The 72,089-nt window shown below is 36.6% G+C and overlaps 1 long non-coding RNA gene across 1 annotated transcript; it reads right to left on the reverse strand.

Annotated features, from left to right (window-relative positions):
• Positions 1 to 6,191: 6,191 nt before the first annotated feature.
• LOC144306087 (uncharacterized) lies at positions 6,192 to 46,682 on the reverse strand. Its single transcript, XR_013373116.1, has 4 exons — positions 46,611 to 46,682; positions 25,758 to 25,982; positions 19,750 to 19,902; positions 6,192 to 6,364 (listed from the first exon to the last, which is right to left on the reverse strand). It is a non-coding gene; the product is annotated as an uncharacterized LOC144306087 (long non-coding RNA).
• Positions 46,683 to 72,089: the final 25,407 nt, after the last annotated feature.

Here is a 72,089-nt window from a genome sequence, read left to right on the forward strand (position 1 = left end):
ATATATAAATATTTAAAAAATGCTTGGATTGCTGCAAAAAGTTAATTATCAGAGTTTCTGGAAAAGTTGATTCTGACAAATTTTTTCAACGTTCTTGTTGCTTTGACAAAGAAGAGGGTTTTGGGACGTTCTTATGCTATCAGTTTCATTGACATCACTGATGATATTTAATTAAATAATTACAATAATGATTTGGGAGTAAATAGCAGTATTTGGGTAAAATGGGATACCATTGATGGGAGCAGATGTGCCCAGGTTTATGTCCGAGAGAGAGAGAGACAGGTATGGATTTGAACACTCAGCACACCGTGGGCCGACCAGTGTGTTTTTGAGAGGGGCTGGATTGTTTTTGGTTTTGTTTTGTTTCTTTTTTATTTTTATTTTTGTGAGTGGTTAATGAATGTGTCAAGAAAGCTTCTATTGTATATGCTTAGAAAAACTAAAATGTTTTTCTGTGGATCCACTTTCCAAGCACAAAGCTTTTCTGACTTTCTTGAATCATTCTGAAGTTTGAGATCAGTCCAGCATATTCTCATAGCTTTTCAAGGAGTCATAATATTTTGGAACCTGAATGTTGAAAGCAGAGAAGCTGCTGAATGCCAGGCCTGTGTTCAATTTGTAACAGAAACTGAGTCTGGAAAGGTCACGAACACTTTAAAAATACCTGGTAATGCTTTTGTTCTCAAGTCAGTCTTGTGTGACATTCATTGTTGAGTCTCCTTCTTTTCTCTTATTGCACAGACCTGAATATTTCTGGGTGAGCCGCAGAGAACACTCAGTCTTCTACTTGTTATCAGTGCTTCCACTGTTACTACCACTTTTGTGAAGTAGAAATCGCATGTTGCATCTCCCGTGTAGTTATAATAGTGACCGCGTTATGGTCAGAGGCTTTATTCAATTCTAAGAAATTGTCTACATTTCAACTTGATTTGAAATATATCATGGAGCACAATGTGAAATACATTTTTGCATGTTATCAACTGTGATCCTGTGCAGTGGCTTGTCATTTAAAGATAGATTTCCCATCCCTCAACTCTACTGACGTCTGTTTTCCATGGCAGAAAATTTACCCACTTCAAGTGTGTAATTCAGTGATCTTGAGTAACTTTACTGAGTGATCCAACTATCACCATAAATGAATTTTAGAATCCTCTACCCAGTAAGATCCCTCGTGTCCATGTACATGTCCCCTTCCCCACCGTCTGCCTCAGGCAAACACTGATCTACTTTTGGTTTTTATAAATTCACCCCTTCTAAGCATTTCATATAAATGTAATAATACAATATATGTCCTTTTATGTTTGACTTCTTTCACTTTGCATAGTGTTTTCAAAGTTCATCCACGATGCATTCAGTTAACTTGACGGACTCTGTATCCATATGACTAATGTGAATTAAAAACTTACCGTCGGCTTTTATTAAGTTAGGAGTTAAGGATTTTGTCATTGGTGAGAGCTGCACTTTTGCAAAACTGCATTATATACTAGCATTGGTGATTTTGTGACAGATGTCTTTGTTTTAAAAGCATAAACACTATTGTTTGTTTTTACTTGATAGGTGGTAATTGTTCAAGCCAGAGTACTATTTCTCATTTCAGGAAACCTCTTCTAGGTTATAAGCTTAGAAGTATTATCGAGGACAACAAGCAGGGCCCTTGTTGATAAAACAGATTGCACCAGAACATTAAATGGGAACAGCTCATTCCTTCTTGTTTCAGCAGGGAGGTAGCCTGTTGAGGTTCCAGCCAACTGTGCTGTGGCCCAGGCCATGGACTGTGAAATTCATGAAGTCATCACCAATCACTAGGGCCAGAGGGAAATGGGGATTTTAGTTTATGTGGTTTAAAAAATAATGTGTGGAGGGTAGAGGCTGACCTGCCTTGCTCTAGAGGGCATCTGGAGAGATCTGATTGCCCTCCTCCCAGTGGTACTGCCATTCATTGTAAGTTGTAAAGTTAAACCTACTTAGACATTTTGGTGTTTGGCAGTACTTTAAAATTTTTAATAGCTCTCAAAAATAAAAAAAAATACATTAAAATGACAATCTAGTAAATTTCTGATTGTCAAGGCCAACTCATGTAGTTGTTTGTCAACTTTTATCAACCAAAAAGGTGTGAGGGTAGGGGGCACACATGTGCAGAATAGTATAACTGACCAATGAAAACCCAAAGGCATAAAACTGAAATTCTCCTGAAAATATTATTCCTTTTTAAAAAACATTATGCCTGAAGACCAAAAGTTAACATGTGAGTCTGCAGAATGTGACTTTTTTTAAGAGAGATTGAGAGAGAGTGGAGGAGGGGCAGAGGGAGAGAGAGGGAATCTTAATCTTAAGCAGGCTTCTCTCCCGGCGTGGAGCCTGATGTGGGGCTGGATCTCACACCCTGAAGTCATGACCTGAGCCAAAATCAACTCATGACCTGAGTCAGACACTTAACTGACTGAGCTACCCAGGCACCCCCAGAATGTGCCTTTAACATCATTCTGGAAGTATGACATTTATTTATGTCAAATGACTAGTCTAAATTAATTTTACTCCTTTTTGTTTTTTTTAAATTTTACTCCTTTTTGATTCAGTTTTATTGTATACCTATGAAACAATTTTGTTTAATGTGTCAGCTCCTCTAGCAGAACTTTGTAATCGGTTAAATAATGTCAGTTTTATATCTTGACATCAGATACTTGAAAAAAAATTATTTATTTCTGTAATGGTTTGTTATTTTCATCTAATACATAGAAATCAAAGTAAAACTTTGGAAGTTTTTTCTGTCAAAGCTGAAAAACTGACATTATTATGAATACTATCATACATTCAGTAAAAAAAAATTCAGTATTGTGAGTAAAATCGCTGTTTTCATGTCATATGTACATGTATTTTGGTGGAATACAAGGTCATGGTAAAAATAATGTCATTAAATTAAAATGACTCTAAGATTGCTTGTGGTTCAATATTTTATACAGTAGAAGCTGCAATTCCACAAATAGGTATGATTTGACTTACACAGATTTACAAATATTTTACTATCTATAAACAAGGAACTATACATTTTCTTGTGACATAGTTAAATTTGAATTTTAAAAATGTACTGTAACATGGTGGTATGTATTTTTTCTTTTTGTTGTTCATATCAAATAGAATTTAGGAATGTTTAAACCTTTGGAGAATTTCTTTTTAAATCAAGTTAAACTGGGCAGCCTGGGTGGCTCAGCAGTTTAGTGCCTCCTTGGACCCAGGGCCTGATCCTGGAGACCCAGGATCAAGTCCCACATCAGGCTCCCTGCATGGAGCCTGCTTCTCCCTCTGCCTGTCTTCTCTCTCTCTCTCTCTCTCTCTCTCTCATAAATAAATAACAATCTTAAAAAAATAAAAAAATTAAATCAAACTGTAATGATATAGAAATTTAATCTAAGCAAGTTCTAAATTTTGACTATATTTTTGTCAAAATAAGTTGAAAACTTTAATCAAATGTTAGCATGAAACTTTTAGCAAATTACAATTACTGTAAAACCTTAAGACATAGAACTTTTTCCAGACAGAACTGAACAAATTAACTTATGATCTCAGATGGAGTATAAAGATTTAAATTTGAAATTCTATAATTGCATATTGAAATATCTTGACTTATGAGGAGAATCATTTGATGCAGCTTCTATTTTTAATTAGATAAATTTATATTTTATGCCAGAATGGAATGAAACTGAGAACTATGATTTTGTAGCATCCAATCAAAGCATTAAAAAAAATCATGAAAGGAGGTGACTTATTCAGTGTTATTTATTTGGCAAAAATATTTGTTAAAGAAAAGCACTTTGAGTGGAGTACCTGTGAAAATATTGAGGTTGAAATACTGATGTATTTTAGTATAAAATCATTGACAATAATCCTAGTTAGCAGAAATTGTTGAGTTTTTCAAGCATCTCAGCACCTATATAGAGTTTTTATTTTAGAATACTGTAGTCTGCAAGAAGTATCCATTGAAGATGTCAATAATTCAAAAATATTGAAGAAAAGTGCAGGCAGTTTTATGAAAACAATGAAAAAAAGATTAAGATTATATAGGAAAATAAATTCTTTAGAAAAATACCAAGACATAGTATTAGAGAGAAATGTTATTTAATATACTGATTAAAATGAGAATAATTTAAACCTGAAGATTTTATTTGTTAATATTCAGATATTCAATATGAGTGTCTAAAGTTTTGTTCAGTGCACACGGTTGTGTTATTTTTATTTTCAAAAACAGTATTTGGATAGTACAATTTAAGGGGCTATTAAAAGTGATAGTCTAATTACTGTAGGTAATTTGTTGGTCAATAATACTTTAAAAACTCAGGTAATTTTATCTATTTTTAGTGTCCCATTTCCCTGAAAGGAGTTCCAGTGAGCATGATTAGTTCTATGACCACTCCGTGTACAGGGATACGATAGCTAAAGAGCTACATCTTGAAATTCACTCTAAACGAGTACTCAGCATCCAAGTAACTCCTACCAATTCTTTGCCTGACTTGGTGCATTTTGCTTGCTTCCCATCCTTTCCCTTCCTATCTCCATTTTTGAGTTTTGAGTCTTAGTTCTCATTTCTACTATCTCCCTTGACTCAATGGCTAGGTAGAAATAGTCATATAATTTCTTTGTTTGATCTTGGAAAATGTTCTTGACAATTCCTCTCTTGGAAGTCCCATTGTCTTGGCCTGGTGTTTAAGAATTTTTTCTGCTGGGGTGATTGGGTGGCTCAGTCAGTTAAGTGTCCAACTATTGATTTTGGCTCAGGTTGTGATCTCAGGATGGTTAGGTGCCCTGGAGCCCCGGAGACCAGCTCCCCACTCAGCAGGGAGTGTGCTTAAGATTCTCTTTATCTCTCCACTTGTGTGCACACACATGCTCTCTGCTCTCTTTCTCTCTCCAAAATAAATATATAAATCTTTAAAGATTTTTTTTTTTTAATTTGAGAGAGAGAGAGAGAGAAAGTGAGCAAGGGATCATGAGTTGGGGAGGGGTAAAGGAAGAAGGAGAAGCAGAATTCCTGCAGGGTATCAGGACCCTGGGACTTGACCTGAGCTGCAGGCAAACGGTTAACCGACTGAACCACCTAGGCGTCCTATAAAATAAATAAATAAATCTTAAAAAAACAAAACAAAACAATTTTTTCTGCTTGTAACTTGGCTTTCATCTCTTTTAAGTTCTGTATTGAGCAATGTTGTAAGTCACCAATCTTTAATTTTTATCATGATCACTTCTATTTATCTTTTTATCTAAGTATATTTTATTTAAGTATAGTTGACACAAAATGTTGCATTAGTTTCAGGTGTACAACATAGTGATTCGACAAGTCTGTATTTTACATCATTACCACTTTTTAAATTTGTTTTATTTTTCCCTCCAAGATAATGTATTAAGTATTTAAAAGACTCCTCACTAAGTGGCAAAGTTTAATTCACTTATTATTTTATACTCCCAACTATCTAAAATAGGTAACATAATATTCGGATCAATACTTACTAGTGGGACTGTTAGTTAATAATAATATTAACTGTTATAAGTCATGAAACTTTTCTTATTTTTTTGACCATCCTAATTCTAGGACAAACTCTTTATATAGGCAACTATTTGTTGGATTCAGCAAAGCCATAATTGTATCAGGAAATTTAATTAAGTTGAGTTTGTCATCCTTCTATAATACCAGGGAGGTTTCTAGCTATTAGAATATTCTACTAAAAATGTTGTCAGCTGCAATTATGATAAGATTCACCCATGGAAATTAATTTATGATTATCCCACAATTAATAACCTTATCAGTAAAAATTATGCCTTCTGGGTTGATAATATTCAGTCACTAGTTTTGTAAAGAAAGCGAAGTTAGTTATAGTGGTAAAAAAATTTAAAGTATGTTCTTAGTGTTTTTTTTAATCCTTATAAATAGGATATAAATACCTTCTAGAAAAGGTAACAGCTTTTCTATAATCCATATAATGTAGAATACTGCTAATAGCACCACATCACAGGAGATGACTAATAACAGTTTTTCACTCAACAAATTGATTAAGGTAAACATTTTGCACTGCTTGGGTTACCTATACTTTTATATGCTTTCATATACAAGTTATACTTGGGTTAGGATACTTCACATGCTTTAGGTTATAGAGTTATAACCTAAGATAGCTGACAAGTATACTAACGTAACTTACCAAAATGTCAGGTTGTGTAAATGTGACTTGGTATACTTGTACTATGGTTGTATCAACTCACTCTGTGGGCCTTGCCCTCGGGGAGGCAGTTATATGTCAATTTGGGTTGTGGAATTTTTATACCGGTAGTATTGATGATGAATTATTCTCTCTTCTGGCTGTGTGCTCACACATCAAATCTGCCAGGGAAGGTTGGAATTAATTGTTATCATTGCTATGTTTTTTAAAGACTTAAAACATTTTTAAAAATATTTAAATTTTTAAAAGTTTTACAAGATTTATTTATTTAAGAGAGAAAGAGAGCAAGCAGGGGGAGGGGCAGAGGGAGAAGGACACAAGCCGACTCCAAGAGAAGCAGACTCCATGCTGGACCACCAAGCTGACGTGGGGTGGATCCTGAGGTCATGACCTGAGCCAAAATCAAGAGTTGGACTCTTAAGCCACTAAACTATCCAGGTGTCCCTGGTTTTTCATTGCTTTGAGCATAGGTTTGTCCCTTGGCTGAGGCCCTTGAATGCTACATTTGAAACTAACCTTACAATTAGTGTTAGCAAATGGCATTGTATTATACAGTATGTATTATACAAACTCAACAACAACAACAAAAGTTTTAAACTTGCTTATCTAAAGGTACTAGAGAATAGAATCATTTTAGGTATTTTACTCACTAAATAACATTTTTGTGCTGGCTAATAACTCTTACTGCATTTGGATCCTTATATAAAATTCAACAATAAGCCAAGATGTCCAAGATGTCCAAGAGGGTACAAACCTATTCATTAGATATTGCACATATTTTGGGCTTGTCCAGACAGAAACTTCTTTAAGGGATACTTTATAAACATTTGTTATGTCATTTCTTTTTTTCTTTTTGTTATGTCATTTCTAATTGTCATTACTGCCACGGAAATTATTAATAGGGTCTTAAGAGCTTTTGAACAGCCATTATTTTTCAGGTTCATATATCAGATAATTCTCCATCAAAAGAGCTTGAATAGGGATCCCTGGGTGGCGCAGCGGTTTGGCGCCTGCCTTTGGCCCAGGGCACGATCCTGGAGACCCGGGATCGAATCCCACGTCGGGCTCCCGGTGCGTGGAGCCTGCTCTCCCTCTGCCTGTGTCTCTGCCTCTCTCTCTCTCTGTGACTATCATGAATAAATAAATAAAATCTTTAAAAAAAAAAGAGCTTGAATAACTTGAATAAATACAATGGAATTTTGTAGATTGACACTCAAAACCAATATGGTGGTGCAGACTCTACAATCTGATGACTTGCTTATCCTTTGTGTGCTCATTTTGTTGCCTCACGCCAAAGGAGCACCAAGAAGAGGGACTAGAAAAATAATAATTTTGTTTTATTTATAGTAGCACCTTCCTAGGAGATATAAAAGCTGGATGTTAGGGTTTTATCACAGTTGATTCCAATCAACTAGAGCTGATAAATGGTCACAAAATTTGAGTGTTTCCAGTATACCAGATCCTTATTGAACCTAAGTGAGGACACTTTGCTAATGAATGAACAATGGGTTTTCTTTCAGTAAAGTTTCTGTTTTTTTTTTTTTTTATAAAATATTAACATGCCATAAAATTGCACGCATGTGTGTGTATATGTGTGTGTGTAGTCCTGTGAGTTTTAACTCTTGTATAGATCTGTGCAGTCACCACCATAATCAGGACACAGAACAATTCCATCATACTCCAAACTTTCTCCTGCTCCCCACCCTTTGCAGGGGTATTTGATTGAAACTCTTGGTGACTCCCCATCTATTCTGTTTTTTTTTTCCCTAAGATATCATATATATGGAATCATAGGATGTGGAGCCTTTAAAGCTAGTTTTTTCCCCCCACTTAGCATAATTGTTTGAGATTTATCCATGTTAATGCACTTGTCATAATTTCTTTCTTTAGCTGATGAACTGTGGTCCATAGTATAACTCAGTTTATTATCCATTCACTTATTGAAGGATATTTGTTTTTTCCCTTCAATTTTTCGAGATTATGAATAAAGCTGCTATGAATATTTATGTACAAGGTTTTTTATGAAGTAAATTTTCATTTCTCTAGAATAAATACCTAGGAGCACATTTGTTGGGCCATATGAAAGGTATATGCTTAATTTTTAAAGAAACTGTCAAATTTTCCCAAAATGCCTGTACTATTTTGCATTCTAATTAACAATGTAAAAGAGAGAGCTTCTGGTTAGCTCAGTTGGTTAAGCATTTACCTTCGGCTCAGGTCATGATCTCAGGGTCCTGGGATTGAGCCCCGAGTTGGGTTCCCTGCTCAGCAGAGTCTGCTTCTCCCTCCACCCCTCCCTTCTGCTTGTGATTTCTCTCTCATGGTGTCTCTCTCTCTCTCTCAAATAAATAAAATCTTAAAAAATAAACCAACAACAATGTAAAAGAGTTTTAGTTGTTTTGCATCCTGTCAGCATTTGATATTATTTTTTTTGGATTTTAGTTAGCCTAATATTTTGCAGTAATATTTCATTATAGTTTTAATTTGCATTCCTAAAGCCTAATGACATTGATTGATTGTGTCAAAATTGCTCAGATATTTTAACTAATTAGAAACATGGATTGTTAGCACTGAGTTTTAAAAGTCTTAAAAAATATATAAATTTTGGATACAAGTCCTTTGGGGAATTGGAATTTAACAAACTATGTACAGACAATATATATTTATTTGATTTTATCCAGAAGACTAATTTTCAGTTCTTTTTTTTTTTTAGGACTTTATTTATTAATTCATGAGAGACACAGAGAGAGGGAGGCAGAGACATAGACAGAGAGAGAAGCAGGCTCCATGCAGGGACCAGGATGTGGGACTCAATCCTGGGACTTCAGGATCATGCCCTGAGCCGAAGGCAGGCACTTAACGCCTCAGTCACCCAGGAGTCCCTAATTTTCACTTCTTAACTACAATAAACATCAAAGATGCCTCCTTTTTGGCAGTTAAACCCTTGACTTTTCTTCCTTCAATCAACTACTCAATAGATCTCTTCCCTGGCCCATGTTCCCTTGTCTGGTGAGTCAATAGATTTGGATTTAATAACAAAAATCTGGTCGTCTTTTAAAATTATTTGACAGTATAAATCCAGTCGGATATCTCCCAACCAGGATGCCCTGGGGATGTTAATTAACTTTACAGAGAGTCTTAATTTACCTTACTATAAAATAAGGACGTATCTTAGAATCTTTGTGAAAATTAAGATAATAGGTATTAAGTGCTCAGTTAGAGCCTGGTACATATTGGAAATTCAATAAATAGCTCTCTCTGCTCTAGCAATAATATTAGTTTGGGATGCTTTCATATACTTTAATCATATAATTTTTAATTGCAAGTTAATGAATGCATAGGGAACAAAGTTTAGAGAAATAATTAATGTGACAGAAAAATAAGATTCTCAATAATGGGGATTTGTCTGATTTCTTATATTCTCTGCTAGACATTGTGGTGTTCTGTAACTAGCTGTTTAGGAAGTAGGAAAATTGGCTTGTCAATCTTATTATGGACAATTGCATAATTTACTTCCTTAGTAAACTCAATTACAGCTACAGCGATGGATGGGAAGAGGCCAAAAAAAGTGATTAGAGCTCATAAAAGCATTAGCAGTCCAATAATTGTATAATGAAGAGCAAGCAAGTGCTTCCACAATCATGGAAGGAATGTAAGGTGCTTAGTTAAATAGTTGTTTGATATTAATCAAACACTATTTTTCTGACAGTAAATTGTTAGTTGTGATTTTATTTATTCAGAGTAACTGGATTCTCTTAGATTTTCCTAATATAAATGCAAACACTTTAAGGAATGTGTTGTTTGTCCTTAAAAGTTATTAATATTATTTTTAAAGGTTTTATTTCTTCATTTGAGAGAGAGAGAGAAAGCATGAGCAGGGGGAGGGGCAGAAGGAGAAGCAGACTCCCCACTGAGCAGGGAGCCTGAAGCTGGGGCCATCTCAAGACCCCAGGATCATGACCTGAGCTGAAGGCTTAACCGACTGAGCCAACCAGGCACAGCTAAAAGTTATTTTTTCAAGTACCCAAGCCTATTGTTTAGGTATTGAAAAGAGGGGTAAACTTTAGAAAAATAGTTAATCCATGCAAAATAAAAAGCTAGACCAATCTTAATAGTCAAAATTCCAAGGGCCATTTGAGAGGAAAAGAGAGAGATAGAGACAGAGATAGAAATTTGTGTGTGTGTATGTGTGTGTGTGTGTGTGGGGGGGTGGGCATGAGGGAAAGAAGAGAGAGCAAGAAGGAGAGAGAGGGAAGGGGGTAGAGGGAGAGCAAAAGTGTTGTTGTTTGGCTACACATTGGCCTCACATACAGAAAGATCTTTGTAATCTTGTAATATCCAAGATCTGGATATTGATACTTGGCTTCCACTCCCGGTCATTTTTATTTAATTGGTAAGGGGTTTGATCCAGACATTGGGAATTTAAAAACTACCATAGGTGATTCACATGTGTGACAAAATTTGAGAATAACTAGATTAGATATAAATGGAAAAAAATAGTCTGGTTAAAGGTCACTTTTGTCTGACAGCTATATGGGATGGAAATAGTGTCCCATAACAAGTCTTTAAATTAAATCTTATCAGAAATTTACTCAAGCATTCTGGCAGAAATGTTAATTTCTTTCCCCAAGGAAGAAAACTTTGGCTTCCATATCTTGTTGGAGATAGCAAGAATCAAGAGACCCGATTTCTTGATTTCTGGCTCTTACTGCCTCATTCACTAGCTGTGTTTTTGGGAGCTTTTTCATTAGCCTTTGACTTATGTATCAGTAAGTGATGGTATGGAGCTAGTTAAATTTTATAATATTTCCTAACTCTAAATTTCTATAATTTTATGAATTGACAAAAATGATAATGAGTACCATTAAATGAGGAAGATTACAAGTAGAAAAGGCATAAGTTAGTAAATCTCATTAAACATATACCTTTAATACATGTAACCTGAATAACCTGAGCCACCTTGGTGTTGGCAGCAGCATGGAGTTGTGTTTAACACGCACAGATACATATACTCACACATGTACAGACACACACATCAGCACACACACTCAGAGAGAACTTCAACTCCAAAACTCTTTTTTCTTTTGAATATAATTGACACATAATATTACTTTAGTTTTAGATGTACAACTTCGCGATTTGACAAGTTTATACATTATGCCAGGTTCACCACAGCGAGCTCCCATTTGTTCCCTTACATCACTATACAAGGTCATTGACTATGTCCCTTATGTTGTGCCTTTTGTTCCCATGACTTACTCACTTCGTAATGGAAGTCTGTATTTCCCACTCCCTTTGGCCCATTTTGACCACCCCCTAGGCCTCTCCCTGGTGGGCAACTGTAATTTGTTCTCTGTATTTATGGGTGTCCCCAGATATCATTTTGAATTAGTGTTTTTATTTTCTTTGGGTAAATACCCAATAGTAGAATTATTTGATCATATAGTATTTCTATTTAAAAAATCAATTAATTATTAATTGATTATTTAAAAAAATTGTATTGGGACTCCTGGGTGGCTTAGCGGTTGAGTGTCTGCCTTTGGCTCAGATCATGATCCCAGGGTCTGGGGACTGAATCCCACATTGGGCTCCCTGCGGGGAGCCTACTTCTCCTTCTACCTGTGTCTACCTGTGTCTCTGCCTCTCTCTCTCTGTGTGTCTCATGAATAAATAAATAAGATCTTAAAACAGATTTTTATTTATTTGAGAAAGAGAAAGAGCATGTGTATAAGTGGAGGGAAGAGCACAAAAAGGGAGAGCGAGAGCGAGAGGAGAGACTCTCCAGCAGACTCCACACTGAATGTGGAGCCTGATATGGGGCTGAATCTCATGACCCTGAGATCATGACCTGAACTGAAACCAAGGGTTGGTCTCTTGACTGACTGAGCCACCCATGCACCCCTATTTTTATTTTTTAAAGTAAACCCTATGCCCAACATGGGGCTTGAACTCATGCCCCTGAGATCAAGACTCACATGCTCTACCAATTGAACCAGTCAGGTGCCCCTCTATTTTTATTTTTTGAGGAAACTCCATACAATTTTCCACAGTGGCTGCACCAGTTTGCACTCCCACCATCTGTGTACAAAGTTTCCTTTTTCGCCACGTCCTCCCCTACAATTGTTTTTTCTTGTCATTTTGATTTTAGCCATTCTAACTGGTGCAAGGTGCCGACTCCAGAACTGAGAGAACAAGGCTAGTGATAAAATTGTTTTTGTCAATATACATACAAATGCTCTGAAAATAATCTTTAATCATTTCTTCTACATCATTAAATAGCTGTTTCCACTAATGGAAACTAACTGTTCCATTGTCTTTTCTAGGTATTTATCCCACACATCTGTGCGCTCCTTAGAATTCATCAGCCATCAGGACCTCTTTCTCCTAGAACTGGTTCAGTAGGGCTTTGCCTATCAAATATTCTTGTACTAAATCTGGGTTCTAGAGAACTTGCAACTGTTTATAGGGGGTCCCAGAAGTCAATCAGAATTTCATTCCCTCCTCATCCACAAGGGTGTGTTTATTGCAGAAGAAGAATCAGGGTGTTCATTGAATACTGGCTGCAGCAGGCCATGAGTTGGTCTTCCTTGCCAGAGTCAAAACTGACACACCTGCTTCTATCCGTCCAAAGTTCTGGACAGTCCTGGGCTGTTAGGGATTTTATTCCACAGTGTGAAACATCCTAAAAATTCAGAAAGTTACTGCTTAGCTGGTGGGTTAATCCTAAGGTAAGTCTTGCCATACTGGAAGCAGATTAAGAGAAACAGGTTCTCCTAGGACCTCAGTCCTGGGCTGGCTTTCAGAGGCTTCCTTACGTGCATCCAAAGGACTCACTTTTTCCCAGTCACCAGAATTGGGATGGTTGGGAATCTATTCTCAAGAGACTGAATCATACCTACTTGCCTTTGGTTCTCTCGGTTCCCCCTGGCAACTCTGTTATGAAATCAGAATTTGACTGTGCTTCCTGAGGACTGCCATAGTGGCTACGTGTCTTTCTTCTTTCTTTCTTTCTTTCTTTCTTTCTTTCTTTCTTTCTTTCTTTCTTTCTTTCTTTCTTTCTTTCTTTCTTTCTTTCTTTCTTTCTTCTTTCTTTCTTCTTCTTCTTCTTCTTCTTCTTCTTCTTCTTTTTCTTTCTTTCTTTCTTTCTTTCTTTCTTTCTTTCTTTCTTTCTTTCTTTCTTTCTTTCTTTCTTTCTTTTTTTTTCTTCTTCTCTAAGTAGCTTTATTAATGGTGATAATTCAAGTCTAGGCAAATCTTGCCTGTGTAGTCCTTTGGCTCTGATCTAATTCAGCTGCTTCTGGTTCTCCCAATTGTGCCGCACCACGGTTGTGCTAGTGGCTTCACTTTCTGATCTCCTTACTATCAAGTAGCCCCGTTTGTTTGTGTCTGAGGAGATTAGCATTGATACAGCATATACGCAAAAGAACATTAATTTTTGACATGTTTAATTGGATTTTTAAATCCACATTAAAACCACAGTCCCCCAAAGTTACGCTTTGTAAAAAAAAAAAAAAAAAAAAAAAAAAGAAAGAGTTTTATAAATTCTTTAGGCGTCCATGAATATGTTAAGATGTAGGTCTGGTGGTTTGGATATCAAGGTTTCTTTTTTTTTTTTTAAGATTTTATTTATTTATTCATGAGAGTCACAGAGAAAGAGAGAGAGGCAGAGACACAGGCAGAGGGAGAAGCAGGCTCCATGCAGGGAGCCCAATGTGGGACTCGATCCTGAGACTCCAGGATCACGCCCTGAACCGAAGGCAGAACTGAAGGTGGAGCTGAAGGCTCAACCACTGAGACACCCAGGTGTCCCAAATATCAAGGTTTCTCTAAGCCAGGAGCAAAGGCAATTTTCTGCTTTTTAGGAAGGAAGGATAGTCTTATTAAAACTTGATGGAATGAAAAAAGGGAAGAGGAGTGAGAGTTAGACTTGAGAAGTGTTTGGAGTGTGGCTATGGAGGAAGAGGAAACAGCTCCTGCTTCCTGAACGCTGGGGGCTGTGTCCAGCAGTGTGGGAGAACTGGCATAGCCCTGGTGGAGGGAGGTAAGGAGGTAGTTAACCTAAGTCAGGGCTCCCATCTCCCATGGCCTTCTGTGGTGGGTTGGGATCTTGAATCTCTGTTATCCTGGTGGGTGATAGGGGAGGGATGGAATGTAGAGGTGCTCAAAGAGCTTGTGGGGCTGGTGTGGTCCAGGGTGGGTGTGAAGCTATGGTCATTTTATGAATAGAGGTAGATGGCTGGGGCTGTGAATCTCGGTCTGGAACAGACGGCGAGCCACACCCAGAGTAAAGCAGACCTGGGCAGAAGCTCCGCAGTAGGAACTGATGGTGGGCCAGAGAAGGCATTAGACCTGCTTCCGACGACTTGAAGATCCCCCCTGCACCACCGTGAAATCAAGAGAGCTCTACCACAAAGCTAAATGCCATATTGGTAGAAGCAGGGGCAAAGGAGAGGATCTCTGAAAGTGTTTACCTGAAAGGTGAATTATACCCCCCAAATTTAAAAATCTATGAACACAAAATCTTGTTTATTGATACGATGTTTCCCCCAAACTCATATCCTGCCAGCTTCTCCAATATTCAATGGGAGCTTGTAAAAATATGAAATCAGTTCTGGGAAGTGAAGAGCTGAATTTTCTTCGCATGTTTTAAGTTATGTGTACATTTTTATGCCTCCTACATATGGATTCTAGTAATGCTCCACTTTGCTGTATGCTCTTTCAGGGCAGCTTGACAGGTTTTCAGAAACTTTGGTCTGTGGGTCCATGCCTAACTCCTAATTTTAGAGCTTAAAGCTTTCACTTCCACCAGGAATTTCTTAGTGATAAGAGCCTGTCATCTTTGTAGTGTTTTGGGGGCATAGGTCAACTATTCATCTCAGTGAAGATTTATCTACTAAATATTGCTTGCTCTCAGGTGAGAGAGAGGCAATAAATAAGAACAAAAAGTAAAATAGTCCCAGGGCTTAAGATGGAATGTGATGTGAGGCCAGTGTTTCAGACCCTGGCATCGTGGTTGGTGCCTGGAAGGAAGCAGGCTTTCCCCAGAGCTCCAGATACCCCCTGGCAGCAACTTGGCTTCCAGGTGACCCATTCTTTCACAGAGCAATGGAGCAAGGGCTCTGAGCAGTTCCATGCTTCTCTGCTACTCCCTTCCTCTTTTTTTTTTTTTTTTTTCTCAGAAAGGATTAAATAAGAAATTGGATGTCTTTACAGACTGACTTCCCAGCCCGGAATGTCACGTGGAGATTTCTTTGACTTCCTCAAATTTAGTGAACTCACATTGTGCATTGTAACCACATAAATCAGCAGCTCTGCAGCCCTGCTCACAAGCACGGCAAAGGCCCAGATCGGGGATCTGCTCAAAAGCAAATAATCCTTTCTGCTTGGAAGGCAAGAAGGGCAAAGACAGGCGTGTGACTAGTTATTTTAATGTTTTATCCCCGTCACATTTTAATGTTTGCTTTTATAATTTCAAAGTGGATCTTTTTCAGTTTCTGTGTAGTCAACCACTTTCTCCTGTCAAGACAAACAGCGTCGTACCCCTCCTATATTTATATATCTATGTGCTTAATATACACATATATGAGATCCATATACATCTATGTGAGGGTATATTCAGTTAATTTCCTCAAGAAACTTGGAATGAGGTCAGGTGTATGAATCAATAAGAATGCAAAATTAAAAGCCTAATAATTTTAAGTGGATAAGAGATGTCCTAATTCGGATGAAAGTAAATCTACCAACGGGAGGATTGGCTATAATTTTGCCTATAATTGTATCACTTTTCTTTAGAGCCTCTTCTTTTTCCCATGTGGACACTTCTCCATGTAACTCCCCCAATGTTCTAATGCTATAAATAGCTGGAATTCTTTAAAGGGAACATGTATAATTTTGGCTATAATTAGACCCTGTATTTTAAGATATTTATTAGAAAACTTTACCTAAATTATGTATATATTTATTTATGTATACAAAAATTTATGTATACATTATATATGTAAATATTTTGTCAGAGTTGGATTTAGTCTAATTTCACATGACCGTATTTTAATTTAACATCATGTTTAAAGACCGATAATCTAAATTAGCAATTAGGAGACTTGGATTTTAATTATAAAATGTTCCAAGAATACAGAATAGCAGGGAAAATAATGAGGGATAGCCATGTATCTCTTACCCAACTTGTGAAATGTTAACCACCATATTTACGACAGAATTAAAAATGAGAAAATAGTATAGACATACATAAATATTTGTGTTCCTCCTCAAATTCATTCCCCTTCTTCCGAGTTCTAAAAGTTGTGCACTATCTCAAAGTCGTATTTATTATTCCTGTGCATGCTTTTGTACTTTTATTGCATATATATGTAGATATAAACAATACAAATATTGTTTTACAAACTAAAAATTTATATAGCTGTTACAGGAATCTTTTGCAAGCTGCTCTTTTTTTACTCATATTTTTGAAATGTATCCATATTGTTACATGTAGTGCCTTTTCATTTATTATTGACTGTTGTATAATATTCCAATGAATGGCTAGTTATGGAACAGTTAACTAATTTATTGCCCTGTTTATGCATCTCAAATGTACCTTTTTTTTTGCACGAAAGAGCAATGATACAAAGAACATTCTTGTAATTTTCTCCATTATGTATGCCTCCTCATGCATTCTTTTTTTAAAATATTTTATTTATTCATGCTCCTCATGCATTCTTAAGTGAAAGTCATTGTTTCACTCAAGATGACTTTCTGTACCCAATTCTCTCCTCGATTCCTGCATCTCCCCTCTTCCCTCATCCTCTCGATGTGGATTATAATAGCTCCATTATTACTAGCCCCAGCCTGCCCTTTATCCCTTTGAGTTCACATGGTTATTAGATCCATAACTCTCTAAACAGTTCCTTTGCAGGAAGGATGGTGACAGATCCAAGAGCTTCATTCCAGGAGGGCTTGCTTTTGTGTGTGTGTGTGCCAGGCATCCAATTTATATCATTTCAGTGTTAATTTCTCTCTCTCTCTCTGTTAAAGATGTCATTTTTTATTTGAGAGAGACAGAGAGAGCATGAATGGGGGGAGGGGCAGAGGGAGAGGGACAAGCAGACTCCCTGCTGAGTGGGAGCTGGATGTGGGGCTCTAGCCTAGGACCCTGAGATCATGACATGAGCCAATGTCAGACACTTAACAGACTCAGCCACCCAGGCACCCTTCAGTGTTAATTTCTTAAAATGGGGGATTCTCGGTTTATGTTGCATACATTCACATTCTAATCTTATATACAGCACAGATCTGGTGTTATAGATTCTCAGGGGAGAGGATTTTCTACCTAGAGGCCATACAAACCAAACTCTTTATATTTCCCAGTGTTGATAGATCTGTTTTTATTCAACCCTTTCACTAAAGGTGTAAGCGGCTAGGACACAAGCACTGTGTCTATGTGCTTAAGTGTACGTGTGTGCGGATGCATGTATGTGGTGTCCAGTAGGGTGAGGGGATGGGGCGTCTCAGTTCCGACTCCAGCTTCCCTCAAGCCAAAGACCTCTTGTTCTGTTCCCCTGTGGTCTTGAAGACCTAAGTCCCTGCATTTGTAGGGATTGAACACTGACAACTCACACAGCGTGAGTCTGGTTTTCAGTTACCTTGTCTTTTTTGGCCTCCAGAGACTTACTTTACTTTGTCGTGGATGTATGTACGCATTTCAAAGTGTATTTGCTATTTCTTGTGCAACGTTTCTAGTTGTTTGGGGGCCATATTTCTGATGGTTGTGTTTGTACCTCAATTTTAGTAACACAGTGCCAAAATTATTCTCCAAATAGTAATACCAATTAGCACTGCCTCTAGTAGTGCCTGTTGCTTCACATCCTCACCAACATCTGGTAATGAAAGAGTGACATTGAACAAAAAGACTCAGTAATAAAGTATTGTCAGATATACATTTTTTAGTCAAATAAGTTAATATAAAGTGGTATCTCACTCCTTTTAATATCGCTTTCCCTGATTATACGTGATATATGATCATCTTTTTATAAATATGTATTAGACATTTTTGTTTCCTCATTAGTGGATTGTTTATTCATATTATCTGTTTCTATTTTCTCCTCATTGAATTTTTGTCTATTTTTCATTTATTTGTGGATTTTAAAAACATATATTCTCATGAAGTAGGCTTCATTTTAATACTTCATTTGTGGAGTTTATTCTTTTTTTCTTAAGATCTTCATCTTTAAATATTTAGGACATGTACTTCTGATCTTTGTTAGAAAAAAAAAATTGACCCTCGTCTTAATTATTAAAATGTGCTGTTAGCTTCAGACTTTATAACTTGTGCTCTTCCCCCCCACAAAGTGATATTCCTTCTGTTCATCTCTTAAAATTATAAGTTTCTATGCATGAATATTTACATAGCTTGATGGCTTTAAGTGTTCAGTAAATGGTGTAATATTGACCCTCATAGACAGACAGTGACTATGATGAATTTTAATCCAAGATTTAGTCTGTACTTTCAGTAATAGCTACACTATACATCAACAGAATGTTCTAAGAAAAATAACAAAGTTAAACAAGAAGATCATGATTGGACTAAAATTTATTATGCTTATTGCTAATAGGTAACAATAGTAGAAATTATCTGTGACATTTGATTTTCTTATTAATTAATAATTAGGACAGCCCGGTTTACTTCTGCTGTCCTATTATTGCAGTAGTTATTAACCAATAATCATCCATATATTCTCAAAAGTCCCCTGGTTCAGAAGATAAAGGATATAGTCAGCCCAGTTATATCCTCAGATGTATGTAATAAATTTCTGCATTGGCTTTGTATAGAAAAATGCTATGTATATTAATGCATGCTCCTTGTTTTCTGTATTAGTAAGAATGATTTATTTTGTTGTAAAATGAGCAAATAATACCTACAAATTACCCGTTTTATATCAGCTAAGAGAAATGTTAAATTCATAGTTTAAGTGCTGTCAGCTGCCAGAGAGAATCTGCTTCTATTGGATGGGCTCTTCCTTTGTATCTTTAAATGTTTTATCTTGAAATTATTATTTATTTAATTATTTTTAAAGATGTTATTTATTTATTCAAGACACACACACACACACACACACAGAGGCAGAGACACAGGCAGAGGGAGAAGCAGGCTCCATGCAGGGAGCCCGATGTGGGACTCGATCCTGCAACCCCGGGATCACGCTTTGAGCTGAAGACAGACACTCAACGACTGAGCCACCCAGGTAGGTGTCCCTTGAAATTATTTTTTAAACTGCCTCAGGTCTCTTTTAAAATGGAAACTGTATTATATCATAACATGGATAGATACTTATGTAGTACAATTAAATAAAAAGATCAGAATATGAAATTGTGTATATAGTCTCATTACTTCTATGTTGGAGGCAATCTGATGTATAGAAAAGAAAGCTAAGAGGCAAAATACCAAAATTTTAATAATAACTGAGATCAGGGGATGTGATTATAGATAATGTTTTTCTACTTTTCTCTATTTTCTAAATGTATTTATTTATGCTAATTATTTTTTATTCACCTGATAGGGGATGCAGAGCCCACTCTCATTTCTAGAAAGCAGTTCTAGAGAAGATGCAGATAAGCTCGCTCAAGGCTGTTGACACATGTAGTCCTGACAGCCACAAGTATGCCTTAGAGAGATTTAGCTCCATCTTAAAAGATTCAGGATGAGCTGAAAACAACAAAAACATAACACTTAGATCCTGTAATAAAAATAGAATTGTAGTAGGTGTTGACTGGAATAGCTCAGATCAATAAGCAAGACATGAGATCATAACCATATTTGTTTTCTCTAATAACTTGCCCTTTGCACTGTCAGTATTAGTATTATATTTTGCCATCTTAGCAACGTATCTTCTTTGAATTATGAAAGGACCGCAGTGTAGGGAAAAGGCTCTCGTTTCTCAGTTTCCTGGAGAAGTATACCATTTTATAAATAATTCAGTAATCATTGCTCTTTTGGAGGTAACATATGTTAACTGTAGGTAAAATATTTGAGCAAATGGTAATTCTTTAAGGACTGCATTTAAAACTCACATCTTTAAAATGGAAAAAGTAGGCCACCGAGAGTACATGGGATTCAGTGGCATCTCTGGACAGTTTCTGCACTGTTTACTTTTCACCTTTGTAGCTACCCTGACAGGTGTGCTGAGACAAGCAAACAATTTATTTAGGATACAGAGCGATGGGTTGTATTCAAAACCCCAAAGGCCTAAAGGACCTTTACCCTGGCAAGAATTGAAATTCACCACCAAGTAGTCAGCAGTTTATGCATTTCCTAAGAGTTTGTGATTCTTAGATCTGGATATGTATTGGAATCACTTGGAAACCTTTGTAAAAATAACAATACCTGGGCCTTGCCCAGACCTATTCTGAGTGAATTTGTCTAAGATGAGGCCTCAGAAGTGGGTATTTTTTTAAATAAATTTATTCTTTATTGGTGTTCAATTTGCCAACATACAGAATAACACCCGGTGCTCATCCTGTCAAGTGCCCCCCTCAGTGCCCGTCACCCATTCACCCCCAGTTGCTCAGATTTCTAATCTGCAGCTGAGATGAAAAATCATTATCCTGTAGCCATGAGCACATTACTCAGTGTGTGCAGGGAAGCTGCTATTAGTATATTCTGATCATAACAATATAGGGGCACCTAGCTGGCTCAGTCGGTAGAGCATGTGACTCTTGATCTTGGGGTTGTCAGTTCAAGCCCCATGTTAGGTGCAGAGATTACTTAAAAATAAAATATATATATTTTAAACCAGTATGTAACACAATCTGCATGCATTAGATCAAGCGGAGCCTTGAACTTGTATGTGCATGTTGGGAAGGTGGTTGTATGTTTGTTCTTCATTTATGTCCACCTTGGATACAACCTCACTTTATTTTCTGGGTAAGAGCTTTATCATATTTATTAGGAAGAAACTGGCAATGTATTATATAGATAATCATTGCTTCTCACATCTCTACAACATATCACCAGTAGAAAAACAAGGCCATTGAATGAGTGAGCCAGGACTTGAAACAGTGCTGCTAGAGCTCTTGGCCTGATGGCTGGCTATGCCAGGTTGCTTTGGTACAGCTGTATTAAGCAGGGCTCCCTCTGTTTCCTCATGTGACTTACTCTATAACAGTTGTGGATGATGCTACCCCTGCCTGGTGTTTGTGAGCCGACAAAGTTGCTCTGCAGAAAGTTCCTGAGGACACATCACCTCCAGCTAAAATAAAGGCAAAGTGATCTTTGTAACAGGAAAGGAGACCGTGTAACTACTGTGCATACAGACTCTTCAGGAATTCCTTGTTGCCTTCATATTCTCCAAGTCCAGGTGTGGCCTTGTCCTTCCTACCTGGCCAGATTTAACATCCGACCATTCCTCCTCTGCCCCCTCCCTTATTCCTTCATACAAGGTTGAACTGGGAAAAATGGTTGCCCACTTCCTAGGCTTGTGAGCATCAAATGAGAAATCCTGAAATGTATTTAGTATGGTGCCCAGAATGTTGTAAGAGCTCAACACAAAACTAAACATACACATGCTGACTCCCTGAAATAAACGACATCACAATAATAGCAAATCTACTCTTGTCATCATGAAGCAGTTGTGTGCTTCTTCCTTCGTATTCCGGTAGCATAATGTACATATATATCTCTATGAAAAGGCTTAGCATGTGTCGCAGTTGACAGTTTGCCAGTTTGTTTAATAGCATAGGACCAGAGGTACATTATTTTAAATATTTTACGAAATTAAGTGCCATCGATTTAAGATTTTCAAGGAGTGATAGTTTTTTATTTGTTTGTTTGTTTTGGTCAGCCATCCGTTTTCTTTAACATGTTCAGACCCTCAAATATTCATTCAACGCATGACCAAATGGTTCACTTTAGAACCAAGAACTGATAAGAACTATGAATGTGGTTCACAAAATGCTGCTAACTGGCTCATAGATGGTTCAAAACTTTGAACCTTAGCCTTCTAAAACCCTTCTCCATAAAATTAATCTCTATCTGTATCTAAAATGACCACAGAAAAGTTTAAACTAGATTGGAAAATAACCGTAATGAGTCTCCCTTAGAACCGTAGTTGAAATTCAGTTGCTAAATCTATTTCATTATAAAAGAATGGATTATCAAGGCACATCTGTTTTAATTTTTCTCTTTTAACAGGGCCAATAGTTTAAGTAGGTCAGTACTGAATGTGGTTGCCAGAGTTTGATATTATAGGTTTTTATCGTGTGGCTGTTAGTATTTCTTTTATGAAAATAAGACATGTTAGAGGATGGTTAGCCATTCACATTGAGTTTTCAAAGTCCAAATAGGAAATCAGAATAAATTATTGTCTTCAGCTGAGCTGGCAGTGATCAAATTGTGAGCATGCATCCAGCCCACTCCTCTGGAGCCTGGTGCTTACATACTGTTCTAGAACATATTCCCAAATCTCCTGGGATTATGTCCTTGGGACCCAATCTGGTGAAAGGCTGGAGCTAAAGAGTTCCTGTTATAAAATTTACTCAGTAAGTATTTCTTGAATTTCTGCCACATACTGCATAATTTGATTGGTTAAGCAAAATCATTAAATCTGGAATTTCTGGCACCATGGCTTAGGAAGAGGTGAGCTCTATGGGACTAAGTGACTTTATGCGGCACTTCTTACATTTCAGCACATGATCACAGCCTACATTATTCACTGAGGGCTTCTCCAGCCTTGCTGCGCCTTCGCATTTTTACATCATTTACTTGTCTTAACTTTCCTACTCCCTTTTTTCCTTCCTTTGTAGTTACTATCTCTATCTTCAATCTTAGGTTCTTAGATTATCAACTGCATGAAGGCAGGAACTATGTATATATTGCTTTCTATTTTTTTTTATTGCTTTCTATTTTATCCATGCTAAGCAGATGTTGCGTGCTAGTGTTATTCAGAATAGGGATATGCTCTGGTTCTAGATTTTCAGTTCTCTACACTGATGGCTTCTTTATGTCCAGACACAGACGTATAGTATAAAATAAAATATAAGAAAGAAGATAGGCCCAGGTCAAAAAGGGAGTTAGTTGATGGTTTACAGTTGACACTCTAGTCAATGATTGGTACATGCTTATGAGGGACTGGGCAAAATGAGAATATTCTGAGAACCTATAGATCAACAGAAATACTGGTCTGAGCTTGTTTGGTTAGAGAAAAAATAACCAGATGAATATGTGGTTGTTTCAGCGGCCTGGCTGGATGTAAACTTGACTCTTTATGAGTGACCAGGCATTAGGTGCCAGGCATCCGGGTGACCACAGTGAAGGATTGAACTATATATTAACAGTAAAATATTTCAGAAGCCAGGATGCTTAGTAAAAGGAAACCATCAATTTTTTAAAATACCAGGTTTAAAACTAAACATACACTTGGATTTCAAATAGAGCACTGACATCTGAATGTATCCTGTTGTATATAATCTAGTTATTGCAGCCTGTTTTCTATCTCTACAGATATAAGATACACCTAGGAGCTAGCAACCGCTTCACGGGAGAGCCTATGACTGAAGAATGTCCTATTTTTAAAATATTTGGTTTGGTAGTTCTTAAATACCAGAAGGTGGGTACTCCAAGGAACCTCCTAACAAGATAAAATTGATTATTGAAGTCTGAAAGGCAACTGGAATGCTAGGAAGGGATATTAGTAGCCTTCATATCAAGACTGGATCTATAGAAGCTCAACTAATTGTTCCCACTGTGGAGTGGGCCAGGCCTCCAGAATTGTGGTCCAGCTCAGGCTGGAGCCCAATCTGCTGATAGAAGATTGGATGGAGGGATCCCTGGGTGGCGCAGTGGTTTGGCGCCTGCCTTTGGCCCAGGGCGCGATCCTGGAGACCCGGGATCGAATCCCACATCGGGCTCCCGGTGCATGGAGCCTGCTTCTCCCTCTGCCTGTCTCTGCCTCTCTCTCTTTCTCTCTCTGTGACTATCATAAATAAATAAAAATTAAAAAAAAAAAAAAAAAAGATTGGATGGATAGATCCATCCAGTCTGCCTACTGAGACAGCCAGGAGAAGAATGACAAGGAAGGGTGATCGACTTCACAGTCTCAGACCAGAGTGCAGAGTTCACACTCAGATACTTTCTCATGAGAGATTTACTATGACAGAAGCAGGGCCAGAGTAAATAACTGCAGATGGGCAGCAGTCAGATTAATAGAACACTGTATAGGCTGCCCTTTAAGGACCCAGGAATGAATTCATTATTCAGGATTCTTTCCTGTAATGATTTTGATTTACTAAAATTTATCTATATTTCCAATATTTCAATAATTTATATTATGTTATATAAGACAAAGAGATAAAGTTATATTTTAATTACAAAATAGTCCATAGACTATGAAGAAACTACACACCCCACTAAACTCCCACTAAACACTCACAATTTTATGCAATGATTATTCATTTCTCAAGCATTAGTCATCTACATTCAAAGGGTTAGCTTCTATAAAGAGAGGCTCATTTTTTTCTTTCTTTCTTTCTTTCTTTCTTTCTTTCTTTCTTTCTTTCTTTCTTTCTCTCTTTCTTTCTTTCTTCTTTCTTTCTTTCCCTCTCTATTTTCTTTTCTTGGAACACTCAAGGTTTTCCCCAGCAATTTAAAATAAAGCGCAAAAATGATCTTGGCCTAACAATTTTGATAAAGGAAAAATGTGCCGATGTTCAACTATATCTTCCAAAGGATATTAGCAGCAAATATTCTTCTGAAGTACACATAAATACATATACAGCACCTTTCATTAAGTCACATGGTATTGACAATAACTTTTAACTTGTGTTTACTCCAAAGTTGAAAAGGGAATCAGAAAAATATTTAATCTATTCAGTTCTTTGTGTCCTGTGCCAAAATCTATCTTGGAATTTCAGTGAGTCAAACTAGTTGAATAAAAAGAAAAGATCAAAGACAACATTTAGAATGTTGGTAAGAAACACATAGAGGAAATTTAAATAATATCAAAAATAAACATGTGGGGATTTTTATATAGGACAGAACCGCATAGGCAGTAACTGCCAAACACTGCCAGAACTGTGTGTCACCAAATATTTAAGTATAAATGAGATCAGAAAGATCCCCATGGGGATGTAGCCTATCTCCGAGCACCCGCAACACTTGTTTCTTCTGCTCCAATGGAGCCGTCAATGATGAACTTTTGTGGTGAACTGTTTGGGATCTATCCTCTTGGCTGAAAATTTAAGTGACCTTGCACCATGCCACCCCTGGCAGAGAGATCTAGCATGCGGATTGTGAGAGCTGTCATTCGTTAACAATGAATAGGTTCGGTCCAGGGACACTATTTTTCTCTGGTGCCCACCGGCAAGTGCTTCTATTTCCTTAGGGATAGCCAACTAGCCACAGTAATCCAGAAGCTATGTGTATCATGCATCCTTATTTGTCAGTATCAGATGATTTCCTAGGAAAATTAAGCATTTGTTTATTTATCTGAATCACCAAATAATATTGCTAACTAGTTTATATTTTTCTTACAGCATTCACTTTATTCTGTTTTGTATTATATTTACCTGTTTACATATATGTTTCTTCGGCTAGATGCTAAATGAATTGAAAGTGAACATCTGAGTAATTCACACTTGTGTTCTCTGTTGGGGCATCATTCTTTCAGCTTTCCCAGGCCCCAGAAATGGTGGCTTCATAGGCTGTTGCTCAGATAGGGTTGCAGAGGCTGCGCTGCAGGGTACCAGCAGGGGCAGTAGACTCGTGTCTGGAGTAGTGGAAGGAGATGTAGCCTGAGGAAAGATGAGAATCATGTGCAAGGCAACGACCCATAAACCTGTCCTATGCATCATCAGATTTAAAGGCAATGAGTGTGAGTCTCCAGTCAAGAGGCTGACGCAAGAGGTCTGGGGTTGAGGATAAGGTCATGAAACAGGATGTGAAATGGGTCAACATTTGTGATTAAGATTGGGAACAAGGCAAAGATGCCAGGGCTCAAAATTATTGCATGTTGAAACAAAGGAGCTGACTGACTGATTTAAAGGTACAGGGTTAGGCCAGCCAGGGATATTTACTTCTTACGTAGGTACATAATGGATTCCTTCTGGATAAACCAAAGTAGTTAATTGTATATTCCACAAAGAGTGATAATAAGGTGACCAAACCCCAACCCTAATAAGCTCTTGACGGAGTGAAGCAAGATAGTTTGATAAACGGGCTTCTCATCAGAAGGAAGGTTTTTTTTTTTTTTTTTTTTTTGGATAATATTCAGCCTAGAAACTTCTCTTATTGTACCCAGAATCAAATTCATAAAAATCTCCCCTGCTGCAGAAAAAAGTATTTGGCAAAGGAAGCTTTTGTAGGAGTATTTTGTGAAACGTATATTGTAGGAGAGCCACATCTTCTGAAATTATCTGTATTTGTGCAATCATATAGTACATTGGACTTTCCAAAGATGGTCTTCACAATTTACCCCAACTCACATTTAGTTTCTACACTGCGAGACTGACAAGTCTTCCGATTGGTAGGGTTCATATTTCCTCCCTTTGAATGGGGAGGGCCTCTGTAACTGCCCTAACTGATGGAGTGCAGCTGAGTGATGCTGTGTGACTTCAGAGGTGGGGGTGGGTCATAAAAGTGCCACAGGTGTTCCGATTGTCCTCTTAAGATGTTCGCTCTCAGCTGGCAGGCAGTATGCTGTAAGGAAGCCAAACAGCCACGTGAAGGACCGTGGGTAGGAGTTCTAGCCCACAGCTACAGCGAAAATCCCATCCATCCTACAGCCGCCACAACTGCGGGACGTGTGAATGAGTAAGCATTCAGATAATTTGATCCCCAGCCCACGCATCCTTCGTTTCTTGCCTTTCCCCAGCTGATGGTCCATTAGGCAGAGATAAGATGTTAGTGACTGCTCACATTTCATATTTATGAGCAAAACAAATGATTATTTTTTTAAACTACTAAATTTGGAGCGGTTTGTTAATTAGCAATAGACAACTGGAACAAGTCACAAACAGAAACAATTCTAGATTGTGTTGTAGAAATACCACTTTGATGAGGACGAGTCAAGGCTATTCTCATGAACTTGGTTTCATTTTTTTTATTTTTTTAATTTTTAAATTTTTTTTCATGTGTTTTATGCTCTTACCAAGGCAGCAGATTTATCACGAGTGTAATACTTTTTCACATGCGATGTTTGTTTCAAAATAAGAAAAAAATATTAGCAACAGTATATGCTCACAATGTAAAATTTATTTTACAGATGACTACTGTAATATTCTTTTTGCTTTCTAAATATTTCTGATATTTTTGATTTCTAAATATCATTGAACGAGTTGGGTTGCTGATATACAAACAATCTTAGGCGGAATTTTTTTATAATACTTTCCATGGATAGTGACAAAAGGCTGTCCCTGGCCACTAGTTTTTTGTTTTTTGTTTTTGTTTTTTTTCCAGAAATACAGTTTGGTAATGTAGAGATGTCAGAACAAACGATTATTGGAAGTGACAGTTTATAATTCAATGCAGCACTAATTTGAGTATTTTAAAAACTTAATTATTCATTCAAAGGAAATCTCCAGTTTCCTGTGAATGTCTTCCACAGCAAGAACAGTGAACATTTCCATTGTAACATCTTGGGTTAAAAAAAAAAAGAAAAGAAGCATCTAACATTTATGTTTTAATTGAGTTAAATGCCTAAGCCTTCAGTGATATTGCATGTAATATGCCAGGGAAAATAAAAATATCCTCAGATAAAAGAAGTGCTAATAAGGCCTGCTTTAAACATTCCTGAAATAACTAGGTATTGTGCATTTGAGCAATTATTCTTTAAAAATCTAAAAGAGGGGATCCCTGGGTGGCGCAGTGGTTTAGCGCCTGCCTTTGGCCCAGGGCGCGATCCTGGAGACCCGGGATCGAATCCCACGTCAGGCTCCCGGTGCATGGAGCCTGCTTCTCCCTCTGCCTGTGTCTCTGCTTCTCTCTCTCTCTCTCTCTCTCTCTGTGACTATCATAAATAAATAAAAAAATTTAAAAAAAAATCTAAAAGATTATCCATTCCAATGACTAAAATGGCAACTGAAGATGACCACAGGCTTCCAAAAAGAGGCACAATATGATCAACAAGGCACTTGAGAAAGATGATTAATAAATAGCGTTTTCTGTGTAAAACAGGGGCTGTGGTTCTCAAGAAAGTGATTGGAGGGGATGAACGCAGGACAGGGACAAACTTGTTCCTGGAGAATCAGAAACATTTTTCTCATATCCTCCCTTAACTTCCCAACTTCCACTAAACCAGTAGAGTAGTGGGGGAATGCTGGGACCTTGAGGTTTGGGTCAGGTTGTGGGAAGAGAAATTGAAGGACAGAACAAAGCAATACGGATTATAAAAAAGGACTTCGCAGGATGGAATTTTTATTTGGATATAATAACTCCAATGAGAATTTAATTAAGGGCTTGAGGGAGATTGAGATACAGAGAATATGGGATATAAGAGTGAGAGAGGAAGAAAAACTACGTTGGGCTACTTATTTTAAAAAAAACTTTTTCTATCCAAGCAATGAATTGTTTAGGCTTCGAGAATCGATTTTGTGGAGAAGTCGATATTTTTATATTTCAGTGTAACCTGGTTCATCTCCATCTACTAGGAAGCTCAGTATAATTTCCATACAGATTTTTTTACTTTGACTTAGGCTTTTTAATGTGACAAAATGAGTCATTTTCCATTGAAATGTGAAAATGTTGGTTTAGAGCATGAAAAATAATATTTTAAGGGCTGCTAATTTATTCTCGGTAATGTTCTTTTTACATTAGTTAAGTACATCAGGTTTTTTTTTTTCTTAAAAATAGAAATGCTATATTAACTTCTAAAAAAATCCTCTGAACTACTTTTGATAGACATATATTTCTTAAGAATGTGGCTGTGGCATACATTATGATTCGCTATCAGACCTCGTTTGCTATCCTTGCTGCCTTTGACCTTCTCAGTTTTTCTAGGTTTATATCCTCCCCACCCATACGTGGTCTGGCTCATGCCCTTATCTTCCTGTTTTCCTCCTTAATCAGTCCCTGCGCGCCCCATAATCCATGACAGCTGACCAATAACCCCACTATGGTTATTATGGGAAAATGCCGTAGGTAGTATTGCAAAGACCGGTTTCCTGCGTATTTTTGTCTGGGGTGTCTCTTCCATTAACTCCATTAACTGCAATTTTTGTTAATGGGTCTGGTTGCAACCCAGGTGAGGTTCATCACCAGCCTTTGCAGCCTGGCCGGAGGCTATGGAAGGCTCTGCAATAATTAATATGGGAGCTTTACATGGTCGGCCTGGGTCCGTCTTACAGCCTCGAGTGTTTTAAAACCCAACATTCAGAGCAGGTGCGGGGTGGCCGGGCTCTGTGTCACTCTGCTACCAGTCAGGGCTTCAGGGGCAAGGGAGTCTATCCCCCAAAGAAGGGCTGAGTCTCTAAATGTCAACACACTGTCATTTTTTGAAAGAACCCTTTCTTTTGTGTGCAAAAGGTCTTCCTCTGACCCACTCGGTGCGTTCTCCTTAGCATTAAAAAATAAACAGAAGCGACATGTCCTTAAAATAGCTGCTGCCCTGGAGTCACCGGGCACCCCTGCGGCTCTGAATGAATGAACTGGCGGGCGTCGCCGCGCGGTGGGGATCAGCGCCGCTGAGCTTAGGGCACCAGGGCCGCCCGGGCTGCCCCAGGCAGCACCCCGCAGGCCTGCACACGGCTGCTGTGCCCCCCTTGCCCCCGGGCATGGAAACCTTCCCTGGGAGGGACCCAGGAACCTCGGGCCGGGGCATCGGCCGCTTAGAGCCCTCGCTCCCCTAGTGGCCTGCTGGGTCTGGGAGGAGGGGGGCGGGGGGATGTATGGAGAAGACGCGTTGCTTCCCCTGGAGAAACGAGCGAAGGCTCATCACGCCTGGGTGGGATTGTGGGCGTTCGTGAGCGCCGCGCTGAGGGCCACGCGGGGCTGCGCTGCTCTGGCTTACGAGCTGCGAGGCTGGTTTCCCAACTGCCTGTTTGACTGGCTGGGACCGGGACTGCGGCTCCTCTGCCCCCTCCCCTCCTCCCCTCCCCTCACACCTGCCCCCTCCCCTCCCCTCACACCTGCCCCCCTCCCCTACCTTCACACCTGCCCCCTCCCCTCCCCTCGCACCTGCCCCCCTCCCCTACCTTCACAGCTGCCCCCATCCCGACCTCACACCTGCCCCCTCCCCTACCTTCACACCTGCCCCCTCCCCTCCCCTCGCACCTGCCCCCTCCCCTCACACCTGCCCCCCTCCCCTACCTTCACACCTGCCCCCTCCCCTCCAGCCTGTCTCTCCTGGAGACTAGGAGCCCGTCCGCTGGTCTGCGTCGGGACCAGGCGCCCCCCGTCCGGGGGGCAGAGCCTCTCTCCTTGCAGGGCCCGCCTGGCCTCGCGGGTGATGCTCCTTGCTTGTGGATGGCCAGCTTCTCCCTGTACTCCCATGCTGGCTTTTCTTTTTTCTGCCTTCAGCCCAGGTCATGGTCTCAGGTTCCTGGGGTCGAGCCCTGCACTGGGATCCCTGCTCAGCAGGGAGTCCACTTCCTCTCTCTCTCTGTGCTTGCATTCTCTCTCTCTCTCTCTCTCTCTCTCTCTCAGATCTTTCCAATAAGTAAATAAAATCTTAAAAAAAAAAAAAAAAAGGGATTGCTTCTGACCTGGGCAGGAGTAAGGACGAAGACTGTTGTCATTGGTATCCTGAGCTATAGGGTCAAGAATTATTCCTGTTTTGTTCAGGAAGTTTTGTGTCACCTCATAAAAACCCTAATGCTGTGTGGTCAAGGCCCCATCCTTAGGTCTTCATCTCAACGTAATGACCTCCTGAAAGGCCCCCTCTCCAAATGTAGGCACGCAGGGGGTTGGCCTTAACATATGCATTTGGTGGAGGCCCAAGTAGTCACTCCATAACACATTCATTGTGCTTGGCGTTTATTTTTATTTATTTATTTATTTATTTATTTATTTATTTATTTATTTATTTATTTATTTATTTTTGCTTGGTGTTTGTAGTTAACTTCCATGCATGCATATAAATACGTGTATGTACGTATATGTACTTTATCAAAGCTTTATAAGCTCTTATAAATGCGTCTTACACATTTTTATACTTTGTCCCTTGTTGGTACTGACTTCTTGTTTTCTGATTGACAAAATACTTTCAGATGTGAGCCTTTCACATGCTAATTTTCATATTCGCTTTCTAGTATACATTATTTAATTTAAAAAAATCCCCCCTTCCAAGGCTGCTTTAAAATTCTAGATGATTCTTTAGTTAAAAAAAAAAAAAAAAAAAAAAGTTGGAAAAATCTCTGGCTTCTCTCAACTTGAAGGTTTGGAAATGTCAAGAATTTTTTTTTTTTTTTACAAAGATCTATTTTTGTTCTGAGATAAAGAATGAAAGAATGTCTTACATCAATTAAGGTTTTCTTTCTTTCCTTATAATTTTGAGTTTTAGTGACCTTGATAGAAAAATACTTCTCTGTATGATATTTTTGTTGTAATATGCTAGGTCACATGCTTACCTTTGATTTTCCAATAACCCCTTGTAATCTTTGAATATAGTAATACTTTAGATGTATTCTAAACTGGAAGACTGAAAAATAGTGAATGAAATCCATCATACAGCTTTTCTGTTGGTGCTCAGTGGACACAGCACATTTATTCGTTCTTTATGTCATTGGGCAAAGAAGACTCCTCCGAATTATTTTGCAAATGCTTCCTGTTTCTTTTCCAGTAAACACACATTTTACTTCCTAATGTTCATGTAACATCTAGATTGTCAGAAAGCAGTTTATCTTGACTTCACATGAGTTTTTCTTACTTTAAGTATATTTCATATAAAGATTTTTACTTTGAAAAGACTCATCATCGTTCACATTACACTGGATATTTCATGTAAAGACACTGTCTGCAAATTCTGATTATAATCTTGTAAGTGAAAGAAAAAACAGTAAAAACAAATGTGGATAATTGCCATTTAAATTCTTAGTTTCAGAAGTTTTAAATCTCAGAAAGGGAAATAAATATTTTGGGTAATATATTAGGTCATACCTAAATTGATGAAATTGCTCAACTGACTGAATTCTTAGCTTGAGCAAACCTCCGATGACTTCATTTTATTTATTTATTTTTAGATTTTGTGTTGTATCTTTGTAGGAACACAATTTCTGGATTGTCTAAAACAATTCCTGAATTTTATTTAAGAGACCATGTTGGTTATTGTTAAGAGTTTTTGTCTCTTAAAGGAACCATATCTCAGGAGACCCTGCTGGCAGGATAAACATTCACACTATTCAGGGAATTCATATTTCTTTTAAGAGGGATAATGTTAAAAAAAAAGAGAGAGAGAGAGAGATAATGTTTAATCATTGTTTCTACCTGTTAAGAATCACTAACGTTTAATTTATATTGGAGGAAGCTGATAGAAATATTATGATATAAATAAATAACATTTATGATATAAATGTTAGGAAACAAAGATCAAATTTTTCCATTAATGGACATATCTATAATATATTTAATCCTGCAATTTTGTGTACAATATTGCTATTGATTTCTTTCAAATAGAGAGGTAAGATCATGAAGTCTTCAGTATTTAAAGATTGAGAGTAAAAAAGACAGATATGTATGTCACTCTGATGGTGAAATATTAAGTGTGGAGTTCTAATTACTGGACCTGATGGGGAAAGAAATCTGATAGAGTAAAAATGTAATTATTATAAAATTGTTGATAGTGTAGGTAAATGACTTGTTCCTAAAATTAAAAAATCAAACTTAGTTAATTATATCTTAGCTCATAAAAATTGCAGTGATAAGGTTTATAGATTGGTGAAAAATTAATGAATGCTTTAATGAATTTTCTAGTAAATTATGTAAGTCAGAAGTAACTTAATAAGGAATCTGAAAATGTTTAGAAGAGATTAGATTTATTGAGATATAAAATAATGCTAGAAATAGTGAGACTCCATTTCTATATAGGAGGAATTTAAAATTAAATCTGCCTTATTAGGTTGTATTTCAGTGTCTAAAATAGCTTACCACAAGGCAGCATTTAATAAATTAATTACTGCATTAATTACATAATTAGTTATTATATACATTAATATTAGAATTAGGCACTCTATGAAAATAAGGGGGGGTTCTCTGTGTGTGTATGTGCATAAAATTCTGAGGGCTATAGGCAACAAGTCAAAGTGGTGAGTTTTTAAAAAGATATTATAAGCACATTTAACAGGAGATTTGCCCGTTTAATAAATGTTTAAGTATACAGTACAGTGTTATTAACAGTAGTCATGATTTTGTGTAACAGATCTCAAACTTATTTATCTTACATAACTGATAACTGTATACCCATTGAATAGCAACTCCCAATTTCCACTTCCCCTCAACTACTAGAAACTACCATTCTGTTCTCTGCTTCTATGAATTTGGCTGTTTTTGATACCTCATGGAAGTGGGATCATACAGTTATTTATCCATCTGTGACAGTCTTATTTTACTTAGCATAATGTCTTCTAGGTTCATCCATGTTGTCACATATTTCAAGACTTCTTTTTTTTTAAATTAGGGCTAAATAATATTCCATGGTATGCGTGTCACATTAAAAAAAATCCATTGACCCATTAATGGAAACCTAGATTGTTCCTGCATCTTGGCTATTGTGAATAATGGAACAATGAACATATATCTTTGAGATTCTGATTTTAATTTATTTTGAATAAATACCCAGAAGTGGGATTCCTGGGTCATATGGTAATTCTAATTTTAATTTTTTTTGAGGAAACTCCATATTGTTTTCCATAGCAGCCGAAATGTCTTACATTTCTTCCAACAGTGCACAAGGGTTTCAATTTTTCCACATCTTTGACACTTGTTATCTTTTGTTTTCTGATAATGGTCATCCTAACGGGTGAGAGTTAATATCCCATTGTGGCTTGGTTTGCATTTCCATAATGATTAGGGATACTGAGCTCCTTTTTATGTACCTGCTGGCTATTTGTATGTCTTTTTTGGAAAAATGTCTATTTAAGTCTTTTGCCCATTTTAAAAATCAGATTATTATCCTTTTTACAATTGAGTTGTAAGAGTTCCTTTTGGATATAAACCTCTTATCAGATATGTGGTTTACAAATATTTTCACCCATTCTAAAAGTTGCCTTTTCACTTTGGTTTCCTTTGCTGTGCAGAAGCTCTTTAGTTTGATGCAGTCCCATTTGTTTACTTTTGCTTTTGTTGCCTGAACTTTTGGTGTCATATCCAGGATGTTATTGCCAAGACCACAGTCTGTAGGCATTTCTCCTATTTCCCCCCCACTCCCCAGGTGTTCTACAGTTTCAGGTCTTATATTTAAGTCTTTAATCCATTTTGAACTGATTTTTGTGTATGGTGTAAGATAAGGATCTAATACCATTCTTTTCAAGTGGATATCCAGTTTTCCCCACATTATTTGTTGAAGACATATCCTTTTCCCATTGAGTGCTTTCATTTCTTATCAAAGATCAGTTGATTGTATGTATGAGTTTATTTCTGTGCTTTCTATTCTGTTCTATTGTTCTATGTCTGTCTTTATGCAAGTACCATACCATTTTGATTGCTATAGTTTTATAATAAATTTTGAAATCAGGAAGTGTGAGGCTTCCAGGTTTGTTCTTCTTTTACAAGATAATTTTTGACTACTTAGCATTCCATATGACTTTAGGATTGCTTTTTCTATTTGTGTAAAAAATGCCATTGGAATTTTGATATGAATTGCAATGAATCTGAAGATCACTTTGGGCAGATGGACATTTTAACAATATTAAGTCTTTCAATCAGGAGCATGGTTTGTCTTTCTGTTTGCGTCTTTAATCTCCTTCACCAGTGTTTTAGTTTTCAGTGTACAAGGCTTTAGCCTCCTTCATTAAGTTTATTCTTAAAGTGGTTTATTCTTTTTGGTGCAGATGTAAATGCTATTGTTTTCTTAATTTCCTTTTCAGATAATTCGCTGTTAGTGTGTAGAAGTGCAACTAATTGTTGCATGTTGATTTTGTACTTTGCATCTTTACTGAATTTAGTGAACAGTTTGTGTGTGTGTGTGTATGTGTGTGTGTGAACTCTTTAGGGTTTTCTTCATTTAAGATCATGTTATCTGCAAACAGAGATCATTTACTTCTCTGCTTCTGATCTGGATGCCTTTTATTTCTTGCCTAACTGCTCCTCCTGGGACTGCCAGTACTGTGTGGTATAGGAGTGGATGGCATGCGTATCCTTGTCTTGTTTCTTATCTTAGAGGAAAAGCTTTCAGTTTTTCATCATCAAGTATCATTGTAGCTGTTGGCTTCTCATATTTAATATGTTGTTTTCATATTATTATGTTGAGGTTATTTTCTTCTTTCTTAGCGTATTGAGAGTTTTTATCATGAAAGAGTATTGTATTTTGTCACATTTGTTTTCTGCTTCTCTTGAGATAATCTTATTATTTTTATCCTTCATTCTGTCAGTGTGGTGTATCACAGTAATTGATTTTTTTATGCTGAACCATACTTATATCCCAAGGATAAATCCCACTTGGTCATGTTATACGAGTATTTGAATGTATTATTGAATTTGGTTTGCTAGTGTTTTGTTGATGATTTTTACATCCATGTTCATCATGGATATTGGTCTATAATTTTCTTTCCTTGTAGTGTCCTTATCTGACTTTGGTACGATAGTAATGCTAACTTTCTAAAATGAGTTTGAAAATGTTTCCTCCTTTTCAATTTTTTGGAAGAGTTTGGGAAGGATTGGCATTAATTCTTTTTTAAATGTCTGGTAAAAATCTATGAAGCCCTCTGATTCTGGACTTTTCTTTCTTGGGAGGCTTTTTCATTACTGATTCATCGCTTTACTAGTTATAGATATGTTCAGATTTTCTTTTTGTCCATGTTTCAATCTTGATAAGTTGTATGTTTAGCAATTTATCCACTTATTCTACGTTATCCAATTTGGTGACATATAGATTTTCATAGTAGTCTCTACTGTCTTTTTGTTAACATTTCCACTCTAATCTTTGTTATTTCCTTCCTTCTGCTAACTTTGAGCTTCATTTGTTCTTTTCTAGTTTATTGAGGTGTAAAATTAGGTTGTTTATTGAGGTATTTCTTTTTAATGTAGGCATTTATTATCATCAGCTTCCTTTTTAGTACTGCTTTTTTTCCATCTCATAGGTTTGGGTATGCCGTGTTCTCATTTTTGATTGTCTCGAGATATTTTCTAGATACTGTTTTGATTTTCTTTGACACATTGTTTGGAAGTGTGCTGTTTCATTTCTACATATTGTGAAATTTCCAGTTTTCCTTCCACTGTTCATTTCTAGCTCCTTTCAGTTGTGGTTAGAAAAGATTTCATATTATTTCGGTCTTTTAAAATTTGTTAAGACTTGTTTTGTGGCTTAACATGTGATCTGTACTGAAGAAAGTTCTGTGCTCACTTTAGAAAAATATAAATTCTCCTGCTATCGAGTGGAATGTTCTATACATGTCTTTTAGGTCCATTTAGTCTTTTAGGTGATCACATTTTATTTTCTGTACTTTGGACCTCTCTCACTATTTCTTTCTCCCTTTCCCTAATCAGGATATTTATGATGCCTTTTAGCTGTTCAAAACATAAATCCTCCACACATACATACTTTAGAGTCTCTAAAAGTTCATTTTTCCCCTCCTAACATGTCTGATATTTCCACCTTAAATTTCTATTCCCTTTTTCTACTCTGGTTTAAATAGTTATCAGAGGGCTCAGCAGCTGAGCATCTGCCTTCAGTCCAGGGTGTGATGCTGGGGTCCCGGGATCGAGTCCCACGTCAGAGCATGGAGACTGCTTCTCTCTCTTTGCCTGTTTCTTTGCTTCTCTATCTCTGTATCTCTCATGAATAAATAAGTAAAATCTTAAAAAAAGAGGAAGTAAAATAGTCATCAGTATAGCAGAATTCCTGGGCTAGATAATGTTATGACTATTATATATAATAATATCTGGTTTAAGTCACCCAGTCTATTTGCATAGTTGGGGACTGAAAATGGGAGAGGATGCTTACCTAGTTTTATTCGGCTTTTGCACTAAAGTTTTCTGGATAACATGGTAGTGCTCTCAGGGTCCAAGTATTTAATGCATACCCACATACACATGTAAAGGACTGTTCTCTGTCCTCGTCATCACTATCCAATCTCTTTTATTTGATGTTATTAGAGAAATAAAAGTGTTCATAACATGAATATATTTACCCTTTTCTACCAAAAGTGGTGAGTTTTGTCATCATCTTTATCTATGATTATACAAAGATACAGACATCCAATTTTTGCAAATAAAATTGTAATAAATTTTAAGGCATAACTGCAGATTTGGAAGCAACTTAATTTTATGGAAAATAATGTTGGAGAATTGCTCTAATCACACGTGACACCATTGATATTGTGAACCTGGCAGCATTACACATGTTACCAATTGAAATAAAAAGGGACAAACATGATGACTAAGTTCTTCAAAAGAGAATGATTTAAATTTCAAAGGATTAAGAAATCTTTTTGGAAAATGGATGAATCTTTGAATAATACTGAAAGAAAACAACCTTCTCAAATGATTCTGCTGATGAAAACATAGGCAATTTTGTATGAATGTGAAAAAAATTAAGAAACCCAGTGAGGATGGATTCATTTCTTGGTAAATTTTAAGAATTGGCATATGGTTGTAAGCATATCATCTCTTTCATTAAATAGAAATAAACTTATTTTAAAATTTTGTATTTCAAAGTAAAGTCTCATTCTGTATTTTTATTACCTAATTAAAATTTTGCCATGGTTTTAAGGTGGCTTACTTAAATGTTTTTTCTTTTGACACTATGAAAATTCAATAACTACGTGAGCCAATGGGTGTGTATAGCTATGTAGGTTAAAACCATTTTTTTCAAAAAGAATAATTTCTTGATTTGTCTGTCTAGTGAATAATCTGCCACTGTCTGGACACTTTCTGTGTATCTACAATTAAATAATCTCTTTTATAACAGTCGATGGGTATGCTTGTTCAATCACTTTCAGATGTTAAGGAACTTACATAACTCAATAACAACAACAACAACAAAAAAAAAAAAACAAAAAAAAAACCAAACCTCCTAACAATCTGATTTAAAAGTGGGCAAAGGACCTGGATAGATATTTTTTCAAAAAAGATATAGAAATGACCAATAGGTTCATGAAGAGATGCTCAACACCACAAATTATTTGGTAAATGCAAATCAAAATCACTAAGAGATATTACTGCACATCTGTTAGGATGATTTTTGTGAGAAAGACAGCAGATAATGAATATTGGTGAGATGTGGAGAGAAGGGAAATTTTGTGTGTTATTACTGGGAATGTAAATTAGTACAGCCACGATGGAAAACACTATGAAGTTTCCTCAAAAAATTAAAAATAGAATTACCCTATGGCCCAGGAATTCCACTTCTGGGTGTTTACCTAAAATTATTGAAATTAATATGTCAAAGAGATATCTACACTCTGATGTTTATTGCTCATTATTCACAATAGTCAAGGTATGGAAACAAGCTACGTGTCTGTCCACAGATGAATGGATAAAGAAAATATGATGCGGAAAATCCTAGACGAGGACATACGCAGTAGTCTCTTTGATCTTGTCCACAGCAACTTCTTGCTGGACACATCTCCAAAGGCAAGGGAAACAAAAGCAAAAATGAGCTATTTCCCAATAGCTCCCAATAGCTTCGTCAGGATAAAAAGATTTTGCACAGTGAAGGAAACAGTCAACAAAGCTAAAAGGTAGCCTATAGAATGGGGAAAGACATTTGCAAATGACTTATCAGATAAAAGGCTAATATCCATAGTCTATAAAGAACTTACCAAACTCAGCACAAAAACACCAAAAAATCCAGTTAAGAATGGGCAGAAGACATGAACAGGCATTTCCCCCAAGAAGACATACAAATGGCCAACAGACACATGAAAAGATGCTCAACATCACTTGGCATCAGGAAAATATACATGAAAACCACAATGAGGTACCACCTCACACCTGTAAGAATGGCTATAATTAATAATTCAGGAAACAACAGATATCGGCAAGGATGTGGAGAAAGGGGAACCCTCTTACTCTGTTGGTAGGAATGCAAACTGGTGCAGCCACTGTGGAAAACAGTGTGGAGGTTCCTCAGAAAGTTAAAAATAGGGCTTCCCTATGGCCCAGCAATTGCACTACTAGTTATTTATCCAAAGGATGTAAACATAGTGATCTAAAGGGGCACCTGCACCCTAATGTTTGTAGCACCAATGCCCATACTAGCCAAGCTATGGAAAGACCTCAGATGTCCATTGACAGATGAATGGATAAAGAAGATAAAAAACAGAGGGAGGTAAACCATATGAGACTCAACTCTAGGAAAGAAACTAAGGGTTGCTGTAGGGGAGGTGGATGGGAGAACGGAGTAATTGGGTGATGGGCATCAAGGAGGACACTTGATGTAATGAGCACTGGGCATTATGTGCAACTGATGAATCATTAAATTCTATTTATATGTAGAATGAAAAAAAGGCCAAACTCATCAAACAGAGTAAAATGGTAGTTAGCAAGATCAGGGGGTGGGAGAAATGGGGTGATGCTGGTCCGAGAGTACAAATCTTCAGTTATAAAATGAATAAGCTCTGGGGATCTAATATACAGCGTGATGACTACAGCTGGTAATACTGTGTTGTGTACTTGAAATTTGCGAAGAGAAGAGAACTTCAATATTCTCTCCAAACAAACAAGCTAACTATGTGAAGTGATGGATGTGTTAATTAACTAGATGGTGTGTAATCACTTCACAAAGTATACCTATGTCAAATCATCACATTGTACACTTTAAATATATACAATTTTATTTGTCAATTATGCCTCAATAAAGTCGAAAATACAAAAATAAAAATAATCCCCAATCACTTTAATATGAAGATGTGTGCATTACATTTGAATATCATCTAAAATATTCCTCTTAATTTTGGACACAGTTTCCCTTTAAAACTTAGAAAAATTAACAAGGTAAGGAGGAAATAATATGCTTATAGTATATTATATACGTCTACACGTATGGTCCTTGACTTAGGATGGTTTCACTTAAGATTTTTTTTTTTTTTACTTTAAGATGATGTGAAAGCAGTTTGGATTCAATAGCAACTGTACTTTGAATTTTGATTTTATCCTGGGCTAACAATATGCAGTACCATGCTTCTTGCGATGCTAGGCAGTGGCAGTGAGCCCTAGCTCCCCGTCAGTCACGCAATTGTGCAGGTAAACAACTGAGGCACCTAACAACCATTCTGTACCCATATGACCATGCTGTTACTCACTTTCAGTACAGTATTCAATCCATTACCTGGAATATTCAGCATTTTATTATAAAATAGGCTTTGTATGAGATGAATTTGCCCAACTGTAGGCTAATACAAGTTTTCTGAGTACATTTAAGGTAGACTAGGCTAAGCTACGATGTTCAGTAGGTTGGGTGTATTAGATGCATTTTCAACTCATGGTATCTTCAGCTTATGAAGGGTTTCTTGGATGTAACCCCACTGTAAGTTAAGGAAGATCTATACTATAGGTGATAATACACCTATACCATTACCATCTAGTAACAAATACTTATAATTCTGTTTCAGTGTTACAAAGTGTTACAAAGATATTCAAAGTATATATATATCTTTATTATTTCAAATTTTAATTTGAATTCTAGTTAGTTAACATGTAGTATAATATTGATTTCAGCAGTAGAATTTAGTGATTCATCACTTACATATAACACCCAGTGGTCATAATAACAAGTGCCCTCTTTAATCCCTATCACCCATTTAGCCTATCCTCAACCTACCTCCCTCCATCAACCCTCAGTTTGTTCTCTATCATTAAGAGTTTCTTCTGGTTTGCTTCCCCCTCTCCTTCTCCTTCTTTTTAACCTCCTTCCCACTTGTTCATCTGTTTTGTTTCCTAAATTCCACATACGAATGAAATCATATGGCATTTGTCTTTCTCTAACTGACTTATTTTGCTTAGCATAATACACTTAGCCCCATCCAGCTGCTGAAAATGGTAAGATTTCATTCTTTTTGATGGCTGAGGACTATTCCATTGAATATATACCACATATTGTTTATCCATTTATCAGTCACTGAACCCTTGGGCTCTTTCCTTAGTTTGGCTATTGTTGATAACACTGCTCTAGGCATCGGGGTGCAAGTACTCTTTTGAACCTGTATTTTTGTATCCTTTAGGTAACTATCTACTATCTAGTAGCACAATTGTTGGAGCATAGGGTAGTTCTGTTTTTAAGTTTTTTGGGGAACCTCCATACTGTCTTCCAGAGTGGCTACACCAGCTTGCGTTCCCACCATCAGAGTAAGAGGGTTCCTCTTTCTCCACATCCTCGCTAAAATCTGTTGTTTCCTAAATTGTTAATTTTAGGTATTCTGACCAGTGTGAGGTGGTATCTCATTGTCATTTTGATTTGTGTTTCACTGATGATGAATGATATGGAATATCTTTTCATGCGTCTGTTAACCATCTAGATGTCTTCTTCAGAAAAATATCTATTCATGTCTTCTGCCCATTTCTTAACTAGATTGTTATTTTTTGGGGGGTATTGAGATTAATAAAGTCTTTACAGAATTTGGATCCTAACCTTGTATCAGATTTGTCATTTGCAAATATGGTCTCCTATTCCATATGCTGTCTTTTAGTTTTGTTGATTGTTTCCTTCACTGTGCAGAGGCTTTTTATCTTGATGAAGGCTCAGTAGTTCATTTTTGCTTTTGTTTTCCTTGCCACTGGAGATGTGTCTATAAGAAGTTGCTATGCCTGAAGTCAAAGAGCTGGAAGTGGAAGGGGAGTGGAATTAGAAGCAGCAACTCTGGAGTGAACTGCCCATGTCAGCGGGCTGTTGGGAGAGGGGCCTCCCTCAGGGCCTGCTGAGAGTCTGTGCCAGAATCCTTGGGAGCAGTGATGCCAGAGGGGCCACATTAGCTGCAGTAAATAGTATATTTTTGGTCTATTTCTGTAATCTCTCTTCCCATCCATTTGTAGAAGCGCTAAAAGAAGAGGAGAGGGGAAGAGTGAAGGACAGCTGATTGGTCTCTCTTCCAAGTTCCCTCCTGCTGGGGGAAAGGCCAGGATGAACATGGAACTGAATGCAAGATTGAGATTTTAAAATCAATTAGACTAGACTGAAATATTTAATATTTGAAAGCGACTGGGAAACTATAAGATCTGTCCAAGATGTTATTAGGGATGGGGAAAGGAAATTCAGCAGAACATGTTTGAAGACAGTGAATAGAGAAAAGTCAAATCACACCATCTTTGTACCCCACCGAGTTCAAGGGCTGTTCAACAGGCCAGTTTCACGTGCGAATAGAGGGCCGAAGTTACACTTGATTTCACAATTTTGCTTTGCTTTTCAAAATTTAGCTGTCATGTCAAAACTATTTTCCTATATTACTAAAACCTCTCTCTCTTTTTCTATTATTTATGTGTGTTTATGCTTTGAGACGGTTAGGAAGCAAGGCCCAAACTCCCAGAGGAACGGGGTCATCTTCCTTATCTTGCTGTAGTGCTCGAAGAACAGGAACCGATCCCTGCTCCAATCCTGAATTTAGCTCTCTAGGAAGAAGATGAGAGAGAGCAAGAGAGAGAGAAAGAGAGAGAGGGAAGGAGGTACCTCTCCTCTCTGTCCTAGTACCTTTCATGTTTGCACACTAAAATAAGATGTTTCACATAACATGAGGGGAATTAAACATACTATTAACAGACAATTGGTCTATTTTAGAAACCACACTCTCTTTAATTCTCTAGTCCCCCAATTTTACTATTTTAAATAAAGCCTGTATGAACATTTTTTTTTTTAGTAAATTTTTCTTTATTTGGGTTAATTTTTTCAGATTGTATTTCTAGTAATGAAATCAAAATACATAGAATACATTTTTAAAATGCTAATTATATAGAACAAATATCTTCTTAGAAAATTTGACTATGAAAATAAATTGGAACATGGAAATCATGTTAAGTACAGAGAAAGGTATTCCTATTATTTTTTTCCAATATTTTGCCTATGCTTAAATATTTTTAAAAGTGAGGTCATGATACCTTATAAGATCTATGAATTACTTATCCCAACTAATGTTGTACCTTGAGAATTTTTTTATATTTAAATATTTTTGTAAATTTGATTATAAAGTTGAAATGGTATTTTAGTGAATTGATTTGCAAAAATTTAGTTTTCTTTTTCTTTATCATAGATGCTAACACTGTTTCAGTTGTTTTGGAATTATGATACTGCATTGACCATCCGTGAATAAAACTTTATTTTTAATTTTTTATATTTAATTTTAATTGGATTCCTAGAAATGCAATTCTTGCATCAAAAGTTAGGATTATTTTGCTTAATTGCTTTCAAGAAAGTACCAGTCTTTCAGTCCTACCAGCAATTTATGAAAGGCATATATTTATATTCTTGTTTGTACCCCAGTTGGCATTGAGAATTCCCATGAAAATTTTTGTTTCATGAGAAAAAACTGATATTTTAATTTTTATTTTGATTATTAATGAGGTTGAACTTTTCATTTAATGTTTATTAGCCATGTGTGTCTCTCCTCTTGTGTGTTCTCTAATCATTTTTTGCTCATTTAGCTATTTGATGCATTTACATCTTAAAAGAGGAACTAATTTGCACAAATACATTTCTAACTAGGGAGCTTATGTAGGAAATATTTTCTAAGCATAGGGTGATCTTTGCTTTTGTCTACTCTTAAAAAATGTATTCAGTAAAAATGAATGTTAAGCATCTACTTGGTATAAGAAAGTATATGCTGTAGGAAATAAATTGAAAAAAAAAAACTTCTGTATCTCAAAGAGGAGGCTATTGTATGGCTTGAGTTTAAAATAACTAAATTTGAAAAAAAAAAAAAAAGACTAAGTCTGTTGCTTCTAAAAGTTCTTTGATTTCTCATTAAGAAATTATAAAAACTGGGCAGCCCTGGTGGCTCAGCAGTTTAGCGCCACCTTCAGCTCAGGGCCTGATCCTAGAGATCCTAGAGATCCAGTCCTACATCAGGCTCCCCGCATGGAGCCAGCCTGCTTCTCCCTCTGCCTGTGTCTCTGCCTCTCTTTCTGTGTCTCATGAATAAATAAATAAAAATCTTAAAATAAAAGAAATTCTAAAAACCAATCGAAGTATGCCAAAGAAAATATGAACAAAAGCAAAAATGAGAATAATTACTCAAAATTTTATCACCTTAATGCATCACTTTTATGCTTTTTGGATAGTCTTTAATTGTCTTTGCATCTTGACATAGTTATAATCAGACTCCACATAGTACTTTGTATTTTGCTCTTTTTTCGTTTGCATTATAACTTAACTTAGTCTTTTTACTGGAAGTCTTTATTCTGATGACTGGATCTCTTTACAACTTATGTAATTAAACTCATTTGGGGGCATTTAGATTTTTCCCTTTTTTAAAGTATAATTTATTTAGGCCTATTCTACATTTATATTTCTTGACAAGTTCATTTTTTTTCAATTAAAAAATGTATAGTGGGAATAATCCTCAACCGTTTGCATTTAACATATGAACTTACTAGAAAATAATTAAATAGACTTAAGGAAGAACTAAGTAAGTGTGATTTTGGAAATCATATCACTTTTATTTTATTTTATTTTATTTTATTTTATTTTATTTTATTTTATTTATTTACAGAAGAGGAGTGGTAGAGGGGCAGGAAAAGAGAGAATCCTAATCAGGCTCTGCCCAGTGGGGAGCCTGAACCCAGGCTCTTTCTCACAACCCTGAGACCATGAACTGAGCCAAAATCAAGATGAGCCACCCAGGTGCCCTTGTCACTCTTTGTAGGTGATGATTTTGGGGATGGTTTCCTTGTGCACTCCAGGTCATACCCCATTGATTGCTGTGTGTTGCACTGGAGAGAGAGGAAGACTTCAGTGAAAGGAGACCTGGCTCAAACTTCGCTATATGCAATCTTGATTGACTTATGCTTCTAGAGTCTCCATTGTTTTCATTTATGATGTATGGCTTCTAAAGTCTGCATCACATGATACTGTTATGAGGATTAAGTAAAATAGCATCCAGTGCCTTCTACAGTATGTGCTCCAAATTCATTCAAGTTAATGTTAGATTGTTCCCCACTGCCCCTAGCTCATCTAATCCATCTTCATTTTGGCTATTTGAGAGGAAAATTGGAGCTTGGGTTGGCTTGAGGGGTTAGATTTTTAATTTTTCTTTTTCAAATTCTTGTAGGAATAAGTTCTTAGTCATGGTCTTAAGTTCTCTTGAAACCCCTAAAATATAGTAATTATTGATTTTCCAGCAGCCTACTCTAAAGCAATGTCTGAATAACATTTCAGTTCAAAGAAATCTTTGTTTTCTCTATTTGACATTTGCCAGAGTATCTCAGGAAGAACCAGGATCCTGAGTCACAGCTCAGAAGTCTGCTGCTTTTTTCATGAAGCCAGGCTAGTGCCCCTCCTTCGTACTTCTTGTAGACTTTTCTCTCCGTAGTCATGTCCTTGAAACTTGTCTTTCGCATATTTTGCTTATCAAGTAATTAAGATTTTTGACACATGTCTAACAGGATCACTCAAGATACTCTATTCTAATTCCATAGTAATATATTTTAAGTTATATTTTTTAGGAGGGTGAAATGAGACTCTACAAGTGTACCTGCACACAATGCCTTTCATCCTCATGTGATAAATGATACCTGCATATGTGTACTTTCCTTATCAAAAGGCATCATTGAAATAAGATGGGAAATCCGTGTCCTGGAAAAGCTGCTTTCTCTTTGGAACCCAAAATTAAAGGGAAACTGAACTTTACTTTTATCTGTAGTAAATGTTTCCTGTACTACATGACACGTACTTTACTGGAGGGACATGAGTGAGCCACATCATCATGTCAGAAGTTTGCTCATGAGCCTAATGAAAGAATAGTATGCATATATATTCAAAAATAATAATTTTGAAAAAATAGAGATGCCATGTTAATTTTTTTAAAAAAGCTTTTTCAATATAACTACTGTGTACCATGTGCAATTCATATTTTTCTGTTTTAGTGTGTTGGTATTAATATGATGGATGCAGAGGGAAAGTAAAGAATTCTCTTAAGTTACCCAGGCAGCACATGCGTAGGGTAGGATGAGGGCTGAGGAAGGGCGGCGGTATAGTGAGAGAGCAAAGCCTGGGTTGTGCTCCAGAGTTGAACTACTTCACTTCAAATCCATCCTCTGTTCTAAACTGCTTGCTTCACCTTGAGAAAACTATTGAAATTCTCTTAGCCTCTGTTTCTCCATCTATAAAATGGGATGATGATTATACTCACCATACATTGTTGCTGTGAAAATGAAATTACTTTGGTGGTAAAAGTTCTTGCAGTAGAAAGCTATTGTTATTCTTAATGCATTCTAGAATGTTAGATTTTACCAGAAAAGAATTTGACTGAGCCTAGGGGAGGGGTGGTGGTGGTCAGTAGTTGATAGCTTAGAAAATTCAAAGGAATAACTAATAATTTGTGTATTAAAACTTTTCCCCCATACTATCCATTTTATCCAAATTACAGGCAGGTGTAAAATACAATATAGAACTTAGCTATTATATATGAAAATAGTGATAGAAGAGGGAAATTCTAGGAAAAAAATTATTCATATATTTAGAGAATTATGCTGTCAGCAGTTTCAGTTATCCTCAGTGCCTGATTCTTTTGAACTAGCACTTTGATGCAAATTATTTTTATCAGTCCTATTTCTTTCTTCAACTGCAAAGCACAGGATGAAACCACTTGGAGAAAGAAATGAATCAAATACAGGTAAGGAACAAATGAGAAAAGAAGGTAGAAATGAGAGAAGCAAGACCTGTCACTCAAACTTCCTAGTTCATAATTTTAATGTCAGCCACGTCCAGAATAAACATTCTATTTCATATATATGATTTCTTAAAAATAATTTCAAGAATAACATCAAATAAGTTGCATTGCTTGAGAAAATTTTGAAAAAATTAAGCATTTAAAAATGAGCATGCAATGATACAAATGATACTTGATGACCCCGAATCTCTCCTTTCATTCTTAGCTATATATTTTTTAATAGATTATTTTAGAATAGATTTATATCTAAGAAAAAAGTATCAAGATAGCATTGAGAGTTCCAAATACCCTTCACTCAGCTTCCACTGATACTAACCATGGTACATTTATCAAAAACAGGAAACGAACATTGTAATGATGCTGTTAATGAAACTCTAGACTTTATTTGAATTTCAACAGATTTTCTTTTTTTGTCTTTTAAAAAAGTAATTTATTTTCAAATACTTTCTCTTTTAAAATTTATTTAAATTAAGTTAGCCTGCATATGGTACATCATTAGTTTCAGATGCAGTTTTCAGGAATTCATCATCTGCCTATAACACCCAGTGCTCATCGCATCACACGCCCTCCCTCATGCTTATCGCCCAGTTACTCAGAGTTAAGGGTCTCTTGTGGTTTGTCTCTCTCTCTGGTTTTTTCCCACTCAGTTTGATCCCCTTTCCCTTATGGTCCTCTGCACTATTTCTTATATTCTGCATATGAGTGAAACCATATGATAATTGTCTTTCTCCGATTGATTTATTTCACTTAGCATAACACCCTCCAGTTTCACCCACTTCGATGTAGATGGTATGTATTCAATCTTCCTGCTGGCTGAGTAATATTGCATTGTGGTATATGTGTATATAGGCCACACATATACATATAAACCTTACCTTCTTTATCCATTCATCTGTTGAAGGACATCTTCGTTCCTTCTACAGTTTTCTAGTAATGTCTTTTTTCAGTTCCAGGATTCAATCCAGGACATCAGATAGCATTTAATCTCTTTTGGTCCTATCACAGTTCCTCCATCTTTTTTGTGTATTGGCTTCCTATTGCAGCTATAATAAATAACCACAAACTTAGTAGCTTAAAAGTAGCTTAAAACAATGCAACTGTATTAGCTTATAGTTCGGGAGGATCGAAACCAGAAAATGGGCTAAAATCAAGCTGTCCACATGACTCTGTTGCTTTCTGGAGGTTCTAGGAGAGAACCATTTTCTTGCCCTTTCCAGCTTCCAGAGGCTGCTCACATTGCTTGGTTTGTCCTTCTTTCTTTTATTTAAAAATTTTAAAAGTTATTAGTTGCTGTATATTTGACATATAATATTATATTCATTTCAGTTGTATGACAGTGATTTATATTATGAAATACTCACTACAATTAAGTGTACTTACCAGCTGTCACCTAAGTATTACAATATTATTGACTATATGGGGCTCATTTTTTTTTTTCAAAGCCAGCAAGGTCCAGTCAGTCATTCTCATAATGCTTCAATCTGGTTCTGACCCTTCCTACTTCTTTATTTTCCATTTAAAGATCCATGTGATTATATATGGGGATCACTGTTATAATCTAGGATAATTCCCTTATTTTAAAGTCAGCTGCCTGGCAATCTTGTTTCCACCTAAAAGCTTAATTGCCCATTACTTGGTAACATAACATATTTTTAGGTTCTGGAGATTAGGATATGGACATACTTGGTGGGCCATTATTATGCCTACTTCAGCCTACCCTCCTGCTTCCAAAGATTTGTGTCTGTTTGTTATATAAAATATATGCACCCTACCCCAAGATTCTCAACCATCAAGTCCAAAATCTCATTTCAATCTCATCAGCTCAAAAATCCCAAGCCTCATCAACCTGATCATCTCAATCATGCTTGAGTAATGAATGCTCTGTGCATAATCCATTAGAGGTGCAGTTTCTTTCAATCCATGAACGTGAAATTTAATAACCAGATTATTTATTCCCAAAACACAGTAGTGGGATAGACATAGGGATACCAATTATAGATATTTCATTCAAAAGGAGACAAAATAGAAGAAAACAGGAAGTCATAGTGTATTACAACCTTTAAAAATTTATTTTTCCCCCTGCCTCGACATGTCCACAAATAGATTGTGAATACTCTGCCCAGGAGATTGGGTGTATCAGTGTGGTAAGGCTTGCCTCTGACAAAAGTTCCCCTTCTTGCCTTCCCCTCACTGTGACCTAGTGACATTCAAATGCACTGGGGAAGTCCCCTTGTGTCTTTTCTAGCATACTCCATCCTGATCCCCCCCCCGGTAAAGGACCTTGCTCACAAGACCTTGCTCTCTCTTGGCTTCCCACCTGTTTGGAGGACCTTGCTCCCTTGGTGCTCCTTCCCATGTTGGCCCTCTCTCAGAGTACGGTGACTCTGTCTGGTACCTAAGCATAATAAACTTTTTTTTTTCTTAGCCTTTCCCTTGTCTCTTGTGGCCATACCTGACTGACCATCTTATAAAAGACTGGGAAACACATAGGCCCCAAGCAATTTCAAAGTCCCTTGAAGCTCTCCATTCTGTCCTCTGGGTTTAGCACTCTACCCTTGGAGTCATCCTTCCTTTATCATAAAAGGTACCACATGTTTGAAGCTGAGTAGTTTTATCAATTGTTTCTTGCCTGCAGAACTCTGAGGATCTGACATCCTTCTTGTGTTTCGTTTTCTCTTAGTCCTAACTTGCAGCATTTCTCCTGGTATGAAATTCTCAAGAACCTAACAACATCATGATTTTAGTCCAGTGAGGCCCATGTCAGACTTCTAACCTATAGGGATGTAAGATAATAAAATTATGTTGTTTGAAGCCATTAAGTTTGTGGTAATTTATTGCTACAGCAATAGAGAACTATTACAATTGGATTTAGCAGTACGGAGGTGATTGGTGATATTGACAACAGCCGTTTCAGGGAAATGTCTAGAAGACCTATGAAAGAGAAGGGAAGAAAAACAATTGGAGAGAGTACATATAGGCCACATTTGAGTTTTCCCACATATTTCACGCTTTCTCACCTTCATCTTAGCTCATTGTCTTTCTTCACTATCTTCTTTCTATCCTAATTCTACCCTATTTTTATGGTTAATTCCTATCATTAAGCTTCCTTTACATTCTTAATCTGGACTAGCTCTTTCTACTTTGGGTTCTTATCATCTCAACGCTTACTACATTATGTAAAATAAGCTCTCCCCTCAATAAACTCCTTTGGATGCTCAGCACTGAGCAGAGTGCTTAGTTGCAATAGATGTCAAATGCTTATTGCATTAGTATTTGGGAGGCTCTCGTACATTGATAAATAGTTATATACCCTATTAGTCTATGAAGTTTTCTAGGTGCAGGTACAGTTCAGTAGTTAGGCTTCTATCCAGATATTTGGTAAGGAAAGCAGAAAGTTTAACCAACAGAACAAATACCCATCAAATTTCAGTTAAATTTCTAACTTCAGCGTATAAAGTCTATTTATTTAGGTGAAATCTTTTTTTCCCAGGAAAATATTTATAGATCATTATCCTAAGTTTCAAAAGTAAATTTTCAAGTAAGTCCTAAATTATGGGTTTCCTTGGAAATAAGAAAAAAAGCATATTTATGAGACTGAATATGAAGCTATTTAAATTTCAGCAAAGAAAGTGCTAGAAAATGCTATAAACATTTGAAAGCTCCAGTACACCTGCATTGAAAGCATAAACACACACAACCATAGGAACTAGAAATTTCAACCAATTACAATAATCAGGAAGCAAAATTTACCCAAATAAACAGAAGACATGATTTAAGTTTGAAGGTGTTATAGAATTTTACTTCCTTGAACTTAATTTACTTGTAAACTTTTTCACTTATTCCTATAAATTCTCTATACTTCCTCTCAGCAATCCACCCCTTCAGTAGACAAAATATCCTGTGGCTTCACAAAGTACATTGTTCAGGTAATTTTTCCTGCTCACTCACCATGCACCAATTCCCACACTTTGTCTTTTTATTATCTGATAGGCACTGAAATGTGCTTTGAGCAAGCAGCTTCATTTTACATAATTAGAAGTCTTTCATCTTGCAGCTACACCCATTTGAAACAACCTAGAACAAGGAAGAAAACAAGTGGTGTTTCTGAATGGCCAGGAACACTCTCACAAAGACCACACTGTACAACCCATAGAAATGACCCCTTTGGAGAGTGCCTCAGGCCCACACCAAAGTCTGCTTACATTGAATATCTATTTATCAATATATCCTGAGAACATTAATGATGTCATCCAGCAATAATATTCATGATGTGATGATCTTGAGTCATAAGTGCAAGCTAACTTGTGTTCTGCAAATTAGAATAAATTGGAACAGGAAGTGGACAGTTCATCACTGGAAGAGTTCCACCCAAAATAAATGGAATAGAAAAAGTTGGGGATCCCTGGGTGGCTCAGTGGTTTAGCGCCTGCCTTCGGCCCAGGGCGTGATCCTGGAGTCCCGGGATCAAGTCCCACATGGGACTCCCTGTATGGAGCCTGCCTCTCTCTCTGCCTGGGTCTCTGCCTCTCTCTGTGTGTCTTTAATGAATACATGAAATCTTTAAAAGAAAAAAAAGGACTAGAAAAAGTTTGAGAACTTAAGAAATTGCCTTTCTCAGTTTACAAGATACATTTTTGTGGAACATGTCATTCTAAATGATACACAGCAAAATTTCAATGGATCCACCAGCAGTACCTTGCGATTTTTAAATTTACTGGGAGGTGGGTGGGGGGTTGGGATGACTGGGTGATGGGCACTGAGGGGGGCAATTGGCGGGATGGGCACTGGGTGCTATGCTATATGTTGGCAAATTGAACTCCAATGGAAAAAAATAAATTTACGTTTATAATTGTGTTTGTACATTAGTTTGAAGAGAACTGAAGAAATCCTAGGGCATCACAAATCTCCTGGGATCTACTTGATGCGAAGGCTATAGCAAGAAAGTCTGGCTAATGAGTCAGATTAGCTTAAGTGACTCTGAATTCAGATCATTTAGGTTCATATCATTATTCTCCATTGATGAGCTGTATGAACTTTGCCAAGCTGTGTAACTGTACTGTGCTTCAGAAACTATCTAATCCAACTATTACCCAACGTAGGAATCTCTTCTCAAATTCCCTGATAATCGTTTAACATCTAATATGGAAAATTCATGGAAAGGAACAACTCTTCTAGGAGTTTTTCTTTTGTGTCATGGTTCTGTTGATTTCATCCATTCACCTTAGAATACCTTTTAGACCAATAGAGAATAAAAATACCCACTAAAGCGTACAGTGTTCCAGGTTGTACATTATACGCCTTGCATGTATCCTTGATAATCCTTATAGTAGCCCTACAGAATTGATATTTTTAACGCTGTTTTAGAGATTAAAAACAATTGAGGCATAGCGGGCCAAAGACCTTCTCTGAGGTCATACGATGAATATGTTTAAAAATGGTGAAGTAGTTTTACCAGTAATAGCCCTTGAAGATACTTGAAAATATATAGTTTTCTGTAGGTTGTCTCTTTACCACAACAAACAATTCCTCAACTCTTTGTTAGATGTTATGATGAGTGTATTTCCTGTTACCTTTCATGAATAATTAGAAAAATTTTAAATATTACTCTGAAGTGTGACACCCAGGTATAAATTCTCTTCTCTACATCAATATGGCTTATTCTGACTTACATGGCCTAAGACTTTTGTTTTGCCGCTGTACCAAGATATTGAGTAACGTTCAACCAGAGATCAACTAAGGCTTCCAGCTGTTTTTTCCACCCTAATAAAAATGATGATCTCTCTCATCTTTGGCACATGCAGAGTGTTTGTTCACTAGTTTATTTTTTTTATTCATAGTATGTCTATTAATTTCCTCTTATGGGTTTCGTCTCAGTGTTCTGTCTTGTAAAGATCATTTTGAATCTTAATTCTGTCATCCAACACATTAACGCTGGACATTATTACCATCGACTCCAGTCATAACTACCTAACCAGGTAGACAGAGAGATTAGTTTCAAGGACAACAGGTGAAGGGGGAGCAGAAAGTGCCTACTGTGTGCTGGGATTTTAGGGGCTTTGGAAAGACAGTTTCTTCTCCCTAAATTCCTCCTCATTCAATTCATTGCCATGATGAATTCAAAGGAATTATATTCTTATGACTTAAGTACAATAGGAATTTGTGGACTATTAAAAAATGTCAATATTTTGGTTTTTTTTTTCTCCATAGCACTTCTCACCATACTGTATATTTTACTTATTTATTTTCTATCTCACTAGAAGGTAAGAGCCCTATGACATATTTTTTTGTTTTGTTTTGTTTACCGCTATTTCCTAGCACCTAGAACACATAGTAGAAGCTTTTCATAGATCCTCAAAATCTTATAAATAAGTGAATAAAAAATCTTTAAGGCTTATAAGTCTGTCAAGTTTTCATAAATGTATTTTAGCTTCTGCAGAACAAGTCGCAAGAAATTCAGATCCATCCGAGCTGTGGATGTCTATAGACCAGACAAATGTGAGCTCTCTACTGGTGAGCCATCTACCCTCATCCCTTGTGTCCTCTGTCACCCTGACTTCTGCTCAGACCCAAAATGTTGGAGCAGGTGCTTCCTTCATGTTCTCCAAGTTTCCTAGCACTTTCCTCATGTGGCCCTGGTCTAAGTCTGGTTCTGTGCTAGAGTCCCAGTTCACGTATGTCCTCAAGTGACCAGTCTAGTCTTCTAGATTTTGTGAACACCCCACTGAGGCAGAAGTCCCAGATACTGAAAGCCTGCCCTCAGTTCTCATTGTTGCTTATTTGCATTCTTTGTAGGTTAGGTTCCTTAACAGGGACACACATCTCATTTACTTGGTATCTCAATGTGTTGCTTGCCTGCAGCTTCACTGCAGATGCCATAAACTCCCAGGATGAAATGGAGGTGCCCCAAGGTCTGGGCTCAGTTGGGTCTAACCACGTTCTTGTCCCTCTCAGAATCCGCCCTGCCCTGCATTCTTCTGCCATGATCCCTAGGTATTGCAGACAGGGACACGGAGGGAGGAAATATGAGGTCACTGATAGCCGGAGGATAAGACACTTAAAAGCCAACTGTGTCTACCACTTGGTTTTGCACAGAAGGCGTCTACTTATACTATTACTGAAATAATTTATGTATGCACCCCTTCAGATATGAGGAGGAAATAAAATACATGCAAGACACATATACACACAATTTTTTTTCTCTTTTTTTGTAGGTTGGAGAGAGAAGTGACCTAATTATTGTTTTTAACTACTTGACGGATTGTGTCCATCTGTTTTTCTCCTCTACCAGGAATAGAACTAGAGGAAGCAGGCTTAATCTGTAGCCTGAGCCTTGTAGTTTAAACATAAAGGAGAATTTCCTGACAGTGAGTAGTGGATTATGGAATTTGCTTCTTATGAGATTTAGATTTCCATCTGGTTGGGGTATGTTTGATGCAGTTGTCTCCGAAAGTGGCAGAGGTGGGTGTATACGTAGGTTAAACGAACTCTCAAAGATTCTTATTACTAAGAATTTATGATTACTTTAAAAAAGAACTATAATAGCTTCATGCTTTCCTAATATTTTTAGTGTAGATAATATGAATTTTTAATTTGTTGGGGGAGTGCTTTTAAAAATAACTTCAAACACGAGTGTTCAGCCGCTTCTAGAGTGTAGGAGGGCAGATCTTTGAATTTTGAAAAGATTGAACATGGTTTACTAAAATGTATTTCTGGGTTTGCCCTAGATGAAATTGTTATTTATTCAATTATGTTTTATATTTCTAAAATTGAGTTTGAATTTGGAATGGATATTTTTTCATGTGAAAGTATGTAGGTTAGACAATCAATAGGAGTAAATTAATGGCCATCGTATTTGCCCGTGAGTATAAAAAAAGCTTTATCGACCTTATAATCCCAGTTACTCAGCTAGTCCCATGATAGATTATGGTAATAGAAATAAAAACAACCCAGTGACTGAGTTATGCAGTATGGTTATCTGAAATGCATGATATACTTAGAGAATAACTGAAGTAGAAACAATCATAACAGATAAGGAAGAAAGAATCTCAATAGAAAATGTAAAATATGGAAGAAACTTTATGATAGGGGAAACACTGATAGCTACTTTTTTCTTTTTTAAAAATTTTAATTCCAGTGTAGTTAACATACAGCATTATATTAGTGTCAGATATACAATGTAGTGATTCAGTAATTCCATATATTACTCAGTACTCATGGATATAGGCGCACTCTTAATCTTCTTCATCTATTTCACCCATTCCCCCCACCCACTTTCCCTCTGGTAACCATTTGTTCTCTATAGTTAAGAGTGTTTTTTGGTTTGTCTTTTCCCCTCTCTTTGTTTGTTTTGCTTCTTAAATTCCATATATGAGTGAAATCATATGGTATTTGTCTTTCTCTAATTGACTTATTTTGCTTAGCATTATGCTCTCTAGATCCATCCCTGTTGTTGCAAATGGCAAGACTTCATTCTTTTTTTATGGCTGAATAATATTTCTCTCTCCCTGTGTGCATGTGTGCACCAATCTTCTTTATCCATTTCTCTATTGATGGACACTTGACTGCATCAATAATTTGGCTATGATAAATAATGCTACAATAACCAAAGGGATGCATATATCCTTTTGAATAAGTGTTTTCATATTCTTTGGGTAAATACCCAGTAGTACAATTATTGGATTGCAGGGTAGTTCTCTTTTTAATTTTTTAAGGAGCCTACATACCGTGTTCTACAGTGGCTGTACTAGTTTGCATTCCCACCAACAGGGCATATGGATTTCTTTTTTTCCACATTCTCACCAACACTTATTGTTTCTTGTGCTTTTGATGTTAGCCATTCTGACAGGTGTGACATCTCATTGTGGTTGTGATTTGCATTTCCCTGATGATGAATCATATTGTGCATCTTTTCATGTGTCTGTTGGTTGACTGATAACCACTTTTAACTGCACTGCCAAATTTGTGTGTCTTTCAAGTTAGAAGATGATTGCTATATTTACTTTCTTGATTCTATTTGAAAATTGATTTGTATAAATGGAAAAAGAATAACTTAAATTTATACCAACAACATTTTAATGCTTTCATTAACAGATTTAAAAAAAAAAACCAAAAAAATGCTAACGAGGCTATATCAAATACAGGTATTTTTACAATAACTTAGACAATATGAATTAATCTTCAGGTTGGATTGTTCTTTCTTAAATATACAGAAGAAAGCAAAAGGCTCTTTAGACATATCTAGAGCAAGTCACGTTGTTAGGGATTTTACTGGGATGATGTTTTCCCTTCTTTCTAGCTTTATTTTAAAAAGGAAAATGATTCAGCAATCTGTCAGTCAGGCCATGTAGAGCAAACCAATATCTTCCTAAAGAATAGAAATTAAAGTTTGAAAAATCTCTTAGGCACTATACAAATGTGAAAAAAAAAAAAAAAAAACTCGAAGAGTTTCACAATTCCAGACAGCATTTGTGAATAGCATGTAGAAGTCATAATTCCTAAGTGACTGAAGTTCATGTCACTATGGGAATTATATTACTTTTGCTTTTCTCTTCTGACAGGCTTCTTCCTATTTACTGAGTCTTCTCTGTCATTCTGCAGGTCTCAATATTATTATATGTAGCCTATATTTTACTTCACTCAATATGAATAGGATTTTATTCAATATCGTGGCTAGATCTATATATTCCCTCTTGTAACTCTTGTATTTTTTTTTTTCCAGTAGACGTAGCAAACTGAGAGGATGTGACAGGTACTTTGGATTTATATGAAATGAGAAAGTTTTAGAGTTAAGTTGTAGTGAGGTCTTACCTCATGTGTTTGAAAAATGAATGATTTGCATGAGGAACTCACAGAGAAATCATTCTGTATCATTGAAAAATAATCTTATCAGGTCATATGCAAATATGTTAACAAGGTAGATTTTTAAAAGATGAGGTAAGAAAGACTTTTGAGAATGAATCTTTTAGTTACAAGGTCCATTATTACATAAACTCAAAACTAGGAAAAGTTATGAAGATTTTAATACCTTTCAGTGTACTGTTAGTTTTTCATCTTGTAAAATTTATTTTTCTCTTTTTCCTGGGAACATGGTCACAAAACTAGAAACTGCATTACCCAGGCTCCTTTGCTACAATGCCATATGACAAGGTTCCCTGACAGGTACTATGAAGGGAAGTGATGTGTCCAACTTTGCCCTCACTTACATGCTCAAGACCCAGCTTGCCCATGGGATGAGGACTATGCTTTAGAATATAATAGAACAAAAGTAAAAGGAACATAATTGCTTGATAACTGAATGGAATGGAACCAAGATGGCCAAGATGATACCAAGATGGCTACTCACTTTGGAAGGTGTGGAAGGGAGAGATAAGGTTTACTTTTAAATATTTATTTTTTTATTTTTAATTGTTTCTATTTTTAAGGGGGAAACTAGCTGTATTATTTTTTCTTTTTATTGATATATTTTCAGGTTTTTTAGAAAATATTTTATTTATTCATTCATGTGAGACACAGAGAGAAAGGCAGAGACACAGGCAGAGGGAGAAGCAGGTGCCTTACAAGGAGCCCAATGCAGGACTCGATCCCAGGATCCCAGGATCACGACCTGAGCTGAGTCAGAAGCTCAACTGCTGAGCTACCTAGGTAGCTACTCAATATATTTTCAGTTTTGATGTGGCCGGTTCTCTACATTTAGCTGTGGAAAATCTGTTCTGAGAGTCTGGGTCATTTTCTGGGTTATTTACACTAATGTGGGTGTTACCTAGATATACTCATGGGACAAGGTGAGTTTACAATCTCTTATTCTGCTCTCTTCCCTGGAAGTTACAAGGCTTACTTATTTTACCCTGTCGTTTTTAGTACAGAAGTTTATTTGTTTCTAACTTGTAATAACTTTTAGACAAATATCTCAAATCCAGAAAAAAATATTATGGTGGGATGTTAAATAGTTCTGATGATAAGATGAGGATTAATAAGAAATGCTTTAAAATATTCTCATGTTTATGTTTTTAGCTTATTTTATTATTATTATTATTTTAGCACTTTACCCCTTTCTCTTCCTAGTCATGGCCCCCAGCAGCCTGGACTATGGCCTATATGGATTACAGAAACAAACTTTTTGCTCTCTGGCTTCTGGGTGGATTTGACCAGTAAGGAGTTTTGCCGAATGATCAGAGGTAGGTGAATGAGGTATTTGCTACTCTGGTTGCTTCAATGTAAGGGTGCCTTGGGCTGTCTTCATTATTCTAACTGAAGATGACTCTTCTTTCAAGGCAGCCTCACCTACATGAGTCTCTCCCCTTTTTTCAGTAACTACTGCCTCTTCTGTCCCTTTGAAGTTAATAAACCTGGGTTATAGAACCATCCTTTGCGGTTCTCCTCACCCTGTCAACACCTTTATGAATAGTCACTTTGTAATTAAATTCTCCCTGAATTATCTTGAGTGTTCCATCTGTTTCCTGTTGGGAACCTAACTAAAACACTATTTGTGTATCATTCTTTTTAAGTATAATGTTATCTGAATGTTAGGAAATTATTCTATGATCAGTTTGAAATTGCTTTTTTTTTCATGAAAACATTATTATAATTGAATAGAAATTGGATGTAAAGCATGCAATTTACGTTCTAGGTAGCTAGACTTATATAACCACAATTATTTTATAGTGAAAACATGTCTTAGAGTCTTGTTTCATTATTTCCAGAAGTTTACTGAAATTACAGAATGATTGGGAGAAAGCAAAACAAAGAAAAACAACAACAAAAAAGACTAGAGAATAGCATTGAGAGGAGTCTGTTCTATGAAGTAATAGCTCATGTCCCTTAGTGGCTCATGGAAGCTGGCAGTAGAGATCATATCCTCATGAAAATGGTTACATATCACGGTCCTCAAATGCTGTGGAACAACAACAACAACAAAAAAAAAAACAGTTGCCAGTGGATTTTAAGAGCCATTAACATTGGATTAGTCAAAATGCTTTCATTCTGAAATGAGTGAAACCCAATTAGACAATTAGCTTGTTAAGTAGGTCTAATAAAAGGTACTGGGAAGTCTAAGGCTCAATGTTCAGGGCATCATGGGTCTAGACATTGCTTCTTTCTAATTTATTCTCTTTAGTTTATTCTGTGTATTGGCCTCTTTCTGAGGCAGGCCTTTTCTGTGTGTGAGGAAAGGTCTTAACAAAATATTCATATTTATAGCATGTAATCCCATTCTAATAGAGCCCTTTTCCCTTTCAGAGTTGATGTATCAGATCTTACAGGGGACTGTGATTGGTTCCACCTGGCTCAAGTTCCCAGTTCTCAACTGTTGTTTATGGGGCATATCCTAGTTTGATAAACTAGCTTGGTTAGCCGCAGGATTGGCCTAGTTCATGTTACAAGGCCTGTGTCTAGAAAGATCATGTACCATGATTGATGGCCCTCTAAAATTATGAAATTTAGAAGAATTGGCATCTTAATGTCAACTGTTTAAAAAAAACAATTACTCCAGAAATGAGGTTGAATATTTTCACATTTGAAAGAGAAGTTAATGTTCCTGGATACTCACTTCCTGTAATGGCAGATTTGGTAATTTCAACCTACTTTGGCTCTCAAGAAAATGAAAATGCACAATAAGATATTTAAAACTACCCATTAAAGTACCACATAACTAATAAGTTAGGGAAAGATTTCTAAAACAAAATCCCAGAAAAAGTGAGGATTCAGAGAAGCAAGAGCAACACTTGAAACTGGTTTCGCCCAAAGGATATTTGCCTCTCTTAGAATCTAGAAGTGGGATTGCTAGATCCTATCATAATTCTAGTTTTAAGTTTTTGAGGAACTACCATACAGTTTTCCATAGTGCCTGAAACATTTTACATTGTCACCAACAATGCACAAATTTTCCAATTTTTTCACCTCTTTGTCAATATTTGTTATTTCAGTCTTTTGAAACTAGCCATTCTAGTGGATACGAAGTTATAGTTTGATTTTTTTAATCTACAGATTGAGCTTGAGAAGAGGCATGTGCCATTTATGGGTTTGTTTGAGAGCTTGTACAAACATTTTCAGTTAGACAACTTTCCAAGGTAGTTTCACAGGCTTCATTCCAGACTAATGCATTTTTGTTATTCTCTAAACAACTGTAATGTTATAAAATTGTTGAAAAGGCTCAACTTCTGACTTTGCCCCCCTCTTTTCCCTGGCCATAAATCTACCAAGAACCTCGACTCAAACTTACTGTAGAAAAATTAAAATCATTGTGTACACACACACTGACATACTGCATGGATTAATAGTGGGTACAGGGCTGGTTCCCTCAAACCAAAAATAAGTTATAAGCAAGGGCAGATGATTGATGGATCACAAAATCTACAAAAGTCTATCCTATACTGTTCAGGGAGAATTTTCTTTCTTCTCCACTGCCTTGAACACTTAACCTTTTCAACAATTTGAAGATGAAAATGAGTAACATTTTCCATAGGGTAAAAGATTAAAAAATTGACATTGTATTAGAGACTTTCTAGAAATCTACTCCTGAGAACAGTGGTGTAGAAAGGCCTTGTGGAAAATTTGCCTTCTCATGTTCCTTTATTATTTGACAATGGAAAGAATACAAGATGACCCTTACACCAAATTCTGCTTAACAGAGAATGATGCCATAGTAACAGCAAGATATAGAGTATCAAGACTTGAAAGTTTTTTACTGGACCAATCTAACTCTGACGGGTGTTAGAAATCGATCTCTTTCGTCTCTTTCAAGAAAATACTGAAAGTAGTTCTACTTTCATATGCTTAAAGTAAGGAGAGAGTAGAGCAAATTATAGTCCCAAAGCTTTAGTTCTCCTCCTCTGTAATAATACTGAAGGAGTGAACAGCTGGAATTTTAAAGGGACATCTTTTTTTTCCCCCAGTTTTGAATTCTGTGAAATAAAGCTATTAAGAGAGTTGGTTAATTCTATTTCCTGAAAAAAAGTGTCCTATTAGTTTTTCCCCATTTTCTAATATGCCAGATATCCCAGAAATAAGAAGCTACAGATCCTGTTCTTCACTTAAGGAAAGAGCTATGCCAACAACAGACTTGATTTTTCTCTTTGGGGAGTTTTCAATTATCAGTAACTTCTGTCGTCGGTACTCTATCTTCCCAAACCTGTTGATGGTTTAAAATTCTTAAACAGGTTTAGGGATTTTGACCATAGTAATTATTTCAAAGTAGATACAAAGGAGAGATAAATTATTATAAAATTGTATTTTTTACTCAAAGTATCTGAAAGGCAGTATTTAAAGCTTTTCTGCAACTTGAAATAAGTGAGGTGGCTTAATGTTTCAGCTAAATGAAGGACGATCACATTTGTGGGCATTTTTCCAGCACATTTCTAGAGGACAAGCTGTAGAGCATAAAAGATTGTGGCAGATAACTCAGAAGTGAAACCGAAGATGTAAAGATGGAATGGCGTACAAACTTCTATTTTTATGCCACATGAAAACTGCACATTAGTGAGCCAGTTTTCTAGAGATGAGTAGAATAGAGCTGTTACCCTTGAGCTGTCCAAGGAAGGACAGGATGGGGTTATTATCGAGCAAATAGAAGAAAACAAAGTCATAAGCACTAATTAAAAATAAGGTAAAAATTTCAACATTTTTTTCTGGAGAGGTTTTCTCAGGAAAGATCTGAGAAAATCTAAAAAGAGTCTTTCCTAAAACTTTTATAAGGTTGAAGAGAGAAATGAGGGATGGGGTGAGATTTTTTTGTAACGGAGTGGTGAGGAAAAATGGGCCCAACTCTCCTGTGCACCCAAGATGTAGGAAACGACAAGTGATTTATATTTTATGAGGTTTCCTTTGAATGGGTTAGTACATGAAAGACCAGGGAACATTCTTCCATAATTTGCCTTTGCCTCTCTTAGAGAAAAAAAAGGCAGATTTGGAGTTTTGTTATAGCATTTTTTTTTTAAATAAAAAGTGGTGAGAATGTCATGACTTTTCATACCTTTACATGTTTCTTAGCTTAGTAGATCTCTCATTTTATTTCTGGGATTCACAGAAGATAAAAATGACCAGCATAAAAACAGATTGCCATTTTGTTTTTCATTCAGAAGTTATTTAATCACAGAAAGAGAAAAAAAGTTGAAAAAAATCTCTTATGAAGAATTTAGATGTTGTTTTTCAAGGAAAGTTTATATCTTATTATGTTACCCACATGTTATAATGATTTCCTCACAGGGTGACTCCAGTATTTAACACTAACAAATGCCCTGCTTTTCCTCAACCTGCCGATTTATCTTGTGGACTGCGCCAAGTAGTGAGAGTTGTATGGAAGGTCATTTTATGAGCCCCATCTTGCACTGTCAGTTGAGTTGTTTTACTTAGTTTCCTAAAATTTCAGAATGTGGATGAAGAGTGGTTAAGTCTTAAATTCACTGAGGAGTAAGTAAGTTGGAATTGATAAATTATTTATCAGCTCAAACGAAGTCTTGCAGCTTTATACTAAAAAAAACATTCAGTATGGGGAGAACTTAAAAAGTCCTAGTAAATCCATTTTACCACAGTAATCTCTTCTGAAAACCAGACTCTTGCTAAAAGACTATATAGTTGTGTGGAACATAAGAAGCCTCATCTTTGTCACTGAACCCACCACTTCTCCCCTGAAACTGAGGAGAGTGCTTCACACTAGAAGGAAGTTCACTTTGGTCCTAAGAACTTGAATTTCAATAAACATATTAAAATTACTTATAATCAATCTCTCTGCAATCTAACATTACCTATGATAGCTTTAGTTTTTTTTCCATTTCTGATGCAATTGTGTAATTTAGTGCATATGACATAAAATGTAAAACAGTAAAAGTGTGTATCTTCTGCTTTTTCTGCTGTCTTTCTAGAAAGTTAGAGCTTCCTATGGTTAAAAGGCAATTAGAGATTAAAGAAGGTGACTGAATTAATGTGGGCAGGTTGTATTTTCCACCTGGCTTTAGCACAGATCAAAGAAGATGAATGTCCAGTCATTAGCAAGCAATTAAAAACCATTGTCCCACACAGGAATTTTTGTCCTTGTTTCTCTGTGTATATCTTTAAGAACTCTTCTTCTTCTTCTTCTTCTTCTTCTTCTTCTTCTTCTTCTTCTTCTTCTTTCTTCTTTCTTCTTTCTTCTTTCTTCTTCCTTCTTCTTCTTCTTCTTCTTCTTCTTTCCTCTTTCTTCTTCTTTCCTCTTTCTTCTTCTTCTCCTTCTTCTTCTTCTTCTTCTTCTTCTTCTTCTTCTTCTTCTTCTTCTTCTTCTTTTCTTCTTCTTCTTCTTCTTCCTCTTTCCTCTTTCTTCTCCTTCTCCTTCTCCTTCTTCTTCTTCTGTCCATCTTGTCCCCATAGTAACTTCACCTATTCCTAAGTGCTAAGTGTAAAGAGTTTTCTACATAGTCCACCGTATTGGTCTGGAGACACTTTTTGGTGGACAGTTCGTTCTGCTGCCTTCTAAGGGAGGTTGGAAGGAGGAGGAGCTGAGAAAATGATCACAAACAACTCATTTTTTGGTCTTCACTAGATGATTGACAGTTGTCAGTTGTTGTGTGCTTATTTTTTTTCCTAGAACCAATCAGAGTTCCACTAGTGCTTATTTGGGGTTTGGAGTCTTATTTTTCCATTCTTTCTGAACCCTAAGCCAGCTTTTAATACTAAAACAAACAAACAAAAAACAAACAAATCTTAAGTGTAAAATCTTAGAAAGGCATACTCCCTCTCTTTTTAAGAAAATATTTCATTTATTTATTCATGAGAGACACACAGAGAGACAGAGACACAGGCAGAGGGAGAAGCAGGCTCCTCAAGGGGAGCCTGATGCAGGACTTGATTCTAGGACCCTGGGAGCATGACCTGAGCGAAAGGTAGATGCTCAACCACTGAGCCACCCAGGGGTCCCGAAAGATATACTCTCTTAACTAATATTCTAATATATGTTATCTATACCCCTAATATGCAGTAATTTTTGTTTTCAAGAGTTGGAGTCATCAAAATTGATCAGCATCTATTCTATTAATGGTTAAGGATAATCTTACTGAACTTCGGGAACTAGGTATAATTGAATTTCAGGGCTTCTCTGTCCAATTTTGGTTTAATCCTTTGTCTTCTCTTAGTACTCCTCCTATGTGGTCAGGACAGTCTAATTTTCTCAAAGGCCATACTCCAGCTCTTATCCTTCCATAGACACTGATATTTTTCTTCAACCGTATTTCTGAAAGTTTTTCGTGTCTTTTCAGACTTTATTTTCCTTTTGTCATCAAAGTTGTCCTTTTTTTTTCACCTCTCTCATAATACCTTATTACACAATTACCTTAATACACAATCTCACCGATTGTGTTTCCTTTCTTATCACCGTGGAGGCTTCAAAGCCTGCATAGCATGATTAGGACATTACGTGAGGCATTCCATGGGGCACATTCCTCTTCTATTTTGACCGTGTTTATGCTAGGTCAACCACCACGGTTGGCTGGCAATCCTGTTCAGGGCTAGAATGTAGTTTTTCATGTATAGGATTTTCTTTTGTAATTAGATCAGATCAGTATGACATAGATTAGTAGGTAGTTTTAATGAAACAGTTTTAGTTCTTCACTTGTAATTTTAGAAGGAAGTGTTTTACTTAAGACTATGAATAGGTCAGGAACTTAATCTGTTTAACTTTTCCATATAACATTCCCCATTATGGCTAAGTGTAAGGGGCCATTTAAAACATACTGCTTGAGGAAGAGATGAAGAACCAATTACTTTTATACCTGATTTTGTATTTTATATTTTAAAGGACTGTGATTTAAGTGTTGCAAGCACTAGGAACTTGAAAATTGCCTTATTATAATTTTTGACCTTATTACAAAATCTAGGTTCACATTACAGCAATGATTAAGTGATTTTCACCTGGGCACAGACATAACTAAAACAGTTTTTATTAACATAAAATTCACGTTGTATTAATTTGCCACATAGGCGTTCATAATACATCAAGGCTGACTAGTCCTTGATATCGAAGAAATTGTATAGTTAATGATGCTCCACACACACAAAGGAAACTGGACAGTGTTACACACATGTTTATGATTTAAAATTTTTAGTTTTTCATAATGCAGTGAATGAAATTCAGTCATAACTTAGTGGTCTATTGCCTGAGGACTTAGAACATTCTTAATATTTAGCAAGCAGAAAAACTAAACTAAAATCATGACTTATGAATAATGAAACAGACAAATCTACTCCCTCTGGTGAAATGGAAATAAATACCACACACCTTCCCAAATATGTGTTTATTTGCCCATTTTGCTCACTTTTGCCCATAGGATTCAGTTTTCTTCCACCTTCTTTTTTTAAATGGAAATGACTACAAAGTGGTTTCAGATGAGAAATCTATTTTCAGAACTACTAAGGTTTTTATTCCATTACTAAACATTATTGGCTGTTTGCAATCATGTATTTATTTACTCAAAAATGAATAATGTATAGTACGGGCTTGTGCTGGCGGCCAGGCATCTCGGGTGGGAGTATATTCCCACATTAGGCTTCCTTTCGTCTCAGAAAGTGACCTAGAAATTAGGGTATCTGGGCTCTTCAGCCGCAGGGAGGGTCAGGAGATATAAGTTGTCTCTGAAGTTTGTCTTTGTACTCCACGAACAAGTCCCAACCTGGAGGCTGTGTCTGATTTATGGGCTTGGCTTTGTTCCACCTGTCACAGAGGTGTCCTGGGGAAACCAAGGCAGCAGCTAATCCATCAGTCACCCACAGCCTCCTTGGTTTGGAATCTCTTCCTTTAATTGTGTTTCCCAAGCTTTGTTCATCGTTATAAAGAGTCATGATTCTGGTTGCCACACTGTCTGAAAAGGCAGACTTTCAGGTCTTTTTATTTTTATTTTTTATTGTCTTCAGTTTGTACCTCTCCTGGATGGGTAGTTAGTATATTTGATAGTGTTTACATTCAGGTTATTTTGAAATATTGTGATTATGATTGTATAAATATAGTATGAATTAACTTCCTTTTGTACAGTCTTAACATTTGAATATTTGAAGATAAGAGATGAATTCAGAAAACAAATCTTTCTTTCAGGTTGATTTTTTTTCCAACTTGGCCAACTTAGCTGCTCTAGAATGGATTGAAACAGAGCCCTGAATCCTTCTATTACCTTGGTCAAGGTGGGATCTGGTGTCTTCAAAGGGATCAGCTAAAAGGATAATGCTGTATGTACCATCATTGGAGAGGGGAGAAAACAAGGTTTTGAGCTATTTCTGGGCTTCATAGTATAGTATCATTATTTTATTTAGAAGAATTTCCAGAGCTTAGCCACAATTACATGTATTAGTACTGTTGGCTATGTGCCAAGTGTGTTAAATACATCATTTCATTTAATACCTGAGCAGTAGTTCTTATTGCTGCCATTTTTATGAATGGGGATTCGGAAACGCAGAAGGGTTTACTAACCTCCCCAAAGGGCACGTTGCTTGTAAGAAGTAGAGCCTGTGCTTGATCTTGGTCTTGTGACTGCAGCACATTCTCTTAACCACCGTGGTGATTACTGACAGCACTTAAAGACAAAAGGAAGTGAGTTAAACCAATGTTACCACTTTCCCCCCATGATTTGTTCTATTTCAGAGACTGAGCAAAAATAAGTGCTTCAGCAATTTCGGTGATTGCAAAATGACACATTTTTAACATCTCTTAAGTTGGGATGCATATAGTAATTGCCGAGCTCTTGCAATTACTAACTACCTGGTAGTAGTTGTGACGTAGTTGTCATTTCCTTAACCAATTTATTTTGCTTATATTTTCCTTCCTATGTATGCAATAGAGTGATACATTAAAGAAAATCAATGTCAAAATAAGACTAAAAGAACTCTTTCTCTAAATGTAAAAAAAAAAATTTAATGATGGGAAAGCAACTTGTCAGACTTTAATTGTCAGTGTGGTGTTTTTCTTTCTTACTGTGACATAAAATAGAGTGTTTAACTGTCTTAGATTCAGTGAGGTACAGTAGGTGTTATATGTATACAATGGCCACCCGACCTTTTAGTACTAAAGAAAAAAAGCACCAGTACTACATTTCTCACTGTGCCTGCTAAATTGTAAATTCCTTGCCAGTTGTGTTATCCTTATATTCCCATATCCTCCAGTACAGTGTCATGTAAATGATACTGAATAAATCTGTGTTGAATTGGATGTGTAATGAGACTGATTTTCTTGTTTTTCCCATAAGGGAAATTTGAAACAAGAGTTCCAGAAATATTTTAAGCAGTGTCAGCATCACTGTAATTATTGTAGAACCTCCTATGATGACGACCTCCTTGAAATATCATGCTAATTTTAATGTATTCATCATAAAGAGTGGTGGCCTCTTAGAAAGGACACAGTTTAGGAAGTCAGGAGATTGTAATTTTAACCCTGCCACAACCTTCCTATGACATCTTAGGTAAATCACTTAACCATGTCCTGAGTCATATATAAGAATAATGAACAGTTCTCGCAGCTATTGTACGTGGTCAAAGTCATTGTGACTAATAAATGCAAAAATCATTCCAAAGCCTTTAGAAAATGCTCAAAAATACAAATGCAAAATTCTAAAAATATTGTCTCAATTCAGGAAGCTGGAAGTTTCTAACAGAGCCAATCAGAACCAGAAGCCCCAGCTTGCTATGGGCATCCTGAGGACAGAGACTGTGCTGCTCATTTTTAATTGGCATTATTCCTGGCACAGTAGATATTCAGGACATTTTTGTTTTATGAGGGGCTAAATGAACACAGAGGCAGAACGAATGACTCAAATAGACTTAGGGGAGTATAGATAGATTTTGTTCTCATAAGATTGCATAATCCTTTGACAGGAAATGTGGAACAAGGCTTAGAGGTCAATATTTTTGAGACTATTTGTGACTTAAAAAAATCTTGCCCCTTTGTCCTTGATCTGTTATATTTGAAACTTCTGAACAGGAATGATAATGTTTTGTGTACTAAGATAATCTTCTGGAAACTATGCCGATTTCCGTAACAAGAGTCATTATATCATCAATAAGGTTTGGAAATTGGTTTCTCATCATGCTTCTTTTTACAAATACCAGTAACTGTGGATAGAATTTCCATTTAAAAAATTTATCACGGTAGATTTGCTCATCAACCCAGGAAAATATACATTTCTACTGAACCATTACTTAGACCCTTGAAACACATGTTTTAAAATAAGCAGATGATCTCGTCTCTCTTAAGGGTGTGTGCACAATTAACAAAAGTAAAGTGTATTTTTTTTTAAAGAAAAACAATTGATTTAGGAATATGACATGCTGCCGCTTGGTGGCACTCTTTACTCACTGAATGCAGCTCTGAGGCCGAGAAAACTGTGTTTATAATAAAGGAAAGTGACATCCAGGGAGTATTTCAATAGTCTAATTTTAGACGTAGCACTCAGGTGTTTGGGTATTCTAATAGCCTGGATCGGTTAGTTTCCAGAGCTTGCCAGTGTACGGTTAGGTCTAAGGAATGCCACTCAGGTTATGAAAAGCATCAGGCTTGCATTTAATGATATTTTTATTCTGTAGAATTTGGCATATTAAATCCACCTCTTTGATTTTCTTTTGTCTCCATTCTGGGGGACATGGTTTGAAAAGCCTGACCAGTTCACACACAAGGAATGATCTTTCAAAAGAATATTCTTCTTCGAAGAATAAATAATTTGGTTTAAAAATTCAACAGAGTAGTGTATGACAACCTTTTGGTTGCTGGATAGCTGAGCCTTATTTACAAATAAGATTTAGAAAAAAGTAATCAAGCAACAGCTGTCATGAGTCAGTTTATTCATTAAAGAGCATTTTTTAGGTATGCAAATTGGGGTAAATGTACACACATAATACTGAGTGGAATGGGGTTGTTGTTGAGTCAGTCAGAAGGCAAACTTAATAACGGCATGCCGGCCAACTGTCACTCACATGACCAGCGACCATTCCAAAGGTTTAATTTGACATCAATCATTTTCATAGGACATTAGAAATTATATTAGAATATTGTCACTGGGATACATGGGAATAGAAATATCTGACTCAGTCTGTCTTATTCTTGGTATGTACAAGAGGTACTCAATACTAACCATTTTCCAGCATTTGGGGTAGGGGGTGGAAAACATTAAAGATCCATGCCTATCTTCATTACAATCACAGCGTCTGGGCAACAGTCCCAGCCTCCAGCATAAAGAACCTCCCAGAGCATAGCACATTAGTGAGTACAGTTCAGCTTTATCAGCTGTGGCATCAATCACATTCAGGATAGTTCTATCAGGTCCCCACCCAAGCCACTCAATTATGAAAATCTCTCCAGTGCAGAACTAGCATGCCATTGCCTTCAAACGCCACTTAGACAAGCTCATTGACACTAAGATACCATATCTCCCACTTTAATAGATGAAGATCATTGAAAAACAGGCACATATTTTTAGGACGTTATTTCTTCAAGTACATGGCCACCACCCCCTTATCTGTGGGGGGTATGTTCTAAGACCCACAGTGGATGCCTAAAACCACAGATGGTACCAAGTCCTATATACCCTGTTTGTCCTACACATACATACCCATCATAAAGTTAAATTTATAAATTTGTCACAGTAAGAGATTAATAACAGTAGCTAGTAATCAAATAGAACGATTATAACAATAGGCCATAGTAAGGGTTGTGTGGATGTGGTCTTTCTCTCTCAAAATGCCTTATTGTACCATATCCATCCTTTTAGGGTTGATGAGATGATAAAATGCTTAGTGATGAGATAGAGTGAGGCGAATGACATATAGGCATTGTGACCTAGAGTTAGGCTACTGTTGATTTTCTGTCCATACATCGAAAGGACAATCTTTTGCTGTGGGACCATGATTGACCGCGGGTGACTGAAACCACAGAAAGTGAAAGGAGGGACAACCGTCTAGCCTGAGAATGAATGTGCTTCCGAACACCCAGATGATGGCTAAAATGCACATTCCCAGGCCTTGCTGAGGGTTGGGGGTTGGTGTGGGCAATCACTGTTTTAAACTAGCTTTCTCTGTGATTCTTACGCTTATGAACATTTGAGGATTTCCGTTTGGTGAGGGACAACTCTTGGGACTATGTAAATATCAAACATAATTTCTGTTCCTTATGGTATGTATGTGTTCGCCACTGTTTATCTTAACAGTGAGAGAGTTTTTATTTTCAGTCTCTTTCTAGGATTCTTTGGAAGCAGGGATTGGGATTTGGGATTTAGGATTTAGGGTATATCAAATATCGCAGAACCAGAGGTTTAGAACGTAAACTACAGAGGAGTATCCTGCTTGAATTTTTTGCTTTGTTAGAAATATACTGTTTTCACAACTATTGTCCCTTCTATACATATCCAACGATAATGCTTTTCAGGGAAACTGACATTTGTCTATCACCTACTCTAGAACAGACTATTTTTTTTTTTAATCCGCAAAAATGAGCTTATTCAGTAATAAAAGACCACTGTAACTGGGGACAAGCAAGCTAAAGCAGAAACCGCAGGCAGCTTTCTGCAACAGATCCTTTATATTGCAATATCCTAATTAATCCAAAGTTGTCCTCTTTGGTCTCCTATTTATTACACAAAATGGATATGAATACCTCATCATTCAAGCCTGGTAAAGGTAGTGATGGGAAAGTTTTGCTCATTGTTAATCAGGTTATCTCAGGGACATTTGAATTATTATTAAGATAATAATTTTGAAGTTTTGGGAATCCCTAGGTGGCTCAGAGGTTTAGTGCCTGCCTCAGCCCGGGGCATGACCCTGGAGTTCTGGGATCAAGTCCCACGTCGGGCTCCCTGCATGGAGCCTGCTTCTCCTGCTGCCTGTGTCTCTGCCTCTCTCTCTCCTCGTGTCTATCATGAATAAATAAATAAACTCTTTTAAAAAATAATAATGATTTTGAAGTTTTGAAGACTATTGGGAATCTTTGTATCATCTTTGTGCCTCCATTTTGAAAATCCTGTATCATATGGTACATTTTTCAGTATTTTCACAGGCTACATTCTTATCTTTCATTCTGTGAACTCACAGTAATAAAACATGGTCTTGAGCCAAAAAGTTCAAGCAAATACTTGACCTTTAGGATTTTCACCATAATACCTCTTTGGCTAGTGTAGAAAGTTTATGTTGCTGAATTGGCATGCTTTGTATGCTAAGTAGCTAAAATCGTCAAAAGGGAGACATAATTGTGAATAACAGAATCCAAGTTTGTCTTATTTTTTAGTCCTATATTTCTAGGAGGATATTCTATTGGACTGTGAAACTTAACAGGAATAATTATCACTTCAACTTCTTAATCACCATCAGGGTCCACGATAATGCTCCTCGTTCTCCAGAAAGGCAGCCAGGAAATCACACAAATCAGACTTAAAAGCTCCTTTTTGATTCCTACAAGAAATGAATTCCATGAGGACCATTGTGTGATGTGAGTGGATGAGAGAGCATTTCTAGGTTCATCGACATTCTATTCTGTACCCACAACTTATTGATATGAAAACCATGCTTCTAATAATTGAGCATGGTTTGCTTCTATCATTTTTCTTTAAGGCTTGCATACTGATGGTATTCGGAAAATAGCTTCCGTTATTTCAACTCTTGCTTGCTAATGAGTGTCTAAAAGTGGTCCGAGAGTAATGTGAACAAGATCTCTCAAAAATATAGCCACTTCCGAGGCAATATAGTAAATATCATCTATTAATTGTTGAATATTAGCGCTGAAATGGGCTATAGAGATTATGCTGCTCAAACCCCTTATTTTATAGAAAGGAAACAAGTTTAAAGAAACCAATTTTATTTTCACTGTAAAATCAAATTTACAGCTTTGCATAATAAAATGCTAATATGCACTGCACAGGAATGAATAAAACTTGATCATTCAGGCTTATACTTCATGGTTGAAAAGTCTCAAGCTGCTTTTCATTTTGTTTTATTGTCTTTTGACTTCTTTCT

This window comes from Canis aureus, chromosome 36 (assembly GCF_053574225.1).
Source record: "Canis aureus isolate CA01 chromosome 36, VMU_Caureus_v.1.0, whole genome shotgun sequence".
In the NCBI taxonomy this organism is placed as follows: Eukaryota; Metazoa; Chordata; class Mammalia; order Carnivora; family Canidae; genus Canis; species Canis aureus.